At 46.1% G+C, this 67633-nt stretch overlaps 12 protein-coding genes; 8 read left to right on the top strand and 4 right to left on the bottom strand.

Annotated features, from left to right (window-relative positions):
* The first annotated feature begins 26557 nt into the window (after positions 1–26557).
* On the top strand, positions 26558–28524 carry GSTUM_00008890001 (uncharacterized protein). XM_002840350.2 has 6 exons: positions 26558–26666; positions 26722–27177; positions 27220–27332; positions 27391–27513; positions 27577–27712; positions 28069–28524. The coding sequence occupies exons 1-6, from the start codon at positions 26621–26623 to the stop codon at positions 28266–28268; spliced, it is 1074 nt and encodes a 357-aa protein (XP_002840396.1). The 5' UTR covers positions 26558–26620; the 3' UTR covers positions 28269–28524.
* Positions 28525–28568: 44 nt separating this feature from the next.
* Positions 28569–30140, bottom strand: GSTUM_00008889001 (uncharacterized protein; the record flags this gene model as incomplete). The annotated part of the gene is made up of 6 exons (XM_002840349.1): positions 28569–28691; positions 28775–28896; positions 28955–29068; positions 29133–29642; positions 29705–29904; positions 30010–30140. 6 exons carry the CDS (start codon positions 30138–30140, stop codon positions 28569–28571), a joined length of 1200 nt encoding a protein of 399 aa, XP_002840395.1.
* A 1780-nt stretch (positions 30141–31920) lies between these two features.
* On the bottom strand, positions 31921–33147 carry GSTUM_00008888001 (uncharacterized protein; the record flags this gene model as incomplete). XM_002840348.2 has 4 exons in its annotated part: positions 32936–33147; positions 32826–32884; positions 32204–32713; positions 31921–32136 (listed from the first exon to the last, which is right to left on the bottom strand). Exons 1-4 carry the CDS (start codon positions 33009–33011, stop codon positions 31921–31923), a joined length of 861 nt encoding a protein of 286 aa, XP_002840394.1. The 5' UTR covers positions 33012–33147.
* A 1269-nt stretch (positions 33148–34416) lies between these two features.
* On the top strand, positions 34417–36886 carry GSTUM_00008887001 (uncharacterized protein). XM_002840347.2 has 7 exons: positions 34417–34790; positions 34961–35054; positions 35139–35317; positions 35391–35501; positions 35568–35651; positions 35714–36133; positions 36193–36886. Exons 1-7 carry the CDS (start codon positions 34770–34772, stop codon positions 36289–36291), a joined length of 1008 nt encoding a protein of 335 aa, XP_002840393.1. The 5' UTR covers positions 34417–34769; the 3' UTR covers positions 36292–36886.
* Positions 36887–39276: 2390 nt separating this feature from the next.
* GSTUM_00008886001 (uncharacterized protein) lies at positions 39277–41638 on the top strand. XM_002840346.2 has 1 exon: positions 39277–41638. The coding sequence occupies exon 1, from the start codon at positions 39915–39917 to the stop codon at positions 40902–40904; it is 990 nt and encodes a 329-aa protein (XP_002840392.1). The 5' UTR covers positions 39277–39914; the 3' UTR covers positions 40905–41638.
* A 624-nt stretch (positions 41639–42262) lies between these two features.
* GSTUM_00008885001 (uncharacterized protein) lies at positions 42263–43610 on the bottom strand. XM_002840345.2 has 5 exons: positions 43526–43610; positions 43281–43418; positions 43112–43214; positions 43002–43057; positions 42263–42934 (listed from the first exon to the last, which is right to left on the bottom strand). The coding sequence occupies exons 2-5, from the start codon at positions 43370–43372 to the stop codon at positions 42574–42576; spliced, it is 612 nt and encodes a 203-aa protein (XP_002840391.1). The 5' UTR covers positions 43373–43418; positions 43526–43610; the 3' UTR covers positions 42263–42573.
* A 1087-nt stretch (positions 43611–44697) lies between these two features.
* On the top strand, positions 44698–46549 carry GSTUM_00008884001 (uncharacterized protein). XM_002840344.2 has 5 exons: positions 44698–45107; positions 45173–45198; positions 45363–45457; positions 45518–45575; positions 45640–46549. Exons 1-5 carry the CDS (start codon positions 44859–44861, stop codon positions 45713–45715), a joined length of 504 nt encoding a protein of 167 aa, XP_002840390.1. The 5' UTR covers positions 44698–44858; the 3' UTR covers positions 45716–46549.
* Positions 46550–48230: 1681 nt separating this feature from the next.
* On the top strand, positions 48231–48824 carry GSTUM_00008883001 (uncharacterized protein). XM_002840343.2 has 1 exon: positions 48231–48824. Exon 1 carries the CDS (start codon positions 48276–48278, stop codon positions 48573–48575), a length of 300 nt encoding a protein of 99 aa, XP_002840389.1. The 5' UTR covers positions 48231–48275; the 3' UTR covers positions 48576–48824.
* A 987-nt stretch (positions 48825–49811) lies between these two features.
* GSTUM_00008882001 (uncharacterized protein) lies at positions 49812–55504 on the top strand. XM_002840342.2 has 13 exons: positions 49812–50177; positions 50237–50286; positions 50353–50425; positions 50490–50686; positions 50821–51361; positions 51414–51631; positions 51690–52940; positions 52998–53120; positions 53181–53426; positions 53487–53696; positions 53753–54192; positions 54244–54376; positions 54455–55504. The coding sequence occupies exons 2-13, from the start codon at positions 50266–50268 to the stop codon at positions 54809–54811; spliced, it is 3810 nt and encodes a 1269-aa protein (XP_002840388.1). The 5' UTR covers positions 49812–50177; positions 50237–50265; the 3' UTR covers positions 54812–55504.
* A 790-nt stretch (positions 55505–56294) lies between these two features.
* On the top strand, positions 56295–57010 carry GSTUM_00008881001 (uncharacterized protein). XM_002840341.2 has 3 exons: positions 56295–56398; positions 56459–56551; positions 56679–57010. The coding sequence occupies exons 1-3, from the start codon at positions 56379–56381 to the stop codon at positions 56902–56904; spliced, it is 339 nt and encodes a 112-aa protein (XP_002840387.1). The 5' UTR covers positions 56295–56378; the 3' UTR covers positions 56905–57010.
* A 263-nt stretch (positions 57011–57273) lies between these two features.
* GSTUM_00008880001 (uncharacterized protein) lies at positions 57274–63771 on the bottom strand (the record flags this gene model as incomplete). XM_002840340.2 has 12 exons in its annotated part: positions 63040–63771; positions 62680–62955; positions 62469–62502; positions 61984–62318; positions 61725–61909; positions 60478–61669; positions 59969–60421; positions 59567–59839; positions 59342–59515; positions 59177–59282; positions 57657–59127; positions 57274–57592 (listed from the first exon to the last, which is right to left on the bottom strand). The coding sequence occupies exons 1-12, from the start codon at positions 63745–63747 to the stop codon at positions 57274–57276; spliced, it is 5526 nt and encodes a 1841-aa protein (XP_002840386.1). The 5' UTR covers positions 63748–63771.
* Positions 63772–63966: 195 nt separating this feature from the next.
* GSTUM_00008879001 (uncharacterized protein) lies at positions 63967–66345 on the top strand. XM_002840339.2 has 4 exons: positions 63967–64173; positions 64224–64477; positions 64525–66147; positions 66200–66345. Exons 1-3 carry the CDS (start codon positions 64080–64082, stop codon positions 65335–65337), a joined length of 1161 nt encoding a protein of 386 aa, XP_002840385.1. The 5' UTR covers positions 63967–64079; the 3' UTR covers positions 65338–66147; positions 66200–66345.
* The last annotated feature ends 1288 nt before the right edge of the window (positions 66346–67633 follow it).

Raw genomic sequence — 67633 nt, 5'->3', positions numbered from 1 at the left:
CGGTGCGGCCGAGAAGGATAGGTTCTTCATACTTTGTTCTAAGTACTTTTCCTACTTATTACTTTAATGAATATAAAACACCTTTACAATCTTTATCTTTATTACAACGTTATCGTTATGCCAAGGAAGGGTCTTTATGAAGATGAATTAGAGAAAGCTTATGAAAGGTCTTGTACTATCAGTAAAGTAGGCAGAGGTCTAAGGCTATCGTAAGACAAAGAAAGAAGAAGACAGAACCGAGAAGTATCATTCACTATCGCCAAGAACTAACTGTCCCAAGAGGGATTATTACATTACAAAGCGTCACCTAGTACAACGCCAAACAATACAAGACGGCATCCTGCAATCCAGACAGGGAAGGAGATATCAACATTGACGATCAAAACCTTAACCTAGGAGGATTCAGCCATGCCCTAGATCACGTCTCAGCAGAACCCTCGAGAGCAGCAAGCCCAGTAATACCAGAAAAAGGATCACTAGTTGATAGCTCTCCTGCAGGAACTCCACAACCCGATAGAATGTCGGGATCAGCAGTACCTGGGCCATCAGCCCCAGCCACTCCAGTACCAGGAACTAGCAAACTTGGAATGACTGAAAATCAGTTTCAGGCATTTCTCGCAGCAACACGAAATACAGAACAAGGAAACGTCCAACGACCAAAAGCAAAGGAGCCCGACACATACGAAGGAGCCAAAGACAAGCTAAGAATATTCTTAGTGCAATGTGAAGGATATTTTGCCATTAAGGGATATGGAGATCACTATGACGAAATCAAGATTCCATATGTAGAATCTCTACTCAGTGGACTCGCGGGACAATAGATCATGACTTTCCAAGATAGAAGAAAGCAGAGGGAATGAGTCACATACAAAGAGTTCAAGGCGATACTCTTTGAACAATTGGGAGATCCAAACGCCAAAGAAAAAGCAAGACAAAAGCTGGAAAAGCTCCAACAAGGAAAACAAACGTTCTCGGCATACTGGAACGAATGCCGATTATTGGAATACGAGGCCAAGTTTGATGATGCTACTCTCTACATCACCCTCCTGAGAAACTACAGTGAGAGACTCCGAGAGGCATGGGGAATCTCCGACCTGCGCTATACAACAGCAGAACGATTTGCAAGATAGACGATCGATAAGGAAAGTAAACTAAACATGGTTCGAAGCAACTTGGAAAGTACTATAGCATACATGATGGTCCAATCATCCAGGAATGTGGACGGAACCTTCAAACCGCAAGCAGCTAGAGGAGAGAGTCGAGCATTGCCACTAGGCAAGCCAATGGAGTTAGACAAAGCAAGAGCAGGACCTGCTCTGAACCTGTCTCAGGAAGAGTACGCCAGAAGAATGAATGGGAAACTCAGCCTAAGGTGCGGAAAAGCAGGACATCGGATACGACAATGCAGAAGCCGACCCGACAGCGGATACCAAGGGACTAGAGCTGTTGGAAATAATTGTTTCCAAAATGAAAAAAGGAGCAGCATTTGCGAAATGATCGCGGAAGATTCACCGGCGGAAAACGACGACGGTCCCCAGTAAACGGTGGTCAGGGAGACCCAAGATGTGGACCTTGCAAACCCATCAAGTTAGTGAACTACTACACGGTACTACACAAGCAAAGAAGAAAAGGAGACGGAGATCATGTAATGATCAAAACAAAGATATACAATGAAAAAAACAAAGAAACAACAATATATGCAATGCTCGACTCTGGGGCTACCGAAGACTTCATCGACAAAGAAATCTACGACAAATACGGCCTCCACACCAAACAAGCAAAGAAAGCAAGACAAGTCTACCTAGTGGATGGAAAGCTAAGCACTATGGGTCCTATAACCCATACGGCAACAGTTCCTATGGACATTGACAGCCATAGGGATACGGCAACCTTTTAGGTAGCAGATCTTAAAACCCATGAGATAGTCCTAGGAATGCCATAGTTATGAAAGCATAATCTGACCATCAATTGGAACGAGAACAAGATGACTTTTACAGGCGAACTATGTGCGACACGATGTCTTAATAGTTCACCTGTGGTTTACTCAACAGCGATACGAGAAGCAGAAGAAGAAACTTTACATGCAAAGTTCGCCGAGATGCGGCGAGATAAGAGAGTCCAGATACAAAGACTAGACCAAGAGGCAAGAGTGCCTACCAAGGGTTCTAAAGGGGCAGCAGGACATAACCTGTATGCCAACGAAGGGATCAAGATACCTGCCAATGGGCAGGCAATGATAGCAACAGGAATAGCCATTGGACTACCAGAAGGCACCTATGGACGAATAGCACCCTGCAGTGGTCTAGTAGTCAAACATCGACTCATGACTATGGCAGGGGTGATCGACGTCGACTATACAGGTGAAATCAAAGTGGTCCTGGCCAACCTGGCTCAAGAGGACTACCAAGTCCAGAAAGGCAATCGAATTGCACAGTTGATAATTGAAAAAATCAACAATGAGGATCTATACGAAGTAGATCAACTGGAGGAAACCACAAGAGGAGAAAAGGGATTTGGAAGCACAGACCAAAACCAGCCCGATACAATAAAAAGAATTGAGATCAAAGAGATCACAGCACAAGCTTTTGGAAGGTACTATCGAAGGGGAGATACAACAGGAATTCTCAAATGGACATACGAAGACGAAAAAGCAGTCCTAGCAAAAATCAACATCAGCACAGAGCTAGCAATCCAGGATAAAAAATACCAAAGCAAAAAGGGATGGAAAGAATTGGTTCCAAAGGAATATCATCAATTCACGAACCTATTCCAAGAAGAGGAAGCTACAGAGCTACCACCTCGAAGACCAGGAATCGACCACGAAATTCAGCTGGACAAAGATGAAAAAATGGGAAAAATAAAAGAGATTCCCTACAAAAGGTTATACCTACTCGGAGAAGCAGAGCTCAAAGAACTTAGGAAGTACATCGAGCAAAACTTAAAGCGAGGATGGATCAGGGACTCTTTCGCGTCAGGAAGATCCCCAATCCTATTCGTCAAAAAGAAGGATGGAAAAATGAGACTCTGTGTGGACTACAGAGCCCTCAATTTGGTTACCAAGAAAGATTGATATCCACTACCCTTGATTGGAGAAGCATTAGATAGACTGCGGTCAGCAAAATACTTCACCAAACTCGACATCAAGGATGCATACCACAATATACGCATCAAGGCAGGAGACGAATGGAAGACTACATTTGCCTCAAGATACGGAGTGTTCAAATACATGGTTATGCCCTTCGGGCTAACCAATGCACTGGCTTCATTCCAGAGATGGATCAACAAGGTACTCAATACGTATCTCGACATATGCTGCATCGTATACTTGGATGATGTACTCATATACTCGGAAAACATACAATAACACCAAAAGGATATCAGCAATATCATGGCCGCAATACAAGGATCAGGAATGAAGATCAAACCAACAAAATGCGAATTCCATAAGGAAGAAACGGAATACCTCAGATTTATTATCAATCGAAGTGGAGTCAAGGTCGACCCTGTGAAAACAGCAGCCATATGGGATTGGGCAAAACCAAACAACAAAACAGATGTTCAATGCTTTATGGAATTCTGCAACTTTTATCGAAGGTTTATAGAGTGATTTGGCAGGCTTGCAAAACCACTCTATAACTTAATAAAGAAAGACAAGAAATGGGAATGGGGAGAAACGGAACAAAAAGCATATGATGCAATACGAACGCATCTAACAACGGCACCCAAACTGGTTCATTTCAACCCAAACCGAAGGACAATGATCGAAACGGACGCCTCAAAATATGTGTGCTCAGGCATACTATCACAACAATGCGACGATGGAAAATGGAGGCCAGTGTCTTACCGATCCAAGACAATGACCCCTGCAGAATGCAACTACGACGTTGTAAACAAAGAACTATTAGCGATAGTTCAAGCATTAAAGAAATAGAGGAGATACGTTTTCAACGACTATCCAGTCCGAGTTCTAATCGACCATAAAATCTTGGTCCAGTTCATGACTATGAAAGAACTGAACCACCACCAGATTAGATAGATGGAACACCTCAGCAAATACAACTTCAAAATCGAATACAGACCAGGCAAGGAGAGTGGAAAGCCAGATGCTCTCACAAGAATTGCAAGCGACAAACCACACACGAAAGAAGCCGAAAAAATCAAACAAAAAACACGAACACTATTACCAAAAACCTACTTCGAGGCAATTGAGGTTATTCAATTCACATCAACAGAGGAAAGGGAAATTGAGAAGGCAAACCAGAAAGACAAAACAATTCAGGCAATAAGAGAAGCATTGAAGAAAGGAAAAAAGGAGATCAAAGGAATTACTCTAGGTTTATACCAATGGAAGGATAGAAATATGTGGTACAACAGAAAACAATGGATTCTGGAAGAGGAGGAAATAAGGACAGACATCATACGACAACACCATGATATCCGAACAGCAGGACACGGAGGAATGGCTAAAACCCTGGAATTCATCACGAGGTTATTCTATTGGCCAGGACTGCACCAAGATGTCAAACGATATGTCAAAAACTGCGACATATGCCAAAGGACGAAAACGGCTAAACACGCACCATATGGATTACTGAAATCAAAAGAAGTTCCCAAACAACCATGGGAAACAATTACTATGGATTTTATCACAGACCTACCGGCATCGGAAAATTGCAATAGCATCCTGGTCGTGGTGGATCGTCTGACCAAAATGAGTCATTTCATTCCGGTTAGAAAAGATATTAACACGAGCGATTTTATACAAATATTCTTATGAGAGGTCTTCCGACTTCACGGCCTCCCAAAAAATATCATTACTGATCCAGGAACACTATTCACATCGGGACTATGGAAAAAGGTAACCAGAGAAATTGGGATACAAAATAGGATGAGCACAGCATTTCACCCGCAAACGGATGGACAAACGGAATGGGTAAATACAATACTCGAACAATATTTAATGGCCAACGTCGATTATCAAAAAGATGATTGGTACAAGCTGTTATCTATGGCCGAATTCGTATACAACAATGGAAAGCAAGAAACAATCGGCACGACACCCTTCTTGGCGAATTACGGACAACATCCACCAAGTCAGACCACATATCATACGATTAATGATGTGATACCGGACAAAACTGATATGGGAAAACTACACGAAACATTACAATACGAAATGAGTCAAGTACAACAATGACAAAAAGAACAATACGATAAGCACCGAAGACCAGATCCGAACATACAACTGCGAGATATCGTATGGCTAAAACCACCCAATATCCATATGACGAGACCATCAAAGAAATTGGACTACAAGAAAATCAGACCCTTCAGGATACTGGAAAGAATAGGCAGCCGAGCTTATAAACTCAACCTTCCCCCCTCAATGCGAATACACAACACATTCCACATCTCACTCCTCAAATTACACAACAGGTTTCGCTCACAAACACTTATTCCTCCTCCTCCGATCGAACTCGATAGAGAACCAGAATACGAGCTCAACGAAATAGTCGATTCCCGCTTCTTCGATGGTCACCTCCAATACCGAGCCAAGTGGACAGGATATTCGCCCGAATATAATAAAACTTCGTACTTCGCACACAACTTCGAATACACACAAGATGCCATCTCAACCTTCCACCGGCGATACTCAGGCAAGCCCAGCCCAGGTGATGATCACGTTCAACCAAGACAACGACGAGGGAAAGGCTCCCATGCCATTGCAACAACATGAGGGCTGGAGCGATAGCCCCTGTCAAACCACACCCACCAGCTCAGAATACTCATTCATAGGGCCGACCGACGAAGAACTCAAGGAAAGGGAAAAACAAGCACAGCATAACGCCAGGTCATGGACGGTATGATATGAGGATGGATGTCCCACACACTACGGGGACAAGAAAGGGTGGGGATGGTTCCCGAAGGAATGTTGAAAGCGTGGTCCACGCCCAGACCACATCCTGAAGAATTGGCAACAATGCTTCAGAAATGGGTGCAGGATGCACAGGGCACAGAAAATCTCTGCAGGATTCTACCCGCAGAAGGATGGAAGCAGGAAAGAGTTGGAAGGAGAAGACGCCAGGAAGGCATGGGCTGTAAGGACGTGGTCCAGGGAGGAAGAGGCCCAAAACTCCTCAGCAGATACAGAACCGGATGTCAGGAGCCTACACAGGGAAATTGGAGGACTCCAAGAACTTGGCCAGGCTGAGGCCACAATTTCGGCAAACAACAAAACGATCGCGGAACTAAGATAGCGGAACGATAATGTGCGGCACACGATCGAAATGGCAAATCTGACTCTAGAATTGGTAAGGGTTAGATGGAGGACAGCAGACAAAAAGTTCCACAAGCTGAGAAGGACCATGCGCTCGGCAGGATGGGAACTATTGAAACTAAGATAAAAAGCCTGATGGGACTCATGCTTAGGAGGAGGGGAGTTAATATCACCAACGTGGCTTGGCATCAAAAAGGTTTTCACGTGACACATGGTTATGAGTTACAGGTATGTTATTGTTTTACACATATGACTCATTCGGGTCATATGATTTGTTATGTGTTGGATTTGTGATGATTTCGCACATGGCTCAAATATGAGTCATGGGACATGCGCCTGGCAAATATGCATTGCGAGTGTGCCTTGTAGGTAAGCCTTGCGCATATGATTTATGTTTCGTATATGACCTCGTTATGAGGTCATGGGTTTTACGCATATGACTCAGTTGAGTCATATGACTTGTTTATTGTGTTATGATTAGTTTATGAGTTTTTGTACATGACCTCGCTATGAGGTCATGGGTTTTGAGCATGTGATCACTTTGGTCACATGACTAGTTTGTTATGATTTGGTTTCGCACATGTGACCACTTTAGGTCACATGACTATGGGCGGGAAGAATACTATATATGGAGGCCGGTGCGGCCAAGGAAGATAGGTTCTGCACGCTTTGTTCTAAGTACTTTTCCTCCTTTTTTCACTCTGTGTCGGTAGTGAAGATTCAGTGTCGGTCCAATCACAGCCCTTGATTTCTATCTCACGATAGGCTTCAAGTCTTTAACTTCGATCACCTTTCAAGGGCATCGTTGTTAATCCCTCCTCTACGATTACTGGAAGTTCTTTCTTCCTTCTACTTATCTTTAGGTTTATTCGTTTACATCGCCTCCTTACGGTCGCGATGGCTAAGCGAGCCTCCGTCCCTTCCGCCACGTCCGCTTTACGTTCGTCAGTGGTTCTGTCTCGTGCTGTCGAGAAGAACTTCACCCTGGGGGCCGAAGTCTCTCACCTTCGGCATTACATCTCCATTCTTTCTCGGCGATTTCATCGCACTGGGGAACAGATATCTACCTTGTCGGCTACCCTGGCCTCTAAACATGATATAGTTTGCAGTTTGGTCAGGATTTTGGTGGCTGAAGCTCCTACGGTTATCCCCTCTTCGCCTGTCCCCTCAGTCGCTTCAGTTACGACTGTGGTCTCGGTTGGGGGGGGTGGGCTAGACCCTGAGAGCTCTCAGGGTCAAGCGGAGAAGCTCCCTCGGAAGAATGTTGCGCTAGTGGTTATCCCTGCCCCCCCTGCAGCTACGGTTGTAGATGGTGGTGTGGGTGGTCCTGTTCCTGATTCGTCAGGATTGGAGCAGGTGCTTGCTCCTGTTGTAGGTAGGGTGGATCCTGGTGTGGTGACACCAGCTGCAGTTGTATCACCCCCTCTAGGGGGGTAGGTGCCTGAGTCCTCTGTGGCTAGTCAGGGTAACGCCTCTAGTGGCATCCCTCCTGTGGCACTGGGTGGTGATGAGAGTGGCCCGTCCACCCCTGTTACTAGACCTGCACCTCAGGGTGGGAAGAGGAAGAAAAACAAGAAGCGCCGGGTCAAGCAAGACCAGACCTCACCTGTGCCACTTGTTCCCAACTCGGAAGGGTCATCACCTTCGCCGGTTCGCTACCTGCGGAGCGGGCTGAGGAGTTGGAGGATGAGTTGAATACTTGGGTATGTTCGGTCAAGTGCTGGTGGCTTGAGGACTCTCTCGTTCTGGCTGCTTCTGTCTTCGTTTTTGGACTACACTGCCAGTGTAGTGCACCCCGATTCTCTACGATGGTTCGTACCCCCTTGGCTAGGGAGCCCTCGCCCTGTAAGTCTGCTTTCTCATGGGTCAACGCGCTTGGGCTTCTGGGTGTTTCTTTTGTTTTGGGAATGGGGATAGGCGCTGGAGTGGTTGGCGGGTGTCCCGAAATCATTGAGTGGGGGCACTCAGGTGGGTTTCTACTGTGGAGGTAGTTTTTTGTGGGGTCACATTCAGGTGGTGGTAGTGGAATTTTTGAATTTTGTACAGGTAACTTGGCTAGCGGGTAGGCTGGGCTGAGGAGGATTTTCTTTACCAATGATGGCTTTGTATTTAGTATTCGTGTTGGGGCATGGCGCGGGCATGTTTGAGGTATGGGGTTGGAGGTTTAGTTAGTTCGTAGTTAGTAGTATCCGGGATGCGATATCCTGAGGGCCCAGCCCCCGGGCTCGTCAGATGTCAGTGTTGGCGGTACAAGTTTAAATAAAATTAGATTGAATTCTAAGTACTTTTCCTACTTATTACTTTAACGAATATAAAATACCTTTACGATCTTTATCTTTATTGCAACGTTATCATTACGCCAAGGAAGGGTCTTTACGAAGATGAATTAGAGAAAGCTTATGATAGGCGTTCCTGATAGAAGACAAAGGTCTTGTACTATCAGTAACATAGGCAGAGGCCTAAGGCTATCGTAAGACAAAGATTGAAGAAGACAGAACTGAGAAGTATCGTTCCCCATCGCCAAGAACTAACTGTCCAAAGAGGGATCGTTACATTGTGAATCGATTATGGGAGGAGAGGATGGCAGAACTGACTGCGGAGGGTGTAGGTAAGATATTGCATCCAAGTAAGCTGCTGCGTGTTCAAGTTCTTCAAGACCTTGGTGTCGTCTTGAGACAGGATTAAGAGCAAGGGGAGGTTTGGTTGATCCATCTTCATCGATTATCTCTTCTGCTCCTTCTGCGGTGTCGAAGCTAGTATTTTTAGAATCGTCAGCAGACATATAGGATGGTCGCTGGTATCGGTTGCCAAATTTAATCTCAGTTTGGTGAAAAGGGCAGGTATCGAAGTAGTAGTGGTACCAGTGGAGTCTGCTTTGTTCAAGCTCGTGAGGAGGTGTGCTGTGGAGGGTGCAATTGTCTTTCCATTCGTCATCAATGTCTTTTCCTCGTTCAGTTCCGGCAGCTCTGTACATGGTGTAAGAGAAAGGATTGGCGGGAGTGGTAGAGTTGGCGGTAGCCATCAATGGTTCTTGTTCATAAGAGGTATCGTCAGGGCTATCTTCGCTTTGTCTTGTGTGGTCATGAATAAGAGGTGGGTCTGTGAGTTCTTGGTTCTCATATAGGCGGGAGAGAGCATCAGCTAAATAGTTCGTTCTTCCAGGGATATAGATAATTTTTCATCGTATTTGCTGATCTCTCCTATCCATCGTGTTCTTCTCCTTCCAGGAACCCTTTCCGTTTTAAGGTTAGTAAGGGGCTGATGGTCGGTGACAATGGTGAAGGTGTTGCCCATTAGGATGTGGTTGAATGTGGCAAGAGCATCAATCACAGCGAGGGTTTCCTTGTCTGTTGTTCCGTAATTCATCTGTGAATTAGTAAACTTCCTTCTGTGTAATGCCACCGGCCTTGCCATTTCATGAGAGGCTCCTTGTCCAACCCATGCTCTAACTCCAACATCCGATGTATCAGTAATTAGCCATATCGGTTCTGGTTTGTTGCAGTCGATAAGTCGTATAACATTGGCGTTTTTAATCAATTCCTTGATATTGGTAAAGGCCTGGTCATGAGTGTGGGTCCAGACAAATTCTGCATTGCCGGTAAGGTCAGTGAGCGGCGCTATCACAGTGGCGTAGTGTGGTAGGAACTGGGAGATATAGTTGACTAGTCCTAGGAATCGCATGAGTTCCTTTTAATTCCAGGGTGTTGTCCATTCTGTTAAACAGGATATTTTTCCAGGGGCTGCATGTATTCCCTCCTCGTCTATAACATGTCCTAGGATATGGAGCTTATCGGCAAATAGAATTGATTTATTTCTGCTAGCGTAGAATTTAGCTTCCCTTAGTTTGGTACAAACCAAACCTATATGGTAGGCATGTTCTATTTTGGTGTTCGAGAATATGAGAATATCATCGATATAGATCTAAACAAAATGGTGTAGGTATTCGCTTAGGAGGTTTTCCATAATTCGCATAAGGGTGGCGGGTGAATTCATATCACCTTACAACATAACTCGGCTAATGAAACTTCCGAAGGGTGTTTTGAAACTGTTGTAGCGTTCGGATTCCGGATCTAGCCTTGTTTGGAAGTCGGCATCACTTAAGTCAATCTTGCTTCGGAATCTAGCCCATCCAACTGCATTCAGGATCTGGGTTTGGTTTGGGATAGCGGAGCTGTCCATAACCGTATTTTCATTTCATAGTTTGAGGTCAACCAAGGGGCGGATTCTTTTGCTATCTGCTTTGGGTTGGACAAACATAGTAGCGGCACCTGAGGCTTCTGCTTGGTAGATGATTCCTCTTCTTTGTTGTTGGTTGATCCAGTCACATAGTGGGCTTTTGTATGCGTCCGGGATAGAGTAGGTGGGTTGGTTCTTAAGATTGGAGGAGTCTCTGAGATGGATATGGTGGTTAACTTCTCTCATAGGCGGTAGTTCTTTGGGTATTTGATCAGGGAAAACATCAGAGTATTCATCCAATAGTTATTGGGCAGTTGTTTCACAGACTGCGGCTCGGTACTCTCTGCTTGTCGGCTTGCATGAGACTCTGACTTTCTAATCTGAGAAATCGATAGTTGATTCCCCACACGTGATTATAGCTTTGTGGCGGTTGAGAAATGGCATTCATATGAGGGTATCATATTTGGCAAGGTTTCCAACCCACATCTCTTGGGGTGGTAGGATGGCAGAACCAAGTTGGATAGTTACACTACAGGGTTTATGACTTGTTGATCATGACCCCTTTACTGCTATATTGACTGGTATGGGTTGGTTAAGGTCCCAAGTTAGGAGTCCATGGACAGAGATAAAGGTGTTACTGATCATGTCTCTTCCGATTGCGCCAGTGTCAAATAAGACTCGCGCCGTTTTGCCATTTATCAGAATTGTACCTTCCAGGGCGGTGTGTGCTTTAAATGTAGCCGGAGGTCGGACACTGTTGCACTCCACATCGATATACCCGATATGGATTTCCTCATATTCGTTGGATTGAGCATTATCACTATCACTCTCAATATTGTTGGCCGATGCTTCTTGCTTAATCGCCTTTCCTTTCCCTTTCTTCGTAGAGCAGTTCTTTGCCATATGTTCTGTTTTTTCACATTCAAAACATTCTCCTTTCTGCCATCTCAATTCTTTAGAGGATTTGGTCTTCTTCATGAAAACTCGTGGAGTATCGTCTTGAGAGTTGCTGGAGGGTTTGTGTCGTGGTTGACTATTCCTGCTAGAGGCTGACTGTGTCTTGTAAGCCTTAGTTTCATGGAGGATGGCGTCCTTTCGTTCTGCTCTTGTGATTATTGTTGCAATATCGTCGTCTTCTTCCTCGAGAGGTTCTACCTCTGGTCGGAGGGTAGGATGCATAGTATCATAAAATCGTCGCTTAAGTATGTATTTGGAAATGCTTCCTTTCTTCATTCAGTCCTGATACATCAATAGATCTGTAGCTATATCTGTAATTCTCTTGACATGCGTTCCATTAACTTGCTGAAGCTGGTTGAATTTGTTGTATAGGAGGTCGTTGGTAATAGAGGATTGGAATCGTCCTTTCAAATAATCGAGGACTGTAGATCCTCTTAATCTCACATTTCCGCCGTAATCCTTATAGCATTGGTGGTATGCGTCGGTTGCCTTTCCTTCACAGAATGATCCAATATATAGTCCGGTTGTAGGGTCTTCCACATCTTTCCCTTGCAGGAGAAGATAGTGTGTGAGTTCCGTCGCCCATCGGTCAAAGGCTTCGTGCTTGAGGTCTTTTCCTTCTCCTGTAAACTTCACTAAGAGGTGGAGCTTAAATTTAGGAGGTTCAAATGCTGTGGGTACCTCCTCTTCTTCAGGCCGAGCTCGAGATTTTCCTCCTCCAGAGTGCCCTCCTCCTGTGCTCGCCATGTCTGATTCGCTACTGGATTGGGGGTCAATTGGTGGTTCAAAGGAGGGCTTCTTTGCTGGTGTAGAAGGGAATTCTCCTGGAGGTTGTATGTCTTCCGTGTTTGCAGGTTCGCCTGGCACATTAGCAGAGCACTGGGTTTGTTTCTTTCTTGTAAGGTCTTGTCGTGGGATTTGCTTCCCACTTCTGGTCGTCAAAGACTCTATCTTGGATTTGAGACGAAGCCGAATATGCCGTGATTCTGCCGCTTCTCTCCACTAGCATTCTGAGGTGGATATCGATAGGTTGATCAGGCCTAAATCCGGGGACAAGTTCTTAACCACTTGCTGAGGTTAAAAAAATGTAACATGTTAGCAAGGTGCTAATCACGTTATCGGTAATAGATATGATAGTTGGCAGGTGGCCTGCTCTTCCAGAGAGGAGGCGAGAGCTGAGAACTAAAGAAGGCTTCGAGGGTGTACTGAGAAACAAAGAAGTAACCGTTCAACCAAGTATATTGAAATACTGTCTGTCGAAGTCTGCCTTCTCTATCGTAGAAACAGGCAGTCTTTAAATACACAAATCTGTTCATGTCTAGCATGAATGAAGCTAATCAAAGGTTTCAATCGATACACTTTGGTAAAACTAATTAAGTATCAAAGTGATACTTAAAACAAAACATAAAACAAAACCAAGTATCAAACGATACTTAAAACAAACCAAGTATCAAAGCAATACTTAAAACAAAACATAAAACAAAACCAAGTATCAAAGCGATACTTAAAACAAAACATAAAACAAAACTAATAACCAAGTACTTGTACCTGTTACAAGTTACCTTAAAGGCAAATTTCATTGTAGAAGGTTTGAAGGTTTGTTGTCAGATAGAATCTATTGTGTCTAGAAATTCTATCTTGTCAAACTCTCCAGAGCCAGTATGGCTTGCAGCTTCTACTGCTTTACTATGATAGTATTTATATTGTTAAAAAACTACAACATTAAGGTGTTGGAGAAGATGACAGGTATGAGGAGGTAGGCAGAAGACAACCATCTTATAGCTATCATAGTAATCAAGGAACTGCTTAGTGCAATGAGAGCCAAATCCATCCAGAAGCAATAGCCAATTATTGTCTACCTTTCATTGCAGAGAAAAGTAGTTGAAATGCTCCAGCCACGTTGGTAACAATTTATCATTGCTGTATCCAGTCTCTGAGATTCCTACAAGATAATCATCTGGTATTCTAGTTGTTGTATACTAGAGCTCTTAATGTATAACTCCCAGAATAGTGATTATCAGGAGAATGACTGCTCCATCACCGCTGATAGTCTCATAAACAAATATCAGCTCACAGTTTGCAGAGCTTCCAAGGTATGATGGTCGTAATGGATCCCACATAATTATCTCCTGGTCCCAGCCCTCAACAATTCTGAAGCCCCTTTCATCAAAATTGTACCAGTCTTGATCCTCAATACTGTACTTCTCGCAGATTGCATGGTATCGCTCAAACCAATATTTGATCTCATTGGATTGATGAGCATTCTTTTTGTTGATATCAAAATTGCATTATTTTCAAATTGAATACTCGGGATAATGAATCATAAAGCATCTAGCCTAGTGGTCTCTAAACGTAGGAACTGAATGATAGCCTCCATGGGAATACTGCAAAATAGTATTTGCGCAATCAGAAACTATCAGAAGGTGGGCACTTGTCCCTATTGCGTCCAGGTAGTCCAGGTATTGACACACTACCAGTTCTTGGTCTTCAGACAGTCTCCTGTTGGTTGCTTCTCTATCATATTTTGATGGGACTCTATGCCACCATACTCAAAGTCTGGATTCTGGAATTTCATCCTAGTGGGCAAGTGCTACAAGATTCGGTTTCTCATGCTCTATATCTTCAAGAGAGGCAATTATAGATTGAATTCGGATCTTGGTATATTCGCAAGGCTCTACCTATTGACTAGGAAGCATAATAGTAGCTGGTACTGGTACCATGATGGTAATTGTATATGGGAAATTGGTATTATAAGAATAGGCTCTGGGGGACTCTGAACAGATTGACAGTAATGGTAGAAAGGATATATTTGGAAGATTGTTTGAAAATTAAGTTGGTAAGTACTGGATAATTGTAGCAGTCAAGCTTTAACTTTAATACATCTATATATAAAATACAATACTGTAAACAATAGATTTTGAATAGAATTATAAGAAATCGAGATTCATTGAAGTTCAATGGTAAAGATCAATAAGAATATGAGATCCCATTGAGCAATAGAGTTCCATTATACTTCAAAGTCATATTCAGCTATAAGATTACACCATGCTGCCCCAATAGCTTAAACTGCAATAATATGTTAAGCTCTAAACAAATAATAATCTACTAGTATTATGCTACCTATAAATGCTATGAGAAAGTTATATTGACTAATAAAGTTTCTTTATACTGTCATTCACCTTAACCTACAAACAAAATTTAAGCCATAAAAAAAGTTCTGTTTAGCCACAAAAAAGTTATGTTGAGCTACAAAGATTTGTGCTGAACCACAATTTATGTTGAGCTGTAAAGTCATGTCGAGCTACCAGGCACTCTGGAAGGGTGCCCCAGGTTGCAAGCGAGTGAGCAGCTAAGGGTTGTGGCTGCAAAGCCACAACTATGGCATGATTACCACATGTTTCCATCTTCCCATCGGCATAAAATTAGAGCAATTCTATTCATCTCCCTTTTTTCTTCCTTTAATGCTTTCCTTATTGCCCGAATTGTTTTGTCCTCTTTGTTTGCCTTCTTGATTCCATGTTCTTCCTCAGATATGAATTCAATAACTTCCATTACATGGAAGTAGGCTTTTGGTAAAAGCGTTCATGTTTTCTGTTTAATCCTGTCGTCATCTTTTCTCTGTGGTTCGTCGCTTGCAATCCTTATGAGACCATCCAGCTTTCTGCTCCCTTTTCCTGGTTGGTATTCAATCTTGAAGTTGTATTTGCTGAGTTGTTCTATCCATCTTATTTGACGGTTGTTCAATTCCTTCGTGGTCATGAATGGGACCAGAATTTTGTGATCAGTGAGACCTCAGACAGGCTGATTATTGTTCAGGACATATCTCCTCTACTTCTTTAATACCTGAACTATTGCTAATAGTGCTTTGTTCGCAACATCATAGTTGCATTCCGTGGAAGTTATTGTCTTGGACTGATAAGATACTGGCCGCTATTTTCCGTCTTCGCACTGTTGTGACAGTATGCCTGAGCATACATACTTGGAGGCGTCTGTTTCGATCATTATTCTTTAACTTGGGTCGAAATGGACCAGTATCAGTACTGATGTCAGATGTGTTCTGATTGCATCATATGCTTTTTGTTCTATTTCTCCCAATTCCTATTTCTTATTTTTCTTGGTTAAGTTATAGAGTAGTTTTGCAAGCCTGCCAAATCCTTCTATAAACCTTCAATAAAAGTTGCAGAATTCTATGAGGCATTGAATATCCATTTTGTTGTTAGGTTTTACCCAATCCTATATAGCTGCCGTTTTGACTAGGTCAACCTTTACACCACTTCGATTGATGATGAATCCTAGGTATTTGGTTTCTTCCTTATAGAATTCGCACTTTGTTAGTTTGATTTTCATCCCTGATCCCTGTATTGCAACTATGATGTTGCTGATGTCCTTCTAATATTGTTGCATATTTTCCAAATAGATGAGCACATCATCCAGATATATGATACAACTTATGTCGATGGACTTGTTAAGTACCTTATTAATCCATCATTAGAACAAAGCCGGTATATTGGTTAATCCAAAAGGCATGACCCGGTATTCGAACATTCCATATCTTGAAGCGAATGTTGTTTCCCATTTATCTCCTGCTTTGATCCGTATGTTGTGGTATGCATCCTTGATATCTAATTTGGTGAAGTATTTAGCCAATCATAATCTGTCTAGTGCTTCTCCAATCAAGGGCAGCGGGTATCAATCTTTCTTGATAACTGAATTGAGTACTCTGTAGTCCACACAGAGTCTCATTTTTCCATCCATCTTTTTGATGAAAAGTATAGAAGATTCTCCCAACCCAAAGGAGTCTCTGATTCATCCCCTATTCAGGTTTTATTCAATATATTTTCTGAGTTCCTCGAGTTCTGCCTCTCCTAGGGAATATAGCTTCTTGTAATGAATTTTCTTCAGTTTTCCCATTTTTTCGTTCTTGCTAGCTAAATCTCATGGTCTATTCCTGGTCTCCTGGGTGGTAGCCCAGTGGCTTCCTCTTCCTGGAATAGATTCATGAATTGATGATATTCTTTTGGAATCAATTCTTTTTATCTCTTTTTACTCTGATACTTCTTATCTTGGATTGCTAGCATTATGCTGATGTTGATTTTTACTAGGACGGCTTTTTTGTCTTTATATGTCCATTTGAGAACTCCTGTAGTGTCTTCTCTTCGATAGTATGTTCAGAAGGCCTGTGCTGTGATCTCTTTGATCTCAACTCTTTCTGTTGTATCGGGCTGTGGTTGGTCTGTGCTTCCAAACTCCTTGTTTTCTCTTATGATTTCTTCTAGTTGATCTACTTCGGGTAGGTCTTCGTTGTTGATCCTTTCAATGATCAATTGTATGATTCTATCACTTTTCTGGACTTCTTAGTTCTCTTGAACCATGTTGGCCAAGACCACCTTGATTTCACCTGTGTAGTCGACGTCGATTACCTCAACATTAGTCATAAGTCAGAGTTTGACTGCTAGACTACTGCGGGGTACTATCTGTCCACAGGTGCCTTCTGGTAGTCCAATAGCTATTCCTGTTGCAATCATTGCCTGCCCATTACCAGGTATCTTGGTTCTCTCATTAGTATACAGGTCGTGTCCTGCTGCTCTCTTCGAACCCTTGGTAGGTACTTTTCCTCCTTGGTCCAGTTTTTGTATCCAGACTCTCTTGTCTTGCCATGTCTTGGTGAACTTTGCATGCAAAGTTTCTTCTTCTGCTTCTCATATTAGTATTGAGTAGACCACTAGTGAACTGTTGAGGTATTGTGTTACACATAGTTTACCGGTGAAGGTTATTTTATTCTCATTCCAATCAATCATTGGGTTATGTCTTTATAACCATAGTATTTCTAGGACTATCTCATGGTTCTTAAGATCTACTACCTGGAAGGTTGCCATTTCCCTATGGCTGTCAATATCCATAGGTACTTCCGCCATGTTGATTATAGGACCCATTGCACTTGGCCTCCCGTCTACTAAGTAGACTTGTCTGACTTTCTTTGCTTTCTTGGTGTTCAGACTGTATTTGTCACAAATTTCCTGGTTGATAAAATCTTCGGTCGCCCCCGAGTCGAGCATTGCATGTATTGTTATCTCTTCGTGCTTTTCATTGTATATCTTTATCTTGATCATCACATAATCTCAGTCTCCTTCTCCTTGTTGTGTGTGTAGTACCGTAGAGTAGTTTGCCAACTTGATGGGTTTTCCAGGTCTGCATCTTGAGTCTCTCAGACCACTATTTACTGGAAACCCTCATTGCTTTTCGCCAGTAAGTCCTCAGCAATTATCTTGTAGATGTTACTCTTTTTCTGAAACTCAAAGCGATTGTTTCCAGTCGTCTTTGTCCCTTAGTATCTATTGTCAGATCGGCTTCAGCATTCCCATATCCAATGTCCTGCTTTTCCGTACCTTAAGCAGAGTTTCCTGTTCATCCTTCTCACATATTCTTCTTTGAATAAATTCAGAGCTGGTCCTGCTCTTGATTTGTTCAATTCTATTGGTTCACCTGGTAGTAGTACTCTGCTTTCGCTCCAAGCTACTTGCGGTCTGAAAGTTCCATCCACATTCCTGTATAATTCGACTATCCTGTATGCTATAGGTCTTTCCGAATTGTTCTGAACTATGTTCAGTTTGCTTTCCTTATCAATCGCCCATCTTGCAAATTGTTCTAAAGTTGTGTAGTGCAGGTTACAAATTCTCCACGCTGCTCACAGTCTCTCACTGCAGTTCCTTAGCAAAATGCTGTAGAGAGTCGTGTTGTCAAATTCTGCCTCGTATTCCAATAGTCGACATTCATTCCAGTATTTCAAAAAGATTTGTTTTCCTTGATAGAGTTTCTCCAACTTCCACCTCGCTGTTTCTTTAGCGTTAGGATCTCCAAACTATTCAAAGAGGGTTGCTTTGAATTCCACATACATGACACATTCTCTTTGTTTTCTTCCATCTTTGAAAGGCATAATCCATTGTCTAGCGAGTTCTCTCAATAGAGATTCTACAAAGGGAATCTTAATCTCATTGTGATATTCTCCATACCACTTAACTGCAAAGTATCCTTTGCATTGTGCTAAGAATATTCGTAGTTTATCTTCAGCTCCTTCATATTTGTCAGGTTCTTTGGCTTTTGGCCATTGGATATTTCCTTGACCTGTATTTCATGTTACTGCGAGAAATATTTGAAACTAGTCCTCAGTCATTCCAAGTATACTGGTACCTAGTACCAGAGCAGCCAGGGCTGGTAGCCTAGGTGCTACTGATCCCGACATTCTTTCTGGCTGTGGAGTTCCTGTATGGAAGCTATCGACCAATGACCTATTGTCTGGGGTTACTGGACTTGCTGCCCTCTAGGGCTCTGCCAAAACGTGATCTAAGGCGTCGCTAAATCTCTCTAGATTAAGGTTTTGATCGTCGATAATGATATCTCCTTTCCTGTCTGGGTTGAAGGAAGCCATCTTATATCATTCGGCCTCACTCAACGTGACACTTTGTAATGTAACAATCCCCCTTCAGAAGTGTTAGTTCTTGGCGACAGGGAATGATACTTCTCTTCTTTTCCTTCTTAGTCTTACGAGAGCTCTAGGCCTATGCCTACGTTACCGATGGTACAAGACCTTTTGTCTTCTATTAGAAACGGCTATCATCCGCATTCTCTAACTCTCCTCCATGAAGAGTTCTCTTTGGCGTAATAATAATAATGGTCGTGATAATGATAAAGAATATAAAGGTGTTTATATTCATTATTGTAATAAGTAGAAAAAGTACTTAGAATTCAATCTAATTTTATTTAAACTCGTACTATCAATACTGGCATACAACAAGCCCCAGGGCCAAGTCCCCAGGTTCTTGCATCCCGGATACCACTAACTGCAAACTAACCAAACCTGCAACCCTATACCTCAAACATACCCGCACCATACCCTAATACAAACACTAAATACAAAGCCATTAATGGTAAAGAAAAGTCCTCCCCAGCCCATCCTACCCACCAGCCAAGTTACCCATACAAAATACATAAATTCCACTACTGCCACCTGAATGTGACACTGCAAAGACCTCCTCTACAATAGAAACCTACCTGAGTGCCCCCCTTCAATAATCCCGAGACACCCTGCTGACCACTCCGGCACTTATCCACATTCCTAAACAAAAGAAACACCCAACATCCAAGCGTGTAGACCTGAGGAAATGCCAATTTAGAGGGCAAGAGCTTCCTAGTCAAGGGGGTATGAACCGTCGTAGAGAATCAGAGGGGTACCACACCAGCAGCACAGTCTAAAAACCTGGATGGAAGCAGTGAGAATGAGATAGTCCTCAAGCCATTAGCACTTGACTGAACAGGCCCAGGTATTCAGCTTCTCTTCCAACTCCTCAGCTTGCTCCACAGGTGGTGAACCCACTACAGACTCTGTAGTAGCCAGTTTGCGATCGCGAACCGACTAAGGTGATGACCCTTCCGAGTCGTAGACAAGTAGTATAGGTGAGGTCTGGTCTTGTTTGACCTGCTGCTTCTTGTTTCTTTTTCCCTTCCCACCCCCAAGTGCAGGTCTAGTAACAGGAGTGAACAGGCTACCCTTATCACCACCCACTACCACAGGAGAGATACTACTAGAGACGTTATCCTGACCAGCCACGGGCTCAGCTACAGAGCACTCAGGCACCTGCCCCCCTGAAGGGTGTGATAATACCGCAGCTAGTATCACCACACCAGGATCCACCCCACGTATACTAGGAGCAAGCACCTCAACCGGCTCCAACAAATCAGGAACCAGTGCACCCATACCACCACCTACAACCGAAGCTGCAGGAGGAGCTGAGATAACCAGTAGCGCAATATTCCCCTGAGGGAGCTCCTGCACTGGATACTGTGAAGTCCTAGGGTCTAGCCCATCCCACCCCAAGCGAGACCACTATAGTAACCAAAGCGACCGAGAGGACAGACAAAGAGGGGATAACTATAGGAGATTTAGCCACCAACATCATGAGATAACCGTGATTAACAGTACGTTCATTCTCGAGGGCAGCTGACAAGGCAGATATCTCTTTCCAAGTGTGATGAAATTGCGGAAAAAGAACGGAGATGTAATGCTGAAGGCAAGAGACTTCGGCCTCCAGTCCGAAGTTCTTCTCGACGGTACAAGAGAAATCCACTAACGAACATAGAGCAAACATGGCAGAGGGGGCAGTGGCTCACTTAACCATTGCGTCCATAAGTAGGTAACTGTAGTGAACAACCTAAAAGATAAGTAAAAGGAAGAGTGGACTTCCAGCAAACGTAGGAGGAGGTATAACAATAAAGTCCCCAAAAGGTGTTCAAAGTTAAAGACTTGAAACCTATTGTAAGATAGAGATCAAGGGCTCTGATTGGATCAACACCAAACCTTCATGTCCGACACGGGGTGAAAGAAGTAGGAAAAGTACTTAGAATTCAATCTAATTTCATTTAAACTGGTACCGCCAATACTAGCATACAACGAGCCCCAGGGCCAAGCCTCCAGGTTGTTGCATCTCAGATACTACTAACTACGAACTAACTAAACCTCCAACCCCATACCTCAAACATGCCCGTGCCATGCCCGAACACAAACACTAAATACAAAGACATTAATGGTAATGAAAAGCCCTCCTCAGCTCAGCCTACCCACCAGCCAAGTTACCTGTACAAAATACAAAGATTCCACTACCACCACCTGAATGTGACCCCATAAAACCTCCTCCACAATAGAAACCCACCTGAGTGCCCCCACTCAATAATCCTGGAACACTCCGCTGACCACTCCGGCATACATCCCCAATCTCAAAGAAAAGAAATACACAACACCCAAGTGCGTAGACCTGAGGGAAAGCTAACTTACAGGGTGAAGGCTCCCTATCTAAGGGGGTACAAACCGTCATAGAGAATTAGGGGGATACCACAGCGGTAGTGCAGTCCAAAAACCTCAACAGAAGTAGCCAGAATGAGATAGTCCCCAAGCCATCGGCACTTGACCGAACATGTCCAGGTATTCACCTCCGCCTCCAACTCCTCAGCTCGCTCCGCAGGCAGCAAACCTGCCACAGACTCTGTAGTAGCCAGTTTGTGGTAGCGAACCGGCAAAGGTGATGACTCTTCCAAATCGGGGACAAGTGGCACAGGTGAGGTCTGGTCTTGTTTGACCCAGCACTTCTTGTTTCTCTTCCTCTTCCCACTCCCAAGCGTAGGTCTAGTAACAGGAGTGAACGGGACACCCTTATTACCACCCACCACCACAGGAGGGATGCCACCAGAGGCATTACTCTGACCAGCCACAGGCTCAGCCACAGAGGACTCAGGCACCTGCCCCTCCAAAGGGGGTGATACTACCGAAGCTGGTGTCACCACACCAGGATCCACCCCATCCACACCAGGAGCAAGGGCCTCAAGCGGCCCCGACGAATCAGGAACCGGTCTACCCACACCACTACCCATGAAAACTCTCAGGGTCTAGCCCACCCCTCCTAACCAAGACCACCATAGTAACCAAAGCGACCAAGGGGACAGGTAAAAAGGAGATAACCATAAGAGCTTCAGCCACCAACATCGTGAAATAACTGCGATTAATAGCCCATTCATTCTCGAGGGCAGTAGACATGGTAGATATCTCTTTCCCAGTATGATGAAATCACCGAGAAAGAACGGAGATGTGATGCCAAAGGCGAGAGACTTCCGCCCCCAGGGTGAAGTTCTTCTCAACGGTATAAGAGAAATCCACTGACGAACATAGAGTGGACGTAGCAGAGGGGGCAGAGGGGGCAGAGGCTTGCTTAGCCATTGTGACTGTGAGGAGGCAACTGTAGTAAATAACCCAAAAGATAAGTAAAAGGAAGAAAAAAATTCCAGCAAATATGAGAGGAAGTATAACAACGAAGCCTCCAGAAGGTATTCAAAGTTAAAGACTTAAAGCCTATCGTGAGATAGAAATCAAGGGCTCTGATTGGATCGACACCGAACCTTCATGTCCAACACGAGATGAAAGAAGAAGGAAAACTACTTAGAACAAAGTATGAAGAACCTATCCTCCTCAGCTATACTGGCCTCCTTATATAGTGTTCTTTCCGCCAGTAGTCATGTGACCCAAAGTGGTCTCATGCGCGAAACCAAATCATAACAAACTAGTCATATGACCAAAGTGGTCATATGTTCAAAACCCATGACCTCGTAGCGAGGTCATGTGCGAAAACTCATACACCAATCATAACACAATAAACAAGTCAGATGACTCGAATGAGTCACCTGTGTGAAACCCATGACCTCCTCACGAGGTCATGTGCTAAACATAAATCATCTATGCAAGGCACACTTGCAAGACATACTCACCAGGCGTACTTCCTATGACTCATACTCGAGTCATGTGCAAAACTTACCAAACAATAACATAACAAATCATATGACCCGAATGAGTCATATACACAAAACAATAACATATCTATGACTCATAATTATACGTCATGTGAAAACCTTTTTCATGCCAAGCCACATTCATGACACCACTAGTAATGGGATACTTCATCTAAAATACTGATGATATTTATGAGCCTCTAAATATAGATAGAAGTTCATAAGTCAATGATAATAGAACTGTATTGGGAGAAAAGTGATGAGTTTCCAAGATATGAAATCACCAAGTATATGTCTAAATTTCAATTCAAGCAACTGAAAATATATTTTCATATCTCTTCCCCACTCCAGCCCAATTCTGATCACCTGAATTCCAGCCAGCTACCAGCATGCCAGTATTAAACTCAAAAGCTACAACCTCTTACAGCCAATTTAGAACAAAGATTTCAGTTATATTTGCTTTCAGCAACTCATGTTGTAATTAATGAAATGATGGCATAGTTCACAGGAAAATTGGTACATACTGTGATAATGCAAGCAAAGTCTATCCCACAGGGTTTTAAGATGTTAGCTTGGTGTAAGCGCAAATACATATATGCTTTCATGTTTACATCTTGGGTAGATAAATTTTCTGATCTACGAAGATGTCTCTATTATGGATCCAGTCAACAGGCTCTCTCTCCCACCTCTTCAGTAGTTTTTCAGTTAATGATGTCACTTCCCTATGCCGACCATCAGTTTGTTCTCTCTTGTGATAACTACTTTTCAAATATCCTTTTATTTAAAGCTTTACAAGAATATTCCATTGCTGCCTGTGAGACTACTAGGCCAAACTCAGCAAAATATCCTCCTATCCTTAAGTTTAATAAGCATACCTCTCAACTTCCTTGGAATATTCTATCAGGAGTTGTTTCTACTGATGTTCTTGCAGTTGTTTGGCAAGATAAGAATGTTGTTTGCTTTCTCACCACCTATCATGAGTGTATGCGGGAGGAAAGAAATTTCTCTACCCAAATACGCAAATGACCTCGCATTACTCCAGCTAATTCAGAACTTATTAGGGTTAGATAGGATGAAGACCATGTCCAACAGGTGTGAATACCACTCTTATCAGTCAATTATAATGACTATATGAGAGGTGTTGATATTACAGACCAGCGGCACAGCTACTATTACACTTAACTTCTTACCTGTCGTAACTGGTTTTCTTTATTTTTTTAGCTACTTGACACTTCTATTATAAATTCCTTCCTCCTATTGCAGGTTTATTTTTCTACTCTTCTGAGCAGTCTCATCTCTTCATCCTCATCCTCAAGTTCCCTTTCTCCTACAGGCACATACTTCTTCCTTAGTCCTAAGTGTAAATCCTGGTCTGCTCATAGTTTTTACCGTACTCGACTTGCTTGAAACTTGGTTCTTGAAGGATTTCACCATTCAAGGATCTTACCTGCCCCCACTGCTCCACTTCCTAATTTACACTCTTCTTCATCCAGAATTCACCACCGAGGCAACTGAGGAGCTGGCTCTTATATTACAAAACACTATGATCTGAATTCATACCGTCTTCTACCTGGTGACCACAGCTTAGAAAAAGCCCATCACAAAAGGAACTACTATCTCTTCTGCCAGTATCTTTCAAAAAAGCCTGAATTGACCACCCTATTCCACAATCCCAATGGCCCAAAATGGTGGGTTCAATATAGCAATTTTCAATGCTCATTTTGTAAAGTGCTCTTATGTAAAACCTTTTGTATGCAAAAGTATCATGACTTTCAAATTTCTTACTAGGTGTCTGCAGCGTTTATCTTTCTTCTCTTTACGGTTAGTTTTTCCTTTCACTTAATTTTTTCTTGGTATAGCCTCTTTGCTTAAAATCGTTACTCCTTGGTTGATCCTTACGCTGTCGCGCACTAAAAGTAGGTGAAATTCGGCATACGAACGAAGGGATTATATCCCAGAGGTGATATGATACAAGAGATTGTAGGGTGGGAGGATAGTGCCCTGATGCCGACAGATTACAGGGTTTTGTTAAGGCACCAGTGTGATAATTTACTTTGGTTGCGACGTATCATATCATCCCTTCATTTGATTTTGTTGCTTAAGCTAAAGGTCACCAGTCTAGATTAGTGCTACACCAAACCAGATTCTACGAGTATTTCGAAGAGAGAGAATGGATCTCCCGGATTATCCCCCAAATGACTGGGGGCGTTTAGACCAATTTAGAGTGTTGAAATACTAACCTATTTGTGTAATCGGGAACGAATCTAGTCTACACTGATCATCTTATTTCCATCATGGCCATTGCTGAGCAGTACGATACTGAATTTTCTCTATTATTGGCACTACACCACTTCTCAAGCACAAGGGTTTTTCATACCATTATTAGCGTGACTTAGTACCCCTTATTTAACCCGATGTCATACTTTAGCTGTATCCAGGGATGGCTTTTGTTGATCACAACGCCGGATGCACGCTAAAAAGCCGTGAAATTCGGCATCAAACGAAGGGATATCATACCCCGTATGATGGGGCGTTTATTTGACACCCCACGGTATTAGGGAGGGTAACTCCGAACCTTCATTCAACCCCACCTCATTCCGAAGTTAGTTATCATACCTCGAACCAAGCCTATCCCACATCTCCAACCACAATGACGGAACTCAGCTTCACCAAGCAATTCCTCTCTACCCTGAGCTCTCGACCAATCCGCACCAATGCCGACTTTTGTGAGGACGCGCGCAAGCTCCCGGCCCGCACTCCCGTACATCCCCCCATCCACCCATCCATCCGTCCGATATCCAATACTAACTATCCAAAACCCAGTACACCCTCCCCAGAACTGCAAAGCCAAAGTCTAAAAAAGCTTCCCCCACCTCCTCCTCCACTGCTTCTTCCACCCCAACCGGTACTTTTATCCCCCCCCTCCCATTCAACTATCAATCACCATTACTAAATTGCCAAAGCGAACATAACCCTCCGCTCCCTCCGCGGCACCTCGATAACCCACAACCTCCCCGCGACGCCCCTGTCCACTAGCATAATCTCGCTGAAGCACCAATTATCTACGGCGGGCAAGATACCGATTGAAAAGATCAAGTTATTGCTGAAGGGGAGGGTACTCGGCGACTTGAAGACGCTGGAGGAGGTCGGGGTTAAGGCAGGGGAGGAGGAGGTTGTGGTTAGTGTTATGATTATGGGCGGTGGTGGTGGCGGGGGTGAGGAGGAGGAGGGGGGGGGGGAAGGGGTCGTTGTGGATGAGGTATTTTGGGGGGATTTGAAGAAGTGGTTGGATGGAAAGGTTGGAGGCCAGCTTGCGGAGGAGATGCTTGCAGTGTTTACGCGGGCGTGGGGGGCAAAGTGATGTATGATAGGAGGGGAAGTGTACTACTGTATTGTACTGTACTCGTAGGGTTCTGGGCGGTGGTGCTCTGGAGGATGGGCCTCGGATGCTGGGTTAGCTATAGATATATCCTCCGAATTATGGTGCTTGACTATCATATCATACACGGTTTTTTTTCCCCTCGCCGCCCACTGCTGGAGTGCCGGTAGTTGTGAGACTCGCTATCCGGGGGTAATAGAGCTAAGGCTACTAATCCAAAATCTGGGCTCTTTATTTGCTAATACACTCTCGGGCGTTTATATCGAGAATGAGCGCACCTATTCATTAGCAATTCAACTCAGGATAAGTCTGTTAGTAACTCCATAACCGATCACTCGTCAACCCCTCACCAGAACCCACCGCCAAGCCTTTCCGACCACATCCTTGCGTGTGGTCAAGTCCACCTTTACTTTATCTCAACCTCAACTCTTCACCTTGCCCATTCACCTATATAATACCAACCCCACCACTCAACACCCCACGAACGGGTGAATACATTCAAAATGGACACAGTAGACGCCTCAGCCCACTACTCCCAATCCGTCGACGGTACCACCCCCTCCTCCATCCCCCTCCTCCAAAACTATTCTAACGGGGGCCCCAGAAAAACCCTCCCTACTAGTCCTAATCCTCGACACAAACCCCTACGCCTGGTCCACCCTCTCAGCGACACTCCCGCTAGAGCGAGCTCTAGCTTCCATACTTATATTCCTAAACGTGCACATGGCCTTCTCGCACGCGAATCGTGTCGCGGTCATCGCTTCGCATACGAGGTCTGCTCGCTTCCTTTACCCAACCACTACTTCTACCACCACCGCCGCCGGCGGTAGCGGCGGCAGTGAAGATCCATTCCGCGACGCAAACAAGTACCGCCAGTTCCGCCTGATAGAGGATCAAGTGCAGGCCTCGTTCGCCGAGCTCATGCGCCAGACGACGGCCAGTGAGTTGGTGGATGCGAAGGAGACTATGATGGCCGGTGCGTTGGGGCTTGCGTTGGGGTACGTTAATCGCTTGGTTAGGGTTGATGATAGTGGTGGCGTCGTGGGTGGGAAGGATGGTGGTGGGAAGGTGGGGACGGCGACGGCGACGGCGACGGCGGGAGCTGTCGGGGAGGTTACTAGCATGAATGCTAGAATCTTGGTGGTCAGTGTTTCCGGCGACCTGGCGGAGCAGTACGTTCCTGTTATGAATTCGATATTCGCGGCGCAGAGGAAAGTTCGTTTTTGTAGTCCATTGGATAGACGATGGGTGGATGGATGGCTAACGGAATTAGAAAATACCAATTGATATATGTAAGGTTGCTGGCGAGACCGTGTTTCTGCAGCAGGCGTCCGATACTACTAGAGGTATATACATGCAGTTGGAACATCCGGAGAGCCTTTTGCAGTATTTGATGGTTCGCTCCTACTGACACACCCATCTCCTCACAAGATCACTAGCTAAAGTTTTGATTGGATAGATGTGCTTTATCCCGGACACTGCTACTCGCCGGCATCTGGTTCCACCAACGCAGGTTAATGTAGACTTCCGCGCCGCGTGCTTCTGCCATAAGAATGTGGTGGATATTGGGTTTGTGTGCTCGATATGCTTGTCAAGTAAGCCGTCCCTGTTCCCCTGTGTTTTGGGGATGCGGTTAGGTAGGAAGGGGGCAGAGTATAAATAGTGAAATGTGAATGCGGAGGATGCTTTGGCTCTTATATCCTCAGGGACGGGAGGCTGAGCAGAATGGTCTCGCTCCATTGGATGCATCGCGCCTTTGCAGGACAATTCCTTGCGTTGGCCGAAATTCGCGAGCAATCTTCAAATATAGGAACCGGAAGCTCTGGAAAAACCGCCCTCTCACAACTCCTCTCCTCGAACATATTGCTCGTAGCACTGTTTATTTGTTCTATTTTATGCATGCTTTTGAGCACTGACGCCCATGGCCGCCGCTTGGCTGGTCCCCATATAGTCTTTTGCACCCCGCCCGAAGGCGCCATCTGCACCACATGCAACACCAAACTCGACATTTCCGCCCTTGGAAACTTCGGTGGAAAACCCGCTGTGGTATTGACAAAAAAGAAAAAGACGAAAAAACTCAAGCAATCGAAAGCCACCTCCTTTTCAAACGAGGCATCTGCCACCAGTACTCCAGGAACTCCAGCTTCGTAGGAGGAAAAATGATCCTCCGTTGCTCATGCTAAACCAACAACCATACCCATGCATGAAATGCAAAGCAAAAACTTTTACACCCCCACCAGAAAGCAAGGAAGAGAAAGCGCAAGCGAGAGGATAAGAGCGGTTGCTAGTAATATTACTACAGGGTCAAACAGTGTCTATCGACAGTTAGGCTTTGCCCATATAATTGTATAATTAGTACAACGGGTCTTTGAGTACTGCGGATTCCGCCATGTCTTTTCTCACCTTTGTTCGGCAGCGGGTGTTTTGCCAATCACTAATTTCATTGGGGGCTCACTCCACTGCAAGCTTAGAAGCTCGAATAGATTTCCCTCCAATGCATGTTTCGGGGTTATTCCTATTGCGGGACATTATAGTCTCGGGGTCCTTCATGGATGGGGTCATGTGAGCCATTACCTATAGATAACCATGTTAGAATACGAGAAATCAACTTGCGCTGATATTGAACCACGAGGAAAAATGATGGAAGAGTGAAATACCATGCTGTCAGTGGTGTGCCCGTAGAGAAACTTGATTCTACCTTTTGAAGAGTCTTTGTCAATCTTGACAGCCATGATACCTACTGCAGAAGACATGGGCGACTCTTTGACAATTCTCGAACCTATCAGCCATCAGCAAACAATATCCCACATGTTCAACCCATCATTGAGCCAACCAACCCATAAAGTCTTCCTCAATACTATTCCTCAGGCCCTCAATCTCGTCTTCCATAGCGATTATCCGGTCAACAGTTTTGGAAGCAATAAGTGTATGAGCCATTTGTTCACCAGTGCCTACATCAATCATCGTTAGGGACATTTACCTACGGGAATCCAAAGAGTTGAATAAGGATCTTACCAGAGCATGTGGCTGCGACAACCGACTGGCCTTCACGAGCAATCCAGGTTCCAACGCCAATCAATGCTGCCGGCCCAACCCTGCCACGATGCTTCATCCCGATTCCTCCAGAGCTACTTCCGGCAGCAACATTTCCCCAACGGTCAACACAAATACAACCGACAGTGTCTGTAACCAGATCTTCGTTGTCTGGCTGTATTGGTGCCCTCACAGTGGCTTTTTCCACCGCTGGCTTAGCCGCGGAGGTGGGACGTCGGCCCGCTCTTTGGCGTTTATTCGTTGCTCGCTCCTCCTGCTCTGCTGTATCAAGCTCTTTCCTCCACTTGTTCCAGCGAGCGTGTGCATGCTTAGTGATTAATGCTTTGTTATCAACCTCGGGGAAGAAATGTTCTTTCGCATAGGCAAGAGCACCATGGCCGACTAAGAAGATAGGAGGGACCCTCTTGAGTGATAATGGTTTACGAGCATTGTCCAGGACGAGGCGGGCGAGTGCCGAAGGGTTTTTAAATGCTATGAACCGGTTAGCACACTGAGGGCAATAGCCAATGAGATTTGTAAACGGTAACAGTTACCCCAAACGGCTCCCACAGCACCAGAACGCCCACTATCTTCCATAATAGAGGCGTCACACTCAACTGTCCCATCCAAAGATAAATTGCTCCCATAACCAGCATTGGTAATCTCATTATCTTCCAAGCTTTTCAAAGCCATTTCAACACCATCCGTCGCGGACCCACCATTCTTGAGAAACGCAATTGCAACCCGGCAAGCCCTGCCAGAAAGATAAAATAAAATGTTAGAAAAACGTCATATCGCGTAGCAGTCCTCCCCGCTAGCGGGGAAGAGGAAAGGAAAAGGAGAGGCACAGGCTACTGACGAGGCGCAAGCTTCGCGATGAGCAGGCTCATTAGGGACGGAATGATAACCGGCTCCGGCATGGACAAAAGCAACAGACCAATCCTCCTCAGTTGCAGCTTGAGCAGCCTTCGACTCCCATTGGGGCTCCATTGTGTTTTCCCTGGGAAAAACTGCACCACGGTAATGGATAACAGCCCCTAGAACAAGCCAGGCACCTTTGGCGAGAAGGATTGGGCGGGGGTGCTGATCAGTTCCTATGCGGGGAGCCTTCCTACAACTACAAAAGCCGCAAAGCGTACGTACAGTAGGAGGAATCCACGGGAAGGTCAAGCAGCAAGGAGTGGTGGAGGGGGGGTAAAAATACTTCGAGACTGGAGAGGAGGAAAAGGCGAGGAGAAGGAGGAGGAGGGAGGGGGCACGAGAAACGAAAGTAATAACAAAAACAGTGACTACGCGGCAGCCGTTATTACGAGTCCCGGATACCCCCAAGGAAAGTACTTGTGTACGTTGCCTTTCTTCTTTAGCTGACGATCTCATCCGTGCGGCTCAATAAGGTGGGGGCCCTTGATGCCCTTCTATTCGCCAAGATACTCCGGTAGCGTAGCGGGTTCTAAGCCGGAAATGCTATTAGCGCAGGGACTCTCTTGGCTAGCTGTAGGGCTGGTCCGACCTAAAGCTTATATGGACGTCCCAACAACGGATCGGTCGTTTTACCGGCTAAGGGGCTTCAAGCAGTCATTTATCATATTATCATATGAACCTATTTATACGAGTCCTTATGATATCGTCGCGTGAATTGCGAGTGAACGGAACGATGGTCCACAACCCACACAGTAACCCGTCCGCACCCGCGTTCAGCAAGTTATTTATTCTTACCTCGTCTCAAAGCGTTTCTTCCTGGAGTTTAAGTGGCATACAGGGACTGCAAAGTAATGAGTCCGTACTAGCACTGTACCTTTCTGGTACTGCACAGTACTAGTACAGTGCTCGAGTACAGTGCTATGGGAACCTCAACATCTCTGCAACCGCCCCCAATCGAACTGAACAAGTGTTTCTGCATTCCCTAGCAACATGTCAAGAAAAAATACTACACAAACACGGCCCAACAAGTCTCCCACTAGGACCAAGACTACCCCCTCACTACATACCAGGCATCAATCTGGGATGGACACCCATCATAGAAGGATCGTCCGATATCGATATCCCGATGGCTAAACTTCCCAAGCACCAACACCTCCCTTCCACCTCCCCAACCCCACCCCCCAACAAAAGGAATAAAACCCAAAACGCCCCTCTCCCCCATCAGATGAGCACATGCAATCATCCGGGCCCAATCCCTACCCTCATTGGGGAAACGTAAAAAGGAAGAAAGGATAACCAATCCACTCGCAACCAATCTTTTGGCCACCCCCCTCCGCTACCGGTGCTCAAGCGTGATACAGTATCTACCTAACTAACCTATCTCTCTCTCTTTCCGCTCCCGCATTAAGCCAACTCACCATCATCATCACCATCACCATCATGCTCCGCCAAAGGCTGTACTGTGCGAGTACGCGTGCATACACAGTAAAGCACTCGAGCAGCTCCACATATGCCGGCAACGTACGTTATGTACGGAGTAATGTGTAATCTGCGTAACCAGGGTACAACCCCACACGATGACCGGCGGCCGGATGGGGAAGGAGTGGGCGACAGGGTGGGGGCGCATTGAGGCTCAAAAGCTTGTCTGAGGGAGAAGAGTTTGATGGGTCTGGGGCGAGACAATATATCTAGGAGGGTTGGAAAGGACAAAATGTTGTTACATCTTATGATTGAAATTTAAGCTTTGAGATATGTATCAAAGGGTCTATTCAAATATACGCCAAACTCTTTTCGGCGATCTATTATAATACGGTGCCAACAGTACGGCCCTGTTGAGTGGATGAATGGTTTATGATTTCGACGCACGGGCTAATGCTTTTCGGGCTTTCTTGGATAGCCTTGGTGGAGCCTCGGTCTTTTGGTTACCTTCTGGGCTTGCTTCTGGTTCTGGTTGATCTGATGGACCGGCAGCGTCCTCTGCTCTCCGCTTATTCCCTCGAGGAGGTTCATTGACGACAACGTCTATAACACCTCGGAAAGAGGTCCTTTTCAGTTTCGCTTGCGCCTATCCAGTAATGTGACCTCAGTCCAGTCCGCAATACTAAAAACACAAGATCCAGGGACAACCGTACCACCACCAGGCGAGGAAGCCCATCCATTGCCTCTCTGCCTTTATCCTGGCTTAGCCCCCATAGTGTTGCGAGATTGATCACGTCGAATGGACCTCTAACACCAAGAGCTCTCCTTGCTTCACTGCTAATAACAATTCCTCGCCCTCTTGTTGCTCGTATTAATGCTGCTGCGTTTCCTATCAGATTTCTCCGTGCTGTGATATCGTTGATACTAGCAGAGTAGTTTATTTCGAGAAATATCCCCCGCTGGATTGCCAGTCCAACTGTCTTATGCTTGAAATGGTAGCCCATGCGTTGTGAGAGGTCGACAGAGATGAGATCGCAATCCAGTTCTTTGCAAGCCTGCAGTAGGAGCTTCTCGTTCGTAGGACGCAGAGCAACAATGTCATAGGCAGAGGTTAGGGCGGCGAGTCGGTGGTTTTGGGAGGGGTCATCAAGGATAACCGTTATTCGGCGGAGTATTTGGAGGTTCGGGTGTTTGGGAAACGGGTTCTCCGGGATTGGATTGGGCTGGAGCAGAATGAGTGTATTAGATGGATTCCCCTGATAGATAAACGAACAAATGAAAGGCTCGTGTGCGGCGGAAGTGGTGGTGGTGATGATGGTGGTGGGAGAGACATACTTGGCTTTGCGGGAATTTTCCCGAGTGGGTGTGGGATAAAGCAATCACATTGTAGCCTACTATTTGTCGATGGTCAGTTTTCTTAACATCAAAAAAATGAGAAGACTTACGCTCGTTCAGGAAAGCCACAGTTCGCGGAAGATCCGGAGAAGTGGGGGCCCAGGGAACGTTGAGGTCGTAGAACATCTGAGTGGTGGAAAACCAGCTGTGGGAATAGCTTGTGTGGATTGAGTAGGACAATTCGAAATGCAGGTGCTGAGACAAGGGAGAGAATGTGCGGCTTTAATGGGTTGAGGTGCCAGTACCAGTAAGGCAACCTGTTACGCCAGTAAAGAGCCTCAACGACGGGGGCTGCGATGACTGTGGGTTATTATGGGCTGGACTACCGGTTAGGAGGCTGCCGCTCTTTCTTAGCGAGTCAACTCCAACAGGCGGTGCCAAGAGGTCATCATCCATCACCCCGAGCCGTCTCCAAGCGTCAGCTGGAAATCGCCGCAAAACACTCGAATAGCTACCCGAATATGACGAGAGCCATACAATATGTACTAATAGTACTCGAGTGTATTGAATTTTCCCGGAATTGTATTTGCTGCGAAATGGTACAGTACAATTGCCGAAAGCTCGGAAAATAGCGAGGATGACGGTACCGGTACTGTGCTCGAGCCTCTGTGTCCATCACTGACTCCCTTGACCCCACGATTTTTTTGGCCAGCTTTCCCATTGCAGCGCGGGGGTGCGACTTTTTAAGTTATCGCTGCAACTCTTCTGACCACACAATCTCCAGCACTCTCCCTTCCTTACCATTCCATACGGAACCACATATTGGTCCATAGAAGTTGAGACGATTAAATCCCCACATCTATTTCCCCTCCCTTTCCTATCTGTCTACCGGATGCCATTCTCGCTGCAGCTCTTCGCGGCGGTTAGATGTGTCTTGACCCGACCGCGGGCTCCAGTAGTAGACTCTGTAAAGTGGAGCCAATGTAGTGCGCTCTATGATATGTCGTGGCCATGTTCACTTCTTCTGAAAGAAGAGCGCGATATTCGGACGGAAGAATGATCTTGGGGACTGTCAAAACCGCTCTAACAACGCTACCGGTGAGGAGGGAGAAGACGGAAATTTGCTGTGCGGTGTTTTGAAGAGAAATTCTAAACCGAACGAAGCTGTGAAAGCCAACTTAATTTTAGTTCCTTCCACCATATATTCACCCCTCCTTCTTACCTTATGTGCTCCTGCTGCCCCTGATGGAACTTCTACTCCTCCTATGCTTGCCGCGGGACTCAATATTCTAGGGTTCGTCAAGAAATTTAGCTGTTGCTGAAAATTGCTTACACAGAATACGCAAATTTGCAATAGTTCCTGGGAAACAGAAATAGGTGAACTGCGAGAGGCCTCACACCATTGTAACCTACGAGTAGACTTGGGTTTAGGTTGTCGTCGTTGTCTTACCCTTCTCGCTCGCAAGGGCCCGTACTGACTTTCCCTCCGAGATCCCTCCTCCTATAATACGAGTACCACCTGCCTGCCACCTGCCACCACCACCGCTTCCTCCTCCTCATTCTCCTCCCGCCTCGCAACGTTCCCCCCACCCCCTTAACTACTGGCGTTGCTACACGCCCCTCTACCCCCCTCCTTCTATCAAACAGAGTGCGGCCTAGCTTCACCGTAACACCACCGCCTCCACACCCACACACAACCACCGGCAGGAGCCTTATCACCCAAAGGGTGACTGACCATCTGCTCCCTGTTTCGCTGCCTTATCATCTACCGTGCTTAAATCCACCTCTCTCTCCACTTTCTTTCGCTTCTGGTACACCAACAATCCCCCATCACGGCGTCAAATTTCCTGCCTCTTCGCTACTCTTTATCTCAATTTCTGGAACAGTCACAAAACCTATCTTCCGATATCTTTCCTTCGGGCGTTTAGTCGTGGAGCCAGGACAATGGCTCGCGTTTATGCAGATGTGATACCCCTGGTTGTTTTCTAACTTTTCTGATCCCCTGCTGGAGTTTCGATGTCGCAAGCGAGACTACGACAGAGCAAGCAAAAGTCCCGGACGCGATATTTTTGCTACGGAGGCGATAAGAAAACTCGGAACATGTGGCTGATCTAAAGTTTTTGAACACGGTGTAGGTCAATCAGCATATGCCCAGGACATACTGGGACTATGACTCGGTCAATATTCCGTGGGGTGTTCTTGAGAACTACGAGGTCGTGCGCAAAATTGGTTAGTTTCTTTATTCTCTAAGACTTGCCGCTTTCCGAACCCGGCTTTTGCTGACATATTCTCTTGTTTGATTCCTTATCGTAGGTCGAGGTAAATACTCGGAAGTATTCGAAGGAATAAATATCACAAATTACCAGAAAACTGTTATCAAGGTTTTGAAGCCAGTCAAAAAGAAGAAGATTAAGCGCGAGATCAAGATCCTGCAGAACCTCTCTGGAGGTCCAAACATTGTCGCTCTGTTAGATGTTGTTAGGGATCCACAGGTTTGTCGCTTTGGCCCAGTTCTAATCGATATTACGTCTGAGCTGCTCTAACGTCGCTGCTCTACCACATCAGAGTAAGACACCTTCGTTAATATTCGAGTACATAAACAACACCGACTTTCGCAGCCTCTACCCGAAGTTCCAAGATTACGATGTGCGCTACTATATCTACGAGCTGCTCAAGGTTAGCCTCCTTCAAGGTGTCAACATGGATCGAAGCGTTTGGCAGTTAACCTTTGGAATCCTCTAGGCACTCGACTTCTGTCACAGCAAGGGTATCATGCATAGAGACGTCAAGCCCCACAATGTCATGATCGACCACGAGAAGCGGAAGGTTAGTTTCACAAATCCCAAACACACCCGGATCGTACGGTTAGCTGATGGTTGTGCCAATAGCTGAGATTGATTGATTGGGGTCTCGCCGAGTTCTACCACGCTGGGACCGAATATAATGTCCGCGTTGCATCGAGATATTTCAAAGGCCCAGAATTGCTTGTTGATTATCAGGAATACGACTATTCCCTCGATCTCTGGTCTCTAGGTGCTATGTTTGCGTCAATGATCTTCCGCAAGGAGCCTTTCTTCCATGGAAACTCTAACTCAGACCAGCTCGTCAAGATTGCAAAGGTCCTAGGCACGGAGGAATTGTTCGACTACCTCGACAAATACGACATTGAGCTCGATACCCAATACGACGATATTCTAGGGCGATTCCCCAAGAAGAGTTGGCACCAATTCGTTAATGCCGATAACCAGCGTTTCGTCAGCAACGACGCTCTCGACTTTTTGGACAAATTGTTAAGATATGATCATCAGGTACACTCCGGACCATGCTCTACACGCGCTCGACAATACTAATGGGCCTTCGTATCTAGGAACGTCTGACTGCAAAGGAGGCTATGGCTCATCCTTACTTCGAGCCCGTTCGAAGAGCAGCATCGACACCGAATCATGGATCATCATCCCATGCTTAGATGTAAGCAAATAGAAACACTTGGCCAAATCGACGCGAGGCGTTGCCAGTGTATTCTTTGTTCTTAGTTTTCTTGAATCATGGCTACAATTATGTCCGTTTTCCCACGATCACCCTCTCATACGCTCCTCTACATGCATATCCATTTTTTACGTTCTATCGACTTGTTTTCCTCCGTGCCTCTGATAGTGTGGTATTTTCTCGGCTCTTTTCTCTTAGTTTACTTTTTTTCCCTTCTCCTTAGCCTTCTTGGTCTATATTAAAGTTTGTTGTGCTCACCCATTCTACCCAAAATGAGAAAGGTTGTCCTCCGTGCCCGTTTCTATTCGGCTCCTGTTTTGGTACGATATGGTAATTATTTTTCAGCTAAGTTACTCACCAGGTTCGCATTTCCTCGTTACAACACTGCCCCGATCCATCCATCCATTCCATCAGCTGCCGTATTCCCCTATGCCCTTAGCATCCCTTTCTGAACCTCTTTCCTCTTCCCACTTTTCCGATTTTCCCACTCCCTTCTTTTCTTCTTTTCTTCTCTTCCTTCCAGATCCCCTCTATCTGGGTGTTGGCATGTAAGGCATTGAATAGTTAATGAAAGCGCGGGGAAGGAAAAAAACTTATCCCTGAGTATTGTGCGTCTTCTCGGGCGCTCATTATCGGCAATCGCAAATCAAGGGAGGAGACGGACTAGTTGACCAGGAGTACCATAATATTGTATTGTATACCATTATGATAATATTCTAAATAAATAAAGACGCGAGAAGAGGCATGATATTGTAAGTTGGGCTTTTTTAAAATTTCTTTCCATCGGTATTGTGAATGTTATACAATGGACAGATTGACAGTGTGTCTGAGCTGTCTGTCCACTGAAAGTCAATCTGGAACGCTTTTTTTCTTTTTCTTTTTTGTCTTCTGATCGGAGGTGTGCATACCGGTATTAGGTGTAGCAGTAGATAGAACAGCAGTGAGGTTGAAACGGTAAATTGTCGATATTGGGCCTTTTTTTTTTTTTTTTTCCTTCCAACTTCCTCCTCAATTGAGCCTTATTGACCCGGACTACCAGCTATCATGCGAAGCATGACCACTAGTATCTCTCCTCCCATAGATTTAATTACAGCGCGTGTTCCTCGATCCCGTCGAGTATGGACTATACATGCTACATGGTATGATACTCACCTACGTACCCGTACCACGCTTGAATACCATACAGTAAAATGAGGAGGAAAGAGAGGAAAACAGGACCCAAGGACCCAAGTTAGATCTCGCTGGAATAATCTGGGATTATACTAAGTAAGCGTACCTAGTTTTCGGCCACCTTGGCACTCCCGCTCAGAGTAAAAGTATTTCTAATTTACAACTCCCATTGAAACATACATGATTCCATTTGGGCTTTTTGCAAAGTTCTAGAGGTGTTTAATGCTGTCACCTCTGCTGAAGGTTCTTTTACCTTTGCCTGAGCCCTTTTTTCTGCAATTCTAGCCTTCTCTATCTCTGCCTCCTGTCGAGCCTTCTCTGCCTCCTCCAATGACTTTTTTCTGCTTTCTACATTTACAAACATAGTATTTGGATCTAGAATAACCTTTCGTTTTTTCTTCTTACTTTCCAACTCATTTAACTGTAGTTGTAGGCATTGATTTGTGGCATGTAGTAGGGTATGCTATACGGTGACTTCACCAAGGACTTTCTAAGCCTTCTGAAAAACAGTTCGCTGATCACATGTGAGGGGGCCAAGCTTTTGGACAGCATAATGAATGTCGTGAGGATGTTTAGGAGTTTGAGTTGGAACAGACACCTTAGACAATTCCGTGCTCATTCATATTCAAAATATCGACTTGCTGGGTATTATGACAGGTACGAATAGTGTCAAACCGTTCATAGAATTCGAGAATATGGTGTTGCTGGGTTCTCCGAATATGAGCAGAATCAATTGGCTTGCCAATCAAACTTGCGATACGGGGGTTTCGCTTCATAAAGTGAGGAATCCACTTCTTCCCTAGTGCCTCAGTGTCTCCTGCCATGATAAGCACCAGAGTCACCATTTCTCTTGTCCTAGCATGTGATGGAGCATAGCCACATGCTTCCTGGTCTATAATCCAGTCACATAAGCAACTTTCTTGGTCAGGGGAGAAGCATTGTTGATGATGATGTCCAGAGTGTACGGTGGACCCTCCAGAACGACAATTTTGGAATGTAGTACGAGGAATACCATACTCTTTTGCTGCTTTTCTCTCGGACATACCATTCTCAATGGCTGCTAGGGCTAGGATGATTGATTCCTCCTTGGTATTCATGTTGTGGTGGTTAGATGCGATGTTTTCTGAATGGTGTTTCGTTGTGGAACCGGTTGTTGTGGTGGCCGAAAACTAGGTACGCTTACTTATCTGGGTATGATACAATATCTATCTCTACCATCTCGGAGTCGCTCGTCCCGCCGCAACCATACGGTACTTTAATACTAGTACAGTAATACGGCACTGCACTATTTGCTTCTTCCTTATCAACAAGCTGCCAGCTATCGAGGATCGAGGGCTCAAATCTATGAATCGAGAATAGTGCGGGCCATGGTAGACTAACTACTCGAGTATTAGTACAGACGGGAGGGAGGGAGGTATGCAAATTACAGTAGGGAGGTTTTTTCTATGATAATTATGATGTGATAATTATGATGTGACGGATTGAAAAAAGCAGAAAGAAAAAAAGAAAAAGGTTCCAGGTAACGGGGTTTAGGAGGTTTTCTTTTATGACATCTTGTATCATAATGAAGGGACTTACCCGTAGCCTTATCCCAACCTGTTTGTCGCCTTCAGGCTTTGTGCATCATGACATTGTGCTGTTTGGTTGGTTGGGTTGGCCACGCCAGTTTATTTTCCGGAATGAAATGAATGGAAGGTGTCGGTTGCTTCGCTTACATACATGCGTTTCGAACCAATCCATGCAAATAATCGACCCTTCTTTCTCTTTCCTTTCCCTCCCGCTCTCCCTCCCTTCTCATTCAGCTGGGTATTTTTTATTTTATTTTTCCTCCTTTCAGCCTCAACAAAAATACTTTGTGATGAAGATGGTGATGATGATGGTGATGAGAGAACATCGGTTTCGCGAACCATTGAACCTTACTGCTACTGGCCTTACTATTAATTACGGTATCATCATCAACGACGACGAGATTTAATCCTTCCTTCTTGTTTTTCTTTTCTTTTCATTCTTGTTCTTTCTGACAGTTTGGTTTCAAAACTCCCAACTCGAGCATCGACCCCCTTGTGCTTCCCCCATTGGACGTGCCATCCTCAGCAGTAACCCTTAGCCGGTGACCATCCCAACGACGCGGGTAACTTATACTCAGATCAAGTTGTCCGACACAGCAGCACAGGGCGGCGAGAGCACGGCTAATAATCCATAAAAATCTCGCTCCAAAGAACTATCCACCAACCAACCACCACCGTCCCCCCTTCCTCCCGATTGGAGCAACCCCCCCAAGAAAATAACAATCACCCCCGGCCGCCGCCGCTACCGGTATTCCCACCACTCTTCCGTTCATCCATCGTCGATCGAGATACGGCACACACACACATCTAAAATCGGGAGGAAAAAAAAAGGGGAAAGCAAGGAAGGAAGGAAAGAAGAGTCAAAATGCGTACAGACCCCCGCATCCGCCAGTCCCTAAACCGCATCTCGACCTCTCTCGAGAACGCATCGGACAACGCTCGCACGGGCTGCTTCACGTTTGCAAAGTCATACTTGGACCCTTGTCTAGCCTCCTTATCAAATTGTCTACCCCGGCAACGGCCACACAATGCACACCACAGGCGCAGCGAGTACCCTTTTGGGTTCTACGATTACGACGATTACTCGGATGAGGAGACGTCTCGACGGGGTGGTGGGTTTCTGGCCTGGGGGAATGACGAGTTAGATCGGTTACTAGCTGGCAGTGGAGCTGGAGATTGTGGAGGTGGTGGAAGTGGTAGTAGTAGCGGGTATCGGGCTGGAGGGGGAATGTACTACGGATCTTCAGCATCAACAAGTGCCGTTGGAGCTCTCGGTGGGAAGAGAAAGTGCAATTTATCGAATGAATCAGATCCTACGGTGATTCCCACAACAAGTATGTTCGGCTTCCTAGCCCGCTTCACAAGTTTCCGTGGCCGCGGCCTGCGATATAAACCCTCCGCCGCGAACCTTCAAGAACACCCACAACGCCACACCGGCCTGACGGCCGTAGAAGAGGAATCTGGTCGGAACCGCTCCACCAGCCCCGGCATCCGGGGTGGGAGAGGAGGGGCTGGAAGGGGACGAAAACGCAGCGCCACAAATAGCTCCGGCGAGAGCGCCGGCGAGAGCCTGCGTAGTCGGGGGGACCTATGGCCTAGCGAGGACGACGACGACGCAATCCCTATCAGTGATGACTTCCTTGGTAATAGCACAGGTGGCGACCTGGTCGTTGTCCGCTCCCGGGACGAGGCATCCCCATCCCCGCCATTACCATCGGACGACGATGCACTGCGCCTTGAAGAACAAACCGCCCGAGAATACGAAGAATCGGAGATTGAGAGGAAGCGGGGAGCGGCGAAGAAACTTGCGTTGCAGAGGGGCTTGGCTGCTTCCCCTGTGAGCCCCTCCTCCTAAAATCTTTCATGTATGCGTGATTCTCTAACAATTGTGTAAGAAAAGGACCCAATTTCAGCCCCACTCCCGTCCTCGGGATCAGTCTCAAAAGCCGTCTCTCTGATGTCTGCAACGACGACTGAGGCCCCGCAGTCCCCGACTAGCATGAGGTTATCCACCCCCTCCCCACCGCCATCCCCCCGGAGCCGGTGAGGAGGGAGAAGGTCGATTCTGCTCCTACTTCCGCTACCATTCTCCCTTTGTTATCCCCACCACCACCACTGCCCACAGAAGCAGGCGTAGCAAAGGAAGGGGCGAACGAAACGGTAAAGGAATTCGTAGGCGCTGGTCAGGTGGGGAGTGTATAATCAACCTTACCCTCTTATCCCTTACATTCGGGCTACCGGTCCACTTCTTTACTCATGCCTGCATTCTCTTTTCCTATTCTCCCCTCAGCGCACAAAAATCACCAAACAACCAAACTACAAAAAATAACAGAATATCGGTGTTCAGGGTAGGCTAGGATATTGATAGGTTTTGGAGTTTTTTCTTTTCTTTTCCTTTCCATTTTTCCATTTTTTTCGCATTTCCTTTTCCTCATGCATGGCTGGTCTTGTCTTGTAATCCTTCTCTTCTTTTGGGATGGGATGGGATGGGGGTGGCATAGGACGAATGAAGGAATGGTGCTCTGATGGATGATGGATGGATGGATGGATGGATTGATACATACTTAAAAAATTAACTATTATATCGTATCATAGTTTGAATTATCATAAAATTTAATTAAACTAATACTTGGTCATTGGCAATCACTCGCGTTCCACGGTCCCAACCTCCTGTCCCCAGCCACGATAACTTGCGCCATCTGACTTCCAAGTATCATATCATACTTATGAACACGCCAGTGGATGAGCATATTGGTTACACGGCCTGGGAGGAATTTTCGGCCCCCTGGTGGAATGGAATGGATAAATTGTCGTTTCGTTCTGCCGTGCTTCTATCATACCACCATGATATTGTGATAGCCGTGCCAGCCCGAAGATCCCCATGGCACATGCTCGTTTGATAGGACGTCGTGAGCGACTGAAAACATAGGGGCGGGTGAGGGCCGCAACATCAAATCATACTTGCACTGATTCCTGCTGCAGATCAACCACACCGCCCGGAAATGGGATTGGTTGCCGTTCTTTCCGTCTTTCCGTTGGAGCTCCAAACGCAAGAGGTCGGGCGGGCGGGAAGAGTTTTTCCGAGACTTTAAGGTGGCAGTTTTTTGTCGTTGGATAGAAAAAGATCAAAGTAACTTAGCGAATCAAATCACCCTCACAATGTGCAAATTTGTACAATAAACGGTCCGGACGTATCCGCTTTACCACACTCATGGAGCTGACACGTTTGTCCAAATATATGCCCTTTTTGAAAAAAAAAAACTGCTCCATGACTATGAGGTATCATACTAGTAGTAAAAAAAAAAACCGAGAGCAGGGAAAAAAAATAGCATGCGATGCTTCTGCTCAATGATCTGGAACTTTAAAGCTTAGAAATATTGGAGAGAAAAAGACATTAAAAGGAAAAAGATATGATCACGAAGAGTATAAAGCCAGAAACATCAAAGAGAATTATTTGCTCATGCCATTATATCAAACCACGCCGACCCTGATTTCCACCACACTCTCTACCATTCCACAAGAACTTAAACACCAATAAGGGCAGCTCCGATGGCAACACCGGCAGCAACGAATCCCAGCCCATATGCGCTACCAGCCTCCATCATAAGACTTCCGGCATTGTTTGATCCGGATGAACCAGCTGCGGCAGTACCAGTGACAGCAAAACCATTGGCATCTGTGGTAGTGATGAGCCCTGTGGGCGAGGAAGTCTTCGAGGCACCTTTGGTGCTGGTGATGGTAGAAGTATTGAGACGCTGAGGATCGGTGGCACCACATGGCCTATTCGCGGTACAAGCGGACTGGCATTTCGAGTTACCGGTGCAGGCATCGGAGCAACCCTTGACCTCGGCCTGGCAGCGGAAGTAAGGGATAGTTTGAGAGTACCTGGAGTGAATAATTAGCTATGTATTCTTAGCAAACCCTTGAATGGTTGAAAGGAAGAAAAGTTTACTCGGTCAAATTGGGCGAGGTGCCGTCGTTGCAAACGCAAGTGAAATAGAGATTATCCTAGAAATTTGTAAGACTATATTTGAGGATTTATGAACAATAGCAGCAACTCACTGGGAAGCACTTGTTCTGCGCAGCAGTCTTATCCTGATCACCACACAAAAGAGGGCATGCAGCGGTCTGGGCTTTGCACCACTGAATCCTTTCGGCCTCCGGGCTAGTAACAAGATTCGTATTAGTCGTATCCGAGGTATAGCTAATAGCAATCTGATAGTAGACTTACACAGCAGTGACATTAAAAGGAGGATACACCTGTGCGGACACAGACAGGGCAGACGAGGCGACAACAAAAGCGGTAAGAACGAATGACTTCATTTTGAATTTCGGCGTTTGTTTGTTCTAAGAGGAATTGTCGACTCGCCTGTAAGGTAGGGGTAGAAAAATTAATTAGCAATGGTTCCGCGTTCCTCCGTGATCAAGAGGTTCAAATAGAGGGGAGTAAGGGAATAGGGGTACCGGTACACTTACAAGAGAGAATATTGTGATTATCGTGAAGGGGGGTTATTAAATGGGAGTAGTTCTCTAAACGAGTGTGAGATGTCGAGCCTGAGCAAGAGGACGAGGAGGGGAAGAAAAGGAAGAGAAGAGAAGAGGTGGTGCAAAAGATTGTTTAATAAGTGGAGGAACGAGTGGACGAATTATTAAGTTACTACTACTGGTACCGGTACTACAGGTATCTGGTGGAATAGGGTAAAGAAGGAGGTCGAAGATGGAGTGAGGCGTCTAAGGTGAGGAAAGGAAAGGTAGGAAAACACTGGGGGAACAATCCAGAGAACAGGGGGGGGGGACTTTTCGTGAGACTTCCCGTCCACAGTGCTTGTAGCTTTGACTTTTGCAGTGAATTGAAAAATCCCTCCAATCAAAAGTGGACTTGGCAACCCTTCACACCCCCCTTCGCTTCTTCTCGGGGCTTGCTAACGGCCATTTCTACACTTGCCCACTTCTGGTGTACGTGTGTGTGCATGCCTCTCTACGGTGAGGGACCTCTTATGGCCGGAACGTGCAGGGGTTGGATAATAGATTTTTAATGTGCCAATCATGGCGTTAATATAGGTTAATCCCTTGAAAATAGCTCATTAACTGTCTATGCCAAGAAAAGTTAACGGTAATCAACATGTCCCAAACATTCTCTGGCTTTAGCCAAAGTTCAACCCGCTTTTAAATTCTAACATCTCCACAAAAACTTGAGATGTTTTTATTTTCTCTCCATTAATGTGTATAGAACCACCTACTTCATCACCTAATAGAGCCATAATTCTCATGGGAGTGGCTGTTGAAAATCCTTTGGGGATTGAAGTTGGGCTATATTTTCTTGGCAAAGCACTCCGGCTACAGACGTCCCTCACCCGAGTCGTTCTCAGCGCTGTGTTGCCTCTTCCATCCGTTGTTCCCGGGTCGGCGAACTGGGATACTGTATTGAGTTATTGAATTCCATCTGGATCTTCCTTCCCGGGCCCAGCCCGCTGAATACCGTAAGTAGACTTATTCATTGGGCTGCATTTTTTAGAACTCAGGGTGTCAGAGCTCACTGGAGATCCGATTCGCTTTCTGAATCGCGGGTTACCTGTCAGTATGGAATTTATGGTATGTATAAGTACTAGCACTTGTACTCGAGTACAATGCACAACTTTAAGAGTGCTCCGCCCCCGCCCCCGTAACCCCCCACGTAACAACTGACCTTTAACTTACAAGACTTTCTATACTGGCCGATATCGATCCCTTTTAACCCTACATAATTTCCACGACAGCTCCCCTATCGCACCATGTTCTGGTGCCAACAACAGCAGCATCCCTCGCAATCATGAACCAAGGGAAATCACACTCAGGAAGAAGCCGCATACGATCCGTTGAAGATCGCTTCCATAAAGATGGTGGCGAAGCACTCAAACCGATGCCTATAACGCTGATTGATCATACGATCACACCGAGTGAGAACAGTCCTTCGCTATGGGCCAGAAGTGCGAAAGTTGTCGACTATGTTATCGTTGCTGGGAGTAGGACAAGAGCGGGGGCTTATGTTGCGTGGAACTGCTCGATAGAGACTTTTGAGGTTTGCTTCCTTCACTTAGTCCAAGTGCGGTTTTGGGGCTCACGTTGCCTTGCCATCGTGTGTAGGGGGTCCAATTCACAGTTCGCAAAAGGTAGAGTACAGTGTGCGTTGGCCGCCCGATGCTAAAATACAGAAATGGAAATAAAAATAAAAATGAAAGATCATAATAGTACTATTATGGGGAGAAGGATTGATAGAGATTAATCACTCCTGTCACAAATATGCCAAATATGTCTAACATGGCCAACGGAATAGATACTCGGAATTTGTAACCCTAAGGGACATGCTGCGGGAGACCTTTCCAAGATCTCTGGCTTCGTTACCCACTTTGCCGCCAAAGAGTGTTGTTTGTGAGTCCTCCACGAATGATGCAACACGCTTAACACGAAAACGAGTTTGACATTTCGCAGCAAAATTCCGGCCAAAATTCCTCGAAGTACGGCGTCAGGGATTGTCGTACTTTTTGTCGTGCGTTATATGATGCTTTTCCCCTTTGAAATATATCTTTTAGGCTGACATTTGGTGGTTGAAGGTGCATCCTCCTGAATCCTGAGTTCGCTGGTTCGCCTCTCGTGAAGGATTTTTTGTTTAGCACCGACGACGACTAGAGAAAAAAAATCCTGCACTTCTACCGTATACGGTTTCCGCCTTTCTTTATAATATCTCCCTTCTCTTTGAGCACTTTGGCTTTTTCAACCCCAAGTTACCCTTGCAGTCCCAGTTCACCAGACAGTTTTTATTTTGTTAATGATATATTTTATTTACTCTTCAATTCCCGATAATGTTTTTCCATGTATCATAGATGTTGCGGCTTTCTCGGTCTGCGGGTGCCGTATTCGTACGGCACTATTGTACTGGTACCGTACCGGTGGCGTGCTGTGGGATTGCTACCAAATTCCCCCCCTCTCTCTCTCTTTGGCGTCGATGCTTGTAAAAATTCTCGTGGTTGGCTAGAAAACGGAGTCGTCGGCTGAGAATCGGAGGGTTGTATGATATGAGCTCTCAGGAGTGAACCAAATTGAAACAACTGTTCTATGTTTTTACCATCTAGCATAGAGGCATAGAAGGGCATTTATATTGTCTTCTCTCCTTCTTTCGCCTAGATAATTATTTCTACGGAGAGCGCAGGAGATAAACCGCGCCTCTCGGTTGCTGCAACTTTTAGGGGTGTCTTGAAAGGAAAAGAGCCCCCCCGGGGTTCTCTAAAGACCCCGAAGAGTCGCAATAGCCATAACTACAGAAGTTTAGCAACAACTCTGGACCGAGTGTTGCAAATACTGTATTTGCCTTCGGCCCTTTTCCTCAGAAGGACGAACCCTCATATGATCCGTTCTTTTCGCGCGTAGCCCTGAAAGGAAGGAAAAATCTTTACATTGACTGGATATAGGAGAATATGAAATCCCCCCCTAACAATGAAGCGAAAGGTCCCCCACATCATCCTTCGGCTCAGCAAACACGTCCCCGCTGCTGCTGCTCATACTCCCTCTGAGAATACCATTCCCACAAACTCTACAAAGCCTGATACAACAGCAAACGATATGGCGCGACAATCCGATGCAGCCACGCGAACCAGCAAACGTAACGGGGGCACTACTCCCCTGAAGTCTTCTAGTGGACGCAACAAAAAATCGAATAACCTCGAACCTCTGGCGCGAGTCGACAAATTTCAACCACCGGGCTCGCAAACCACCAAGAGAAAGCGTGTAAATGGTTTGAGTGTTGGAGGGGGAAAAGGGGATCTGCCAATTCCTCCGAAGAGAGCCCGGAGGTCTGCGGCTCCCGAGCAGCATGCGGGTCAAGCTTCCTCACTGGATGAGAAGGGAAAAAAATATGAGGATAAACGGGTCCTTAGAAGTCAAGATTCAAAGCTTACCGAGTATGCTGAATGGTTGGAGCCAGAAGATAGAGGTATTCCTTTTTTTTTTTTTTTTTTTTTGCTTCCCAACATTCTCCCTGATTGTCTGGTGTATGGGGGGTTCTTGATTGATGTCTTAAGACTTGTGCCATATGTCTTGATTGAACATAAACTAATTGGGAAACTACTTTCTAGATGCTATCGACTGGAGCGCACCAATCACACTTATTGAAGGCGACATCCCAGCGATTACCTTCAATGGCGACGTCATTGCTGGGGGTTCAGAAAACCGCACTGTTGGCGATGTTAATCGACCGAGTGAGGGTGTTGGTGATGCAAATATCACAAGTCCTCCTCGTGCTCTAGAGACGTCCGTCAACAACCTCACATATCCCAACCGTACTACACCCGTTGTAGCAATTGATGTTTCGCCCCGTGCTAAGCCCATTGTGACAATCGACCTTGAGGCCGAAGTCCGAGCAAGCAAGAACCGATTCCCGACAAGGTATACCTATGATCCGCTTTCGGCTGATCGGTACCTCAAACCGCATCAAGGGAAAGTCAGAGAAGAGAAGCGTCAACGCAATCTTGAGCGTGAGAGGGTGGTATTTCAGAAGGCCCAGTACGAGAAGAAATTGACGAATCTTAAATCCGAGGAGTGGATGAAGATATTTGGTCTTGCCGGGTTAGTGGCGTCTGGCATTGATGTTGACAAGAAGGCACTCGAAAAGAGAAGGGCCGCGATGATCAAAGACCTCGAGGCGATGTTAATAAGATACAACACTTGTAAGGAGGAGGAGAGAAGACGGCGGATAGCTAAGGGTGGAAGGGCCAGTGCGAGCCCTGTGGGTAGCATGGATGTGGAGACGCGGAAGAGTTCCACCGAAGACTACGAAGTTCCTCTCGATGATGAAGATGACGAGGACGAATCAGGCCGTGAAGCAAGTGCTGGTGGTGGCGGAGGGACCACGGGCGATGAAATAGATTATCCGCCCAACACTGTCAAAAAACGTCGACGGAAACCTAAACAATTAAAGCCAAAGAAGGTACCCGCTATTGTTCCTAAACCAGAACTAAAACCTTTCACCTCATTCTACAAAAACCCACACGACCGGAAAGCTGCCGTCAGTGGTTGGAGGAGGGCGGGACGAAACCTATCAGCGTTTGGCCAACCTCTGCCAGAACCTGAATCTCAGGAGTTCAAGCTGCCAGATGAGATTCTTAATGCCGCTGCAAGGCATACAAGAGCTCGCAGAAGGGTTTCACGATAGCCCAAGTACTAAACCCCGGGCGCATCCTCGCCATGTTGTTCTATGTATTATAAGGTTTCCTTCTATCCGTCACAACATAGTTTTGTGATGGTACTTCTGGCGATTGGCGTACCGTCCTACTCTTCTTCCCCCTTTTCTTTTTCTTTTTGTAGCTTCCCATGTATCTTTTTCCTTGTTTCCTTTTCTATTTTACTTAAAAGATACACGGATTGTTTTTTCCTTCAGCGGGTTCTGCTTCTTTTGTACAGGCAGCTTGGGTTCTCTTCCATCCTTTCCATCTGTCTATCTTTTCTTTCGAGGTTTACTTTTTTTCATTCTTCCCACCTCTTTCTGGGTAGGTAGTACTTGGGTTGGCGAGAGTCAACGCTTTTTTGCATTGCGAGGGTTTGTATTTTTGTACTTGTACTTTTTTAAGTGGCATATGTATGTACTCTGCTTGCTCCTTGCGTCGCTAGGGGAGGGGAGCCTTCACTCATGCATGGCTAGTACGGGTAATTCGGAACTTTTGTTGCCTGGATTAAGAAAATAGGTAGCAATTGTTTAAAGCCCATAATTGATTCGTCGAAAATCGATCCTGCGGGTTGAATATCATGACAATTTTGACAAAAACGGTTTTTCGATTGTGACTGCAGGAAGATGTGTCCGAATGTGCCTCCGAAGTGAGAGAGGGGTCTACAAGCACGGGTACTCGTATCAGATATACACTTGGTTATTTATATCGTGAAATGCCTCTTGTGGGTCTCCAAATGAATTGAATCTCTCTATGGCGATTCTTGCTTCCCGTTATTAATTTTTCCAATACTTTGGTGGCACGGTCGAGTACCTGTTGCTTGAGCTAGATTAATCACCTGTGAGCCTTGTACCTCTGCCAAAAGAGTCTGAGCCTTGTACCTCTGCCAAGAGAGTCTAAACCAGATATAGTTAGTATGAAAGCGTTAACCGACTTCACAACCTTTCTGTATCGACGGCCGGCGCTGCATTCTCAAATGACGCTCTCTGACTGAGCGGTATACCAACATCGCCCTCCCCGAAAGAATACAACTAATCAACGAAGCACCGACGACGACCCGATTATCACTTGAGCCAACTCGAAAACCCCCTCCCGCACATCCACTACGGCGCCCGTTATTACATTTCCCCCCGCCGCTATCTCCCGCCGGTCCATCTCCCCCCTTTGACCTTACCGCGTCTGCTTGAACGTCGTCAGCACAAACTCGACATTTTGCCAACCCTTCGTGATCCCATTCGACGACATTAGCTCCTGTAGGTTGGGAGGCGTTCGGTATCGCGGGCGACACAGCTGCTTGACGCGCGCGCGAGGGAGGCTCCACCGTGAAGTTGGTTGGAGCCAACTTTCGATAGGTTTGGGGGCAAGTTCGAGCTAGTGGGGGAAATTTCGGGCTACGAGGCCGGGAAAAGCAGCAGGGGGGATTCATACTGAAATTTATTTTTCGTCGGGGTGTGCTCTTCACGGTCGAGCTCACCGGGACGTTTAAGAGGAGGAAGGATAAGCGGCAGGAGTAGGTTCGGGGGAGAGGTTTTTTCCTTCTTTCTTTTTTACTGCACCAGAACCTACACTACAATTATAATATAGATTCTATATTCTATATTTTTTTTTTCCGGAGAGGAGGGTCTACATAGGATGCAAGCCCTGAGCATCAGGGCTTAGGAGGAGTCGAAAAAAAAGTCATCACCTTTTCCCTTGCTTGTTTCCTTCTCTCCTCCTCCAACCCAACCAACACTCTGCCCCACAACCAACATTCGACAACTCAAAAAACAGTCTTCAAGGTCAGTGCCATAATTGCTTCCAAACCTAGCGCCAGGATGCCCGCCGCTACAGAGCCCAGCGCCACTGGGCACTCACAAAACCTGGGTTCACAGTCGACCCAGGCGCCCCCCCCACCACATCCACCTGTTTTCTATAGCCGGGGATTTAACATATAAGTTTCTCCAACCAACAACCCAAGACGTCACGATGGAGAAGCTGACAATTCCCTGCACAGGCCATCAGAAGGTCGGATTGGATGTTAACATGGCGAGCAAGACGTTGAAGGTACGGGAATGCGCTTTGAAAAGACTCCCCTCTGGCGCGGAACATTTGTGCTGACGGTTATACAAGGGATGGTCCGAAATCACGGTCTACCCAACAGATGCTTCATTGCGACAATTTAGATTGAACTGCAGACAGTGCAGTAAGTGCTTCTGCGGTACCTCGGCCTTCTGCAAGATAGCTAATGTTCTGGTGCGATTTTGTAGGGATTACTAGATGCTATGTTAACGGAAGAGCAACGGCTACACAACATACTGATCCATACCAGAATTTTAAGATGCATGAGACTTCTACCGTGCACCAACATCACCAATACCGGAAGAAGTTGGATGCAGTGCTACACGACCCTCCTGAGCATGAACTTGTAATCAACCTACCTTCCAGGGTTAAGATCGAGCCCATAGTAAGTCTAATTCTATCAAATCTTTCTGAATTCTGGAAAACCTCCGGAAGCTCGACAGTAGCTCGATTGCTTACAGGTTTGCTCTCGGGAAGGAATATTTCACTCCGGGCGTGCAACATTCGTCAACTCCAAAGCCTCCAACGGGGCAATTCAAGGCGGACTCTCTAGATGCTACTACGAATGCGGCTACTGGGATAATGACTTCGTCACTGCTTACATCCCGGACAGACAATTCACTTAGCCCGTTCGCACCTCTAACTATTAAGATTGAGTTTGTTGTTGAAAACATCAGGGATGGGTTCAATTTTGTTGGCTGTAACCTAGGGGATATGCGATACCCACACGCCTATACAACACATTCGCCTCTCCCTGGAACTGCCTGCGGCCTTTTCCCTACTCTCGACGGTATTCATGAACGGTGGACATGGGAACTTGAGATCACAGCACCGAGGACTCTTGGGGATATTCCGAAAGGGAACTTGTCCGAGACTAAAGAGAAGAGGGGAGATACCAATGCGACGGCTAATGGGACTAACGGTCTGCCTAATGGGATTAACGGTGTTAATGGCAATCATACTTCTGACGAAGATGTTGATGAAACGCTTGACGATGATAATGATCTCGATATTATTGTCATATGCAGCGCAAATTTAAAAGACGAGGTTTGTTTAGGAGGTTTTAGTCTGCTGGGCATGTATAGTTGCTGATTTTGTGAAGGTTGACGGAGACAAACCTTGGAAGAAGACCTGGAAGTTCGAGCAGACAGTGGCTGTATCTCCTCAACATATCGCAATTGCCGTAGGTCCCTTCGAACGTGTCAATCTCTCCGAGTACCGTGATGTGGAGGCCGAGGAAGCTATGGGAATTATGATTGTGGATGTGATGGGCTATTGCCTTCCTAGCCGGGAAGCAGAGCTCAGAAGCACATGCATGTTCATTCCAAGAGTATACACCCTCCTTATGATATCTAGTGGTGTTGGCTAGTGTGTTAACGGGATATAAGGCCCTCGATTATATGTTCAAGGAGTTCGGCCAATACGTCTTCCAATCATTCAACCTTTGTTTCGTTGACGACCTCGTTTGTGATACCACCGAGTCGGCCTCTTTGGTAATATGCAGTAACCGCCTCTTGTTCCCGGAGAGCCTGATCGACCCTATTGAGCCAGTTACTCGAACACTTACATACTCGCTTGCCGCACAATGGGCCGGGGTTCATGTAGTTCCAAAGGATTGGTCTGATACATGGGTTATTGTTGGGATGGCATATTGGATGGCCAACTGTTTTCTGAAGACCCTGATGGGTAATAACTGGTACCGGTTCAACCTCAAGAAAGATGCGGAGAAGATCTGCGAACTGGACATCGGAAGACCATCCCTCTACGCTCAAGGATTCCAAGTCCCAATTGAGCCATCCGCCCTGGACTTTATCAAACTTAAGGCGCCAGTTGTATTGACGATATTGGAAAAGCGATTGTGGAAGGTTAGCTCCTCAATGGTATTGCACCGCGTGGTTCGAAAAACCTTTCTTGGAGCAATTGCAGGCGATTTGAAGAATGGCTTAATGAGCACTCAACATTTCACCCGGTTGTGTGAGAAGAACAGTCACACCAAACTCGAATCCTTCTTTCAGCAGTGGGTATACGGTTCTGGTTATCCACGGTTTGAAGTCTCCCAGCGCTTTAATAAGAAGAGGATGATTGTAGAGATGGGTATTCGACAGGTGCAGTCGTCGGAGACTCCGGCCGCACGAGTGACGGCTGAAAACTTTATGCAGGACGCGATGAATCACGAGCGCCATATTGTTGTTGGTCCTACAAGGCCTGTCTATACTGGACCAATGACTATTCGGATTCATGAGGCGGATGGAACCCCATATGAGCACGTTGTCGACATCAAAGAGGGTTATACAAAGCTTGATATACCGTACAACACTAAGTACAAGCGATTAAAACGTTCCAGACGACAGAAAGAGAGGGCTGCTGCTGGAGCTGGTGTGGACGTTAGCATAGATGCACAGAATGACGATGTTTTGCTCTACTGTCTCGGCGATGTCCTACAGGCTGAGGATGAGGTTGTCGATTGGAAGATGGAAGATTGGTCAAAGGAGGAAGAAGACAAGATGGCTCAGGAGTCCTTCGAGTGGATACGCATGGACGCAGATTTCGAGTGGATATGTACTCTCAAGGTCAACCAGCCAGACTACATGTTTCTCTCACAGTTGCAGCAAGACAGGGATGTCATCGCACAGTATGAGGTATGATATCTATTTCATGACTTGGATGCATTGGCTGATGGTAGCTAAATTTTCTAGGCATTGCAATATTTCTCGAGTGTCAAAGAGTCAGCCTTGATTTCTTCAATATTTGTCAGAACCTTGATGGATCGAAGGTACTACTGGGCCATACGCGTTGAGGCAGCGATGGGGCTCGCAAAGGTTTGTTTTGCCATCCTTTTTTGGGGGGGGAGGAGAAGAACTGCTTGCTAATTGACTCAGTGTGCCACGGCGGAGCTCAATTGGATAGGCCAATTCCATTTGATGAAGGCTTTCCAGGTGTTCTTTTGTTTTCCGGAATCTTCGGTACCCAAAAGTAACGACTTCGCGGATGCGACTGCATACTATGTTCAAAAAGCGATTCCCACGGCGGTGTCACGCATAAGAAATGTGTCTGGTGCTTGTCCAACATCTGCGCAGCGCTGGATTCTGGATGTGTTGCGTTGGAACGATAACAATAATAACAACGTAAGCCGGTGATTGTTTGGCGATGGCACTTATATTAGGAGCTGACAAGTGCTTTAACAGTATGACGATTGTTTATACATTGCAACGTTGATGAAAGCACTTGCCAATACTATCACAATTACGAAGTTTGATTTGAATAACGATTCCGGATATGAGGATGAGGAAGCTATTCAGACTCAAAATGAGTCGATCAACGAGATTGAGCGATATCTCCGCATAGACAAGTGGCAGTCTGTATATCAGAATGTCCTATCTGAGACAGCTGTCGAGGTAGTCATTGACTGGATGCAAAAGCGCAATGTGAATATAGCTGACTTTGGGGGTAGATTCTGAAAGACTGGATTCTGTCGGGTATCAAAGACAAAGATTCCAAGTTTTTCCTGTCATACACCCGTGAAGGGACATTAGATTCTCTGAGAGCCAAGTGTTTCGAATGTCTGGTTGAGCTCGGGGCGATGCACCGACCTGGGTTTGTCAAGTACTTGGCCAAAGTTATGAGCTCCGACCCTTCGCCATACCTGCGCCATCGACTGTGGAAAGTACTCGGAAAGGGTCTTGGCATGATTGCTGTCGGAAGCACCAAACCAGTGAATAATAATTCCAATCCTGGCTTCGGAGAGATGACCTTCGTTGACGATTCGGTTGATATGTCACATGAACGGCGGAGTGAGCTTGCCAAAGAGACAATCGCTGGAGCAATTAAGAACCTGAAGGTGGAACTTACGGACAACGAAGCTTTCAAGCAAGCTTTGTGGGCTGCAGCTATGTAAGTGACCGTCACGGAGCTACTGAGGACGATGATGCTAAATTTGGGCAGCTCTCCAGACATTGGCCTTATTGAGGTCCGCAACTTCCTCGACATCTGCAGTCTACTATTTGAGACCAAGTCATCCCTTGTGGTTATACTCAGGCAGAAGTCGAAGACCTTGAAGTGCATCCACCTCGGAAACGTTGGTTCCCCCGCTCATACGCATCGTAATTAGCCTAGGAGATACAAGTACCGCTGACTAACTTCATTGGAAATATAGTGTAGGATGGTAATCAAGAGCGAATATCGAAACTGGTACGCCCCACGCCCTCAACCGCCGCCATCACGTCCTGCTACCTCAACCCATCAAGACTCTCCGTACGCACAGAACTCAACTCCTCGCTCTGGCCCAATAAAGCTTGTCACAAACCCAAGACCTCGTAACAACTCGGGCTCTGCCAGGAGACTCAAGACAGAGAGGCAATCCTCGGGGTCCACGCCTAGACCTAAGCAGACGGCGGCGTCTTGTACTCCAAAGGCCTCGCCAGCGGCAGGAGGGGCTGGATCGACCCAGAGACCGACAAAGATCGTGTTGAAGTTGAAAAGGCCGTTGCCGCAGAATGGTGATAACGCGTAAGCATAGGCTAGGGGAGGAAAGTGGGGGAAAGAGGAGGGATGGGCATAGCGGGGATTAATTAATTGCGGCCTGATCTTTTTTCTTTCTTTCTTTTTTAAAGTCCTTTGAGTGTTTTTCACCTCCCGTTTACGATACTTACTTTAGCTTAGCTTTACCCTTTACTTACTTAGCTTTACTTAACTTCACTTGCTTCATACGGTGTGTATCATTAAAGCCGACTATTTTTCATTTTTCATCTTCATCTTCATATCATTTCTCCGCTGTACATCTTTTCCTTCTCTCCACTTTTCGTCACCATCGTTAGGGCTCCAATGGCGGAATAGGCTCCGCCTCCCCACTTATATTCCTTCTTATATTCCTCCTTATATTTTTCTTTTTTTCTTTTCTTCCTTCCATTGTCAAACTTTTGCAAATAGGTATCATAGCATAAATTGGGAACTTGGGCGTTCTTTCTATTTTTATTCTTTACCACTTTCCTATCTTCCTTGTACTTGAAATCAAAGTTTTTTTTTTCGTTTCCTTTTAATCACCACTTTGGTCGGAGGGGATGCGGAACGATGTGAAAGGGGAGGGTGGCGCGGGGGGGGTTTCTTGATAAAAAAAGAGTTGGGTTTTTTTTTTCAGTATGAAACTGTATGGTAGGTTAGCTGAATTATGACGGTAGTATTATACCCTACCTAGTGGGGCTTGTCAAAGGGTTGGATACGATTTTTTAGCCTTGGTAACGAGTATTGCAAACGGAAATTGCGTTTCTGTACTGTATTGCGCTGTACTGCAGTTTACTTCATGATGTTGTGGTTGATAATATCATACAGTATCCGCGATTCCGACTGCCGGTAGGATGCCGATAGTGCAAGCTAAGTATAATATTGTTGCGGTAATTAGTGCTTGTATTTGTATTGCGATTGAGTTGGATTAAGTAACTTAAAGCTAGTAGCAAGGTAGCCCGTCCATCACTTGGCACAGATCGGGTGGTATTTGGGTATATTACATCTACCTACCATACCTATTTACCCCCCATCGAAAGCCTGCGTGCATGCTGGTACATACATGTACGAGTAGGAGTAGGATGTTATTTGCATACAATACTTTAGTGCTCGTCAGATACCGGTACGGCACGGTCCGATATGCGAGTAGTAGTCTCGGGAATAAAAGACAAAGCTTAACTTAACGACATAACCTCCTCCCCGCACCACACCTCGCAAGTTATCATATCCATTCCATATTCATTAATCATCACTCGTCAACCTGACAACCTTCCCCCCCCCCACCATCTAACAACGAAATAGCGGATCAACCTAAAACCAACCCTCTTCTAAAACAAAAACAAAAACATCAATTCCTCCCCCCACCACCTCCAATCCCCATTCCCACCCCCCCTCCTCCACCCCCAGCAGCTCCAACCCCAATCCTCTCGTCCCTCCCTGCCCCTTTCCTCCCTTTCACACCCAGCCCAACACTTTCCTCCTTAACACCACCACCATTCTTCTCCGCCTCCCGTCGAAATTCCTCGTATATCGACAGGTCGTCCACGGTTAATTTTATTGCTGTGGGTTTTCTCCGGAGCATGGCCGCTAATGTTTCTTCGTGTGTTTTCCTTCTAGTGTGCGCGAGTGAGAGCGAGCTTGGCTAATGCGGTAGTGGTAGCGCTGGTGGCGGCGGAGGGGAGGAAACGCTGACGCAAACGCAGAAAGAGATACTTGTTGAGTTGAGGAAAAGTTTGGGGACGTTGAGGGTTATGTTTGTTCTCTGTTTGTTTGTATTTTTTTTTTGTTTTTGGTTTGAGGGAGTGGTTGGCTGATGGTGGCGGTGTAGAAATGAGACTTTGGTGAAGACGATTGCGGTGGCTGATGGAATGGGTGGGGAGGGTTCACCTGGTGGTGGTGGTTTGGTGGAAGCGCAGAAGGAGGTTGCAAGGGAGGTTAGAAGGGTTATTGGTTCGGCGGTTTGGGAGCGCGGTGGTGTTGAGGGGGAGAGCTGAAGCGCAGACCAAGGCGCGGCAGTGGAAGGACTGCAATATGGTAGCGATGGGGATAAGTAAGGGCAGTGGTGGTAACGTCGAATCTGTGGCACTGTACACTATTGTAGCATGAACGTGGGGAATTAGAGTATTCATTTACCCAGCCCCACGAAGCTCTACAGGGTTGCAGTAGATACAGTCCCCTTCCCTTTTTTTTTTATTTTTAACAGATTGAATTATCATACTACTTGTAGAACCCCACAACCCCGGTGACTTTTCCAAGCCCAAATGTAAAAATAAGGAATAAGCAGTGGTTTTTTTACTGGTACATGCCGAATGGAGCCTAAAAAGTAGAAAGGGAATAGTGAAATAATAATCAAAAAGCAATATCTCTTGAGAAAACCAAATAATAGTTGAGGGTAGGGGTGAAGAAAAAAAAAAAAAAAAAACAAGAAGACAAGAAAGTTACTCTATGGGTTTTTTTTAAACAAATAAACATTAACTACGTCAACTTCCTTCCACTAACCTCACTGGTCCTCCTATCCCTAGCTCTCACCCTCCCCATCACACCCATCTTCCGGACCTCCCCTACTCTCCGGAGGACGTTCTGAAGTGCTATTCGGACTTCGGGACCTGGCTCTCTACCCAGGAGTTCCACAGCTAGCGGGAAGAATGTGTCAATATAGCGGTCAAAGTCCTTTTCAGGGAAATTGGTGTATCCATCCATAACGTCTACAACGACCGGTCTCCAGGCGACAATGTTACGCTGTTGAGTTTCTTCATCAAGAATGGTGTAGCCGCGGATGATATCCACGCATAGTCTGTAACATACATTAGCATCAAGTACAGGAGGAAGGTGAGCGATAGAAGAAGGGGGATACATACGGGATCAGGGCAGACTCGATGGCGCCTCTGCTCTCCCTCCTCTCGACTTGGTCGTCCTGGTACATCCTTAACAGGATACTAACGTAGGTTGCGGCACTACCGCTCTCCTGTTTTAGTAAATTTGGAGGCTGTTTCATAAAGCCTTCGCGCCATAGCCTCATTCGAAGCTCTTTATCGCCGTTGAACCTTCTTGCAAAAGTGAAGCTCTTTTTCAACAGACTCATTAGTCTTAGGAGCTCGGTTGATGGAATTTCTGAGTATACTGCATCATTGGAGAAAAGCTCTGATACGGTCTCGATCATAAGAAGTTGAAGAACACATTTGGTGATGATCTTGTTAAAGAAACGCCTCCTGGCGGCAGTTACAACTGGCTGTTGGGTGTGCTGTTGCGGTCGGTAGTCTTCTAGATCAACATTAGGAGCAGAGCCTTGTGGTCCCAATGTAACTCTTGCATTTTCCGGAGAGGCGTCTCTATCGCCAGATTCTTCGTCCCCCTCGTCCAGGGCAGGCTCCGAAAGGCCATTGATCTTCAAGGAATTCTCTCGATCAGTCTCCTCATCGCTTACAACCTCGTTGGTAGGCCCCTTGATGTCATTAACCGGGATGGTTGTCACAGTCTGTATACTTGACCCGCTAACTGTTCTCCCAGAAGATTGACTGGCTGCCGAGAATAACTGATCCGCTGTTGTAGTCTCGAATAGCTGAACAAAGGAATTGACTATCTTCGTCCAGTGTCCAGGCCTGAGTTTTTTGACACTCTGCAAAATAAGCTGTTGTAAGCAAGAAGACCCAATTCGGGCGATTGTGTCGTTCTCCTGGCAGATACACGTAACTAGTAAGTCAAGGAAGCCGTCAAGCATCCGCTCAAGTAGCTCGAAGTAGTGTGTAAACAAAGCTATTAGGTTTCTCAGGGCCTGGATCATGGTTGTTGAGAGCCACATGCCAACAGATTCTTGGTTGCTCATCTGTATCATCTCAGACCGAGATTTGAGCACCATGAATATGGGGAAGAGCAATTCATGGCAAATAGTGTCCCAGAAGTCTGGTGGGAAGTCGCCGCCATATTTGACCAGCGTATCAAAGAGGTAACCGAGCGCCCGTGTTCGAGCCTCAAGATCTTCCCCAGTCATCAAGATGTCATGGAAGGCAAAAAGTACCGGAAACCAAAACTTGATCATTGGATCATCTTTAACGTTCCGGATAACTTTCTTTGGCTGTCCATTGGTGGCCTCGATTTCGCTAGTCCCATTGACCTTCTCTGATAGAGGGCATTCCGGGCAAGAGAGCATGCGTGGCACTGTCCCCTTCAGAGTCTCGATGGCTTGCAGGGACACCTTTTGGAATCGGGTATTCTTGGCAAACTCGGTCAGGCAAATGATCATATCCGCGAAGGCTCCCTGCCCAACGATAACACCGAAACGGCTGCTGTAGATTTTACGGACGTTTTCGAAAGCTAGATTCACGATTTGGTCTACGAAAAATTAGTGTATTTCGATACGATAGGTTGCCATTGGGCTTACCATAATTCTCTTTTGCTGCAAAGGTAAATGTGCCGAACATTGTTCGCCAACCGGACCTGATGTTATTGCCCCTGGCTTGTAACATTTGGTTCAAACATCTTAAGACCTATATAACCGCTCGTAATTAGTTGAAGGCAGCAGCACATGTGGTTTTATAGGACTCACCATATCTTTAACAGGCACCACCTGGTTATTCGCCATGACATGTTCGAAGGGCTTCAGAAAATCCTTTTGGAATTTGAAATGGGGGAGTTCTTCAATCTCTAGAAATCGCATCGACAGTTGTCTCAACGAGTCCAAGGCAAAGAACACTACGCTGGTATTCGAGTGACAACCAACCTGTTTGGCGGTTAGCACAGCCCAAATATCCGACTATAGGACCCAACCAACCTGATTAAAGTGTTCCCCGAGGATATTCCAAAGATTACTCCACTCCACCCTGATTCTTCCCATGTTGTAGTAACTTATCTCAACGAGCTTTTGTAGGCTGAACATTCGGGGATGCTCGCTCTGTCCTGAAGATTGGATCTCCTGCCATGAAACCTCACTCAGAGCCCGCACAAAGTGTACAATTCCTTCTCCGCCTAGCTTGCTTGTGTTGGCAAAAATCTTGTCCACGGCAACGACGACCTCTCTCGACCGGCTCTCCTCCGCAACCTCAGCCTGATAATGGGTGCTGATAGTTGCTCGTTGTCGCGGACGCGGTCTTGTAGATTGCATTGAAGGGCGTGATGACTTTGAAGATTCAATGCCATCAGGGCGAACGATCCCTCCCTTTGTAACATCAGGTACAGACCCCTCGTCCACGCCAGAGCTGATAAGCTGGAAACGCTCAAGCTGACTGATACAGGTCAGGACGTCCCTCCATGAGCTCTTGAGAAGATTTCCCTCACTCTGGGCAACTTCCAAGAGAACCTTGAGAGCTTCCACATTCTTCGACTTCATCTCACCTAAGTTGCTAAGGTGAGTGAACTTGGCGAGTGCAGAAACAAATGCGATTCTTGCAGTTTCGAGGTCGAAGAAACATGCTACTCGAATGGCAAGTTTGAAGCCTTCCATACATAACCGGATCGTCTCGGTTTCATTTGAATCTTGAGCAGCTCCAGAAAGCCCAGAGAGTACTGACATCCAGGTTACTTCAAACATAGGTCCTACATGCTTTGATGAAGAAGCAGCAATAAATTTTGACAACCCAGGCCTTGCGCCTCCTCGCCGTTGAGCGCGAAGTAAGGTCTTGAATAATTGCTACAATTTCCATGAGTTAAGTTATTTCAGCCATTAAAAAGTTTGGAGTTACCTACTTCGGTTTTATTTGCCATCTCCTCACTTGCCTGTACATATGCTTCTCTCTCGAGATCCCTCCCGGCATTTGCGAGCACTCTTCCAATTCCTTCAACAATTCCACCCGCCGATTGTACCGTTAAATCCATCTTTGATGGATCCCTTTCCCCCTCAAGAACAATTTCATTTGTTCGGATTTCCTCGTAGATAGCAAGCAGGTATTCTTCCGGCAAATCTGCGTTATCGTTGATACCGCGATTGTTCTTGACAAAGTCATCGGGAGTCATCCGTGTCTTTCCCTTCAATTTTGAACTGTGCTGGTCAGTGTTCAACATAATGACGGAATACGCTAGGACATATGCTGTGTCAGCGTTCGCGAAAGCATTTGGATTCCCAGATATGTATCGCTCCGCGAATTTCAACATGAAGCGATCGATTTTCTGGGCCTCCCCCGGTAATCTGAAAGCCTGCAGATATTTCCGCAAAGCATCTACGAATCGCATTCTTGAGAAGTCCATCGCATCTACGAATGCGTGCATAGTAGCGATATTCTCCGCGTCCCCCTCACCAAGATATTCCCCAACGGTCCTCTTGTCAAGCGAGTTGGTATTGACGAGGATGAAATCCGCTATATGTTGGGGAGAGGAGCTTTTAATGAAACCCTTCTCTATCAGCTCCTTGATTCCTCTCTTTGGCTTAAAGTTGAATTTTCTAATGGCCTCCACTAGGGCGGTTTTCCTTTGCTTCGCTTTTTCTATCTGGCTAGGGTCATCTACCATCCCGCTTATATCAACCGAAGATGTCCTTCTCTCCAGCTCTGGCTGGGGGGTTGCTAGAATTGGCGTTGTGACGGCAGATAGTCGGGGTGACGAATGGGAATTATCCAATGAATCCCTTCCTTCGTCCAACTCTCTATTAGCTGACTCCTGGAGTGCGTCGACAAGCCCCTTTTGAGACCAGGAGACAAGCGACTGTAGGACCTCGATGAGACATTCTAAAGATTGCCGCTTGAGGGCATACTCTAGGGGAAATGGTGGGTCTCCTGCAGAACTGGGTGCCGCAGCTATGCTCGCGGTGGAAAGCGAGGGTGGTAGGGAGAACCCTTGGGTAGAAGCTGCAGCAGCACTCTTATACTGCTCTCTAAAGCTTTGTTGTTGCTGTTCATTAATGGTAACTTGAGTTGCTGATATCCACGAAAGATGCTCGATGATTCTGAAATTGTTAGCACCCCACAAGATCCCCTTTGGCGATCATATGTGAAGCCTACCTCTGAAACATGTTATCCAAGGCAGATCTGTCGCAATCGTAGTTCAAGTAAATCTCGACAAGAGCTCTGGGGTCCGCACAAATGCGATGTAAGATACCAAGGAGATATTGCTTTTGCTGCCCACTTGAATGCCTGTTATCCAAGATGTTAAGATAAATCTCTTTCAAGAAAACCTCAATCTCTTTCTGCATTACCACCAGGTGTTAGAAGTGTAGGATTTTATAAATCATGCGGTGATAATATGTGTGGGGATATTGACCTTAAGCATGACCCTCATATGGCTTATCATTAGCCAGAATATCTCACAACAAACTTCAAATACCAGCCCTACAGCGCTGGCTGCATTACGGCTAAGACTCAAGCAGAGATATTGTTTCATGGCATGCATAAAACTGGTAGCCTCTGCGCTGCTTGAGCTCCGGATGGTGCTCAAGGGAGAAACAAAAACTACCGTATGGCTCTTTAAGATTGTGTGGATTAGGTGTAAACTCAGTAGTTTACTTCTCATTGGCTGTGACTTGAGATCCGCAATTTGTTCCGCAGGCAATGTTTTGATAGACAGTTTGCACATCGCCCTGAACACCAAGAAAGCATCTTTGACAAATATTTCATCCTCCTCATCATGGCCTTCTGAAGATGCTACGGAACCGTCCGGCGCAGGCCCGCTTCCGCTAAGATGCCCCTTCTTCGGGGTATGAGTTACTGTTGTAGGCGCATTATCAACAATTCTCTCGTCGTCGAAACTCTTTCTGTTTTCGAAACTCTGCAATGTTATTTTCTCCTGAGATGTCCTGTTTACGACGAGGTCCGGGCTTTCTGGAATGGTGTCTCCATCACCCGTATGTGAGCTCCCATCATCCGCGTGGATAATCGGAATGGCTAGGTTTGTTGAACTATCGTTCTCCCCATTCGCATGAGCTAGATTTGCTTCCTTCGTAGCAATCCGGATCTTAACCCTCTCAAAAACGGTATGTACCATTTGTGTTAATGTACCTTGCGCGGTCATTTGATTGGGACTACTCCGGGAAAGCAAAAATATATTGTAGGTTTGTCTGATAGCTTTCAAAAGCCCTGCGCCATGTACAACGGCCTTATCATTTAGCACAGCTGCCAACAAAGCCTTGATGATCTGAAGCTGGACTTGGTCTGGTGTCGTATCTCCCTGGAAGCAATCGCAAATAGTTTCAATTGCCCTTTCGATGAGAGGTATCGGTGCTGTAGGTGGTGGGGGCTCCGCCCGCCTGCTCCCTGGTGCGTCATCAACGGATGCTGCGGTACTAGGAGTTGGAGGTATTTGAGGCGGTGTCGTCGAAACGGAGAAATATGAGTAGCTTATCAACTTCCCAATACAATCAAGGGCAGTAACCGTAATCTGTGTATTCTGGATGGAGCATGCAATTTGCAAGGGTTCAAATACTACGGCAGGGTCCGGTGGTAACTCTGGAGCTGCTAGCTTTATAGAATCTAAGGCCCTGTGAACAGAGCCTGCAAGCGGTTTCCGTCGCTTCGTTTCTTTTGAGGCAAGAATTGACTCCAAAGCTTGCGCTACAAAAACCATCGACGATAGGGTCGGTCGCGCGCTGCCGCTGCTCGACGCCGATGAGCCTGTAACCCGCCCTCCCGCACTGGCCGTCATGGGGGCGTTCCGAGAAGACTTGCGCATTAGGGTGATAGGGGTTTGCGGTCGGCCGACTGTTTCCTGATGGGGGGGAGGTGGGCGGTCTGCCGATATAGGTATGGGAATACCTGCTTTAGGGGTCACGGGCGTTGGGTCTGGGAGAGGATCCGGTAGAGGGGGGAGTTCCCTATCCCGTAGCTCTACAGTGGTTAGGGAGATCTGAGAAGGCCGTCCAGCGGTTTTGTCCTCGAACCCCGAAGCTCCGTCTTCCCCGTCTGGCGCGTTTCCGTTCACGGCCATACTTAAAGTTGCTTCGGTAGCCCCTATTGTTTCCGTTTCATTAGAAGAGGGTTGGGATGATTTAGAGCGGGCAACCGGTATTCCGGTATCGTTTTCGTCAGCCATGTGTTCGGTCGATGGGACCGGTTTGTACGGGGGGTCGAACGTATGTCAGCTAGAGTTCCTAAAGCTATATTTGACCCGAAAACTTTACAAAGTTTAACTGCCAAGCTGATTGGATGAGATAAGATAAGATTGCAGCTTGTGCTGAGTGCTACGGCGGAGGGTGTTTGACCCCCACCGAAAAAGATTTCTCTCTTTCATCTCTTTCAACGAATGTCTTGTGTTGTCGCCGCCTATGGCTCCTCTGTAGTGTAATGCGCCTCCTGAACCTTTACACAAAAACCTTCTCCCGACCCTTCGCTACGTTGGCCGGCCCTCTTATTAATCCGAAAATCATGTCTGGGAAATGTGTTCTGGCCCCGATGGTGCGTACCGGGGAGCTTCCAACTCGCCTCCTAGCCCTTAAGTATGGTGCAGATTTAGTATGGGGTACTACTTCATTGGATCTCCCTTTGAGAGGAGAGCTCTAACTTTTGTAGGCCCTGAGACGGTGGATAAGGGAATAATCGGAGCACAACGGGTTGTAAACTCAAAAATCAACTGTATCGACTTTGTTAAACCGCAGACTGGAGGACAATATGACGAGAAAGTCATTTTCAGAACTTGCCCGGCGATAGAATCTGGGAAATTGATATTTCAGCTTGGCACTGCATCGCCGGAGTTGGCGGTGGAGGCTGCGAAGATCATTGTGGGCGATGTGGCGGGAATAGACGTCAACTCTGGATGCCCGAAGGTATGAATTCTCGAGTCGTGAATTAGAACTATACTCATTTGCTGTAGCATTTTAGTATTCACTCCGGAATGGGCGCTGCTTTACTCAAGAACCCGGATAAGCTTATTGATATCCTCACTTCACTCGTCACAGAAGTAGGGGTGCCTAATTCTGTCCCTATTTCGGTCAAGATTCGCCTCCTGGAGCCACACACGGACACTATCGGCCTAGTACAACGGCTCTGCACGACCGGTATATCCCGAGTAACCGTTCACTGCCGGACAATTCCTATGCGCCCTCGCGAGCCAGCTATCCGGGGGGTTCTCTCCGAGATCGCTAATGTTTGTCACGAAGCTGGGATCGAATGTTTTGCAAACGGGGATGTTACCTCTCGAGCGCATGCTGAGGAGCTTATCGAAAAGCACGGTGTGGACGGATGCATGATTGCTCGCGCAGCGGAAACAAATCCATCCGTTTTTCTTTCGGGCGAGAAACTTCCGTGGCGAGATGTTGCCAGGGAGTATATGAAGATAGCCGTGGAAGTGGACAATCACTTTTCGAATATCAAGTTCTGCCTATTGCACATTATACCTGGAAAGACAGATCTATACCCTCCGATATCGAGGTCTAAGACTGCCCGACAAATCTGCGAAATCTTGGAGATCCCTTACGAACCTCCAGCGCCAAGGGTCGAGGAGACGACTGTTGAAAAGGTGGGCTCCAAAGCCGTACAGAAGGCCAAGTCTTCACCAACGGTTAAAGCTGCCGGAGCGGGGGTGGGCGTCAAGCATGGAGGAAAGAAACGGAAAGAAAGAGGGATTGGGGGCCACTCGAAAACTATCCCAGAACAAGAGCTGCAACAGGCAGCAGTGGTAACCTAGGTGCGTAGCATTTGCGGGCTTACTTTCTTCCGTGTACTCTATTGGATAGGACATAAGAGCATAGATACTGGCGTTTGTGGCTTGTTACATTTACTTGTACCTCTTTATAAGCAAAAATGCTTCAACTAGTTCCCCTGACCCCTCTTTTGCAGTTTATGCATGATAATCTCTCATTTTCACGCCGCGTTTCACTATTGGTAGCACAAATCGTGGGTGGAGAGCAGCGAGAGAACCCGGTCGAGTAGGGGTTCTCCTCGCCTCGTAGCCAATTCCCCTGATAACCTCAATCCCACCAGCGAGATGCGGTGCATGAACGAAGTGAGGTTCTAACCAAAGTTCCCGTTGTTGGGATAATAGCCTATCTTCAAGCAGCACTTTCAGTAGTTTTACATTCCACCCCATCCATAATGCTCCCTATTGAAACCCTATGAGAGAGAAGCTAACGTAAGATACCCATCAAAACCTACATCTACGAAAGTGAGTCACCCCCGAATCCTGAGGCTCCCGCTCTCTAGCACCGGCACAGTATGATATAATAGACATTTCACATCTGCGGTACAAACCCCAGCATCGGACATGCCATCTTCAAACATTCTGCCACTACAACACCCCATCTCTCTATATGCCGTTCCAACCAGATACCCAAACAACCCCCCGAATACCCGAAGCCGAATAAGGGCGTGGGCGGCGGTACCGCCGAATCAGGTCAGGCATACGAAAAACCCTCCTTCCAATCCGGTCCTGATCACTTTGCCATATTTCAGTATACAAGCAATTGAGGGTTTTGCTTATAAAAGAGTGGCATATCTGGTGAGTACCTTCCCGCGTGATGGGATATTCGAGTTCTATAGTGATATAGTAGCCTTCCGCAGCGATCCAACGGGGTTGTGGGTGGGGTGTTTTACTGAGCGAGAAAGTGTAGGGGATATCTGTCGTTTGAAAGGGCGTTTGAGGAGGATATCCCGACTGGTGGGGTAGCCGTTGTTTGAATTGACTCTTATTTGTGTATTTTCGTTTGAAGACTAAAGCTGAAGCATTTTTGACAAATATGGGAGCTCTCCCACCAATGCCGGGGGCCTACTTCGAGAATATATGATATCATATCATACCTGTAATTTAGTAGCTTTCTAACTGAACTACCAATCACTTGTACCGGTAATAGTAACCCCTTTGTCTATCGTAATTGTAGCCTGTAAGTTGCTCGATAAACATTGGTAGTCTAACAGTCAGCCATCTCTCAATGTCCCGTATCCCATTCCCTGGGGTCTAAGCGAATTATTTAGCAATTAGCACCGAGTGAGCGGGGATGAAGTATCGTAGTTGACGCCCAACCTACGTCATAAACCCGCCACACACACAATCATAAATCTTCGGACATCTCAGGACGGGGGCAACAAGAGACGGTAATAGTCTACCAAAGATTCTCAAACAGTGTTCCCCGTACTACTTGTACGAAGGGGGCAGGGGTAAGTCTGGCGAACGTGGCGGTGCATGTGGCGGTGCATGTGGCGGTGCATGTAGTGGCACACTGGTGCAAACAAGCTGTTATATATCGGAGTCAATATAATATCATACAAATTTAATAGAAAATAAATCCAATAGAACTAGTAAGGTGTAGGACCACCATTTGCATTTATAACAGCTTGTAGCCGTTCAGGCATGCTTCTAATAAGGCCCTGCAGAAAATCAACGGATACAGAATTCCAAACAATATTTAGAGCTACCTTTAGTGGTTCAAGCTTCTCAATCCTTCCCCATTGTTCTCCCAGCTCACACTCCATCCATCCCCAAATCTTTTCAATCAAATTAAGATTTGGGGATTGTGGAGGCCAATCCATCATCCTGTCAACCTTATTCCTTTCTCGGCATCTGATTGCAAATTTCTGATGCCCTGGTGCCCAATCCTCTACTACCTGTGTCCATCCTAATTCCTCACACATACTATGCCAAAAGGTGATCAAATAGGGATCAAGAACTTGTTGAGTATAGGTAGCAGAATCAATAGATACCTTATTAGGAACAAAGACCAAATCTGACTTCTTTTCAGCATAAAATGCTCCCCAAACTATAATACCATCTCTTCCAGAATGTTCCTAATCATCAATGCAGTCGGGATGGTATTCTTCTGAAGCAGATCGTATTACCAGAGGCTGATGGTTGAAACCGACAGTAGAAAGGTAGGACTCGTCAGAAAATAAAATTCTAGACCAGTCATCAAATGTCCAATGTAAGTGAGCTTCAGCCCACTGTTCACGTCTTAGTTGATTCTGGGGTTTGACTTTGAACTTCCGCCGAG

Source organism: Tuber melanosporum, assembly GCF_000151645.1.
Source record: "Tuber melanosporum whole genome shotgun sequence assembly, scaffold_5, strain Mel28".
Lineage (NCBI taxonomy): Eukaryota > Fungi > Ascomycota > Pezizomycetes > Pezizales > Tuberaceae > Tuber > Tuber melanosporum.
The sequence above is the reverse complement of the archived record's forward strand: the minus strand, read 5'-3'. Positions and strand labels throughout refer to the sequence as shown.

Coding starts and splice junctions, on each gene's coding strand:
- GSTUM_00008882001 (XM_002840342.2), top strand. CDS start 50,266: ATGGCGAGCAAGACGTTGAAG. Junction 51,362..51,413: donor AGACGAGGTTTGTTTAGGAG/GTTTTAGTCTGC, acceptor AGGTTGACGGAG/ACAAACCTTGGAAGAAGACC. Junction 53,427..53,486: donor ACGATAACAATAATAACAAC/GTAAGCCGGTGA, acceptor GTGCTTTAACAG/TATGACGATTGTTTATACAT.
- GSTUM_00008879001 (XM_002840339.2), top strand. CDS start 64,080: ATGTCTGGGAAATGTGTTCTGGCCCCGATGGTGCGTACCGGGGAGCTT. Junction 64,174..64,223: donor TGGTGCAGATTTAGTATGGG/GTACTACTTCAT, acceptor TAACTTTTGTAG/GCCCTGAGACGGTGGATAAG. Junction 64,478..64,524: donor TCAACTCTGGATGCCCGAAG/GTATGAATTCTC, acceptor CATTTGCTGTAG/CATTTTAGTATTCACTCCGG.
- GSTUM_00008890001 (XM_002840350.2), top strand. CDS start 26,621: ATGGACACAGTAGACGCCTCAGCCCACTACTCCCAATCCGTCGACG. Junction 27,514..27,576: donor GCCTTTTGCAGTATTTGATG/GTTCGCTCCTAC, acceptor TTGATTGGATAG/ATGTGCTTTATCCCGGACAC. Junction 27,713..28,068: donor GTGCTCGATATGCTTGTCAA/GTAAGCCGTCCC, acceptor GTCCCCATATAG/TCTTTTGCACCCCGCCCGAA.
- GSTUM_00008881001 (XM_002840341.2), top strand. CDS start 56,379: ATGGCCGCTAATGTTTCTTC. Junction 56,399..56,458: donor ATGGCCGCTAATGTTTCTTC/GTGTGTTTTCCT, acceptor CGGTAGTGGTAG/CGCTGGTGGCGGCGGAGGGG. Junction 56,552..56,678: donor TTGGGGACGTTGAGGGTTAT/GTTTGTTCTCTG, acceptor ATGGGTGGGGAG/GGTTCACCTGGTGGTGGTGG.
- GSTUM_00008887001 (XM_002840347.2), top strand. CDS start 34,770: ATGGCTCGCGTTTATGCAGAT. Junction 35,318..35,390: donor ATGTTGTTAGGGATCCACAG/GTTTGTCGCTTT, acceptor CTACCACATCAG/AGTAAGACACCTTCGTTAAT. Junction 35,652..35,713: donor TCGACCACGAGAAGCGGAAG/GTTAGTTTCACA, acceptor TTGTGCCAATAG/CTGAGATTGATTGATTGGGG.
- GSTUM_00008885001 (XM_002840345.2), bottom strand. CDS start 43,372: ATGAAGTCATTCGTTCTTACCGCTTTTGTTGTCGCCTCGTCTGCCCTG. Junction 43,215..43,280: donor CCTTTTAATGTCACTGCTGT/GTAAGTCTACTA, acceptor TCTTGTTACTAG/CCCGGAGGCCGAAAGGATTC. Junction 43,058..43,111: donor CGCAGAACAAGTGCTTCCCA/GTGAGTTGCTGC, acceptor ACAAATTTCTAG/GATAATCTCTATTTCACTTG.
- GSTUM_00008886001 (XM_002840346.2), top strand. CDS start 39,915: ATGCGTACAGACCCCCGCATCCGCCAGTCCCTAAACCGCATCTCGACC.
- GSTUM_00008884001 (XM_002840344.2), top strand. CDS start 44,859: ATGAACCAAGGGAAATCACACTCAGGAAGAAGCCGCATACGATCCGTT. Junction 45,108..45,172: donor GCTCGATAGAGACTTTTGAG/GTTTGCTTCCTT, acceptor CATCGTGTGTAG/GGGGTCCAATTCACAGTTCG. Junction 45,199..45,362: donor CAATTCACAGTTCGCAAAAG/GTAGAGTACAGT, acceptor CCAACGGAATAG/ATACTCGGAATTTGTAACCC.
- GSTUM_00008883001 (XM_002840343.2), top strand. CDS start 48,276: ATGTATTATAAGGTTTCCTTCTATCCGTCACAACATAGTTTTGTGATG.